The 72,089-nt window shown below is 46.0% G+C and overlaps 1 protein-coding gene and 1 long non-coding RNA gene across 2 annotated transcripts in view; one reads left to right on the top strand and one right to left on the bottom strand.

Annotated features, from left to right (window-relative positions):
* Positions 1-35,009: 35,009 nt before the first annotated feature.
* UFM1 (ubiquitin fold modifier 1) lies at positions 35,010-56,698 on the bottom strand. The gene is made up of 6 exons (XM_073342477.1): positions 56,612-56,698; positions 56,460-56,516; positions 52,960-53,017; positions 43,282-43,321; positions 42,800-42,832; positions 35,010-35,489 (listed from the first exon to the last, which is right to left on the bottom strand). Coding segments are annotated over exons 1-6 (258 nt in total). The 5' UTR covers positions 56,614-56,698; the 3' UTR covers positions 35,010-35,421.
* A 7,474-nt stretch (positions 56,699-64,172) lies between these two features.
* The window catches only part of LOC140910739 (uncharacterized), a 19,862-nt gene continuing 11,945 nt past the window's right edge, over positions 64,173-72,089 (top strand). Inside the window, exons 1-3 of the long non-coding RNA XR_012158712.1 lie at positions 64,173-64,735; positions 66,811-66,926; positions 67,265-67,504. This is a non-coding gene — a long non-coding RNA (uncharacterized lncRNA). The remainder of the gene's footprint in view (positions 64,736-66,810; positions 66,927-67,264; positions 67,505-72,089) is intronic.

Here is a 72,089-nt window from a genome sequence, read left to right as displayed (position 1 = left end):
TGAAATACAGACTGAGCGCTCAAAATGTGTAGCGCTTCTTAGCAGGTATATGACACGTAGAGTCAACCTCCAAGAGCTAAATGCTATTAACCTATTGTGAAGTTACCCAGAATACAATCTGGATAGATGGAAAGCTGCGTCCCTTTAATTTTCCCAGCTAGGGTGCCTATTACCTTGCTTCGCTGAGAGAACAACCACTTCTGGTCTGCTCACACACAGCTTCCAGCATGTAAATCACTCCCAGCTATACTGTATGACTGGTATAGCCAGCCACTCATGAATTACACTGCAGGGCAACACCAGCAAACTCCCAGTCCCAGACTTGCCCTCAGAAATGTATCACTTGTACTGCCCAGCAACCACCTGGACTCCACAAACTCATATAAAGTTCATCATTTCATTGTTAATCCATGAACAAATGGTTTTAATATGCTGGTCAGATTACTAAAGAACAAAGTGCCTAAAATATTTATCAAATCTTTCAAGTGTCAACATATATCAAAGGTCAGATTCTTTTATTTTCAGGTGTGTGTGTGTATATACATATAATTGTGACAAAGTTCCTGCTCTACCTTGGTGGGTCTTGTGCTTATTGGCGGATTTCCTCGTCTTGGAGCTTCATGGCAGCCCTCAGCTTGGCTGTTTTTCTAAAACCCACAGTCCAGGTCGACGACTCCTGTGTCTGACCAGGAGTTGGGAGGATTTGGGGGGAACCCAGGCCCGCCCTCTACTCCGGGTTCCAGCCCAGGACCCTGTGGAATGCAGCTGTCTGAAGTGTCTCCTGAAACAGCTGTGCAACAGCTACAACTCCCTGGGCTACTTCCCCATGGCCTCCTTACTGGTTCTGTGGATGAAGGGAAAGCAGTGGATGTATTGTTTCTTGACTTTAGCAAAGCTTTTGACACGGTCTCCCACAGTATTCTTGTCAGCAAGTTAAAGAAGTATGGGCTGGATGAATGCACTATAAGGTGGGTAGAAAGCTGGCTAGATTGTTGGGCTCAATGGGTAGTGATCAATGGCTCCATGTCTAGTTGGCAGCCGGTATCAAGTGGAGTGCCCCAAGGGTCGGTCCTGGGGCCGGTTTTGTTCAATATCTTCATAAATGATCTGGAGGATGGTGTGGATTGCACTCTCAGCAAATTTGCGGATGATACTAAACTGGGAGGAGTGGTAGATACGCTGGAGGGGAGGGATAGGATACAGAAGGACCTAGACAAATTGGAGGATTGGGCCAAAAGAAATCTGATGAGGTTCAATAAGGATAAGTGCAGGGTCCTGCACTTAGGACGGAAGAACCCAATGCACAGCTACAGACTAGGGACCGAATGGCTAGGCAGCAGTTCTGCGGAAAAGGACCTAGGGGTGACAGTGGATGAGAAGCTGGATATGAGTCAGCAGTGTGCCCTTGTTGCCAAGAAGGCCAATGGCATTTTGGGATGTATAAGTAGGGGCATAGCGAGCAGATCGAGGGACGTGATCGTTCCCCTCTATTCGACATTGGTGAGGCCTCATCTGGAGTACTGTGTCCAGTTTTGGGCCCCACACTTCAAGAAGGATGTGGATAAATTAGAGAGAGTCCAGCGAAGGGCAACAAAAATGATTAGGGGTCTGGAACACATGACTTATGAGGAGAGGCTGAGGGAGCTGGGATTGTTTAGCCTGCAGAAGAGAAGAATGAGGGGGGATTTGATAGCTGCTTTCAACTACCTGAAAGGGGGTTCCAAAGAGGATGGCTCTAGACTGTTCTCAATGGTAGCAGATGACAGAACGAGGAGTAATGGTCTCAAGTTGCAGTGGGGGAGGTTTAGATTGGATATTAGGAAAAACTTTTTCACTAAGAGGGTGGTGAAACACTGGAATGCGTTACCTAGGGAGGTGGTAGAATCTCCTTCCTTAGAGGTTTTTAAGGTCAGGCTTGACAAAGCCCTGGCTGGGATGATTTAACTGGGATTTGGTCCTGCTTCGAGCAGGGGGTTGGACTAGATGACCTTCTGGGGTCCCTTCCAAACCTGATATTCTATGATTCTATGATTCCTCCCAACACCTTCTTTATCCTCACCATAGGACCTTCCTCCTGGTGTCTGATAATGCTTATACACATCAGTCCTCCAACAATCCACGTTCTCACTCTCAGCTCCTAGTGCCTCTTGCTCCCAGCTCCTCACACACACACACACACACACACACACGCGCACGCACGCACACGCACACACACCACAAACTGGAGTGAGCTCCTTTTTAAAATTCAGGTGCCCGGATTTGCCTGCCTTAATTGATTCTAGCAGCTTCTTGATTGGCTGCAGGTGATCTAATCAGCCTGTCTTAATTGTCTCCAGAAGGTTCCTGATTGTTCTGGAACCTTCCCTGTTGGGAAACGGGATGTCCCTCTCTTGCTCCTCAGCTATCTGCTTTCTCTTCTTTCCTAAAGCCCCCTGGCCTGGATTTTTTGTACTTTTTGAGCCTGCCTTAGTTCTCCCCCACGACCGGGCCAGACGCTTTTTTTGTTTTGTTTTGTCTTTCTGCCGCTTTTTTTGCTGCCATTGAGTGCTGGTCAGCTGCCAGTTTGCCGCCAGCACCCCCCCTCCCACGCCTGTTCCCGGGCGCAGCTATTTGCCTCAGCTGAAATCCCCGGCGGAGGGGGGGAAGATTGCCGACCCGCTCTCCGGAGGGGGGAGTGGAAGCCCCCAGACCCAGCCGTTTTGCTGTCAGCTTATTTCTGCAATTTTTTCTCGGCCTGCCGAAAGCCTTGGAACACAGCCAACACAGCTGGAGAAGAAGAAGATAGCAGACAGAAGAAATCACCCAGGGAAGCTACAAATCATCGTGGAGGGGGCCGTAAGACTGAGTAATTTTTTGAATTATACTCGTGGGGGGAAGTTTGACTGTGGCTTAATTGCGTTTGTGGCGGCACAGGGGGTGTAGCACGGAGCCCCCCCCCCGATCCATCGGTGCCCCCCCCAACATTATTACAACTGTCACGGCCCCCCCGCCGTCCGTCCCTGCTGGCAACCTGCCATCTGCCTCGGATCCAGCTGTTCGCTTTGAACTTTGCCTTTCGGACCGGACATAACAGCCGACCAAATGAGACTCTTTGGACAAACATGCGTGGGTCCACGCCCCGCCCCCCCCCGGACTGTTTATCCCACAGCTTGCCCCTATCACCGGACCCCGATTCCTGTTTTTCCCCCCGTTCCAGTCCAAACCATTTGGTACCCCACCACCGCCGCCTGCAGCCCAGCAGGGAGGAGCGGTTAATCTGCTTCCCCCTTCCCGCTCCTCCTTCCGGTGTCTCCCCGTCTCTCCCTGCTCACAATGGTGGGGAATGAGAGGGGCGAGGCCCCTTTACCAATATCAGTTGTTCCTCTCCCACCTCCCCCCCACCTAACCCCTGAGCCCCCCCACCACCACCACTGTCAAAATACCTGCCACCGCCCCCGTTGGGGCACCGGCAGCAAGAGGCACCGGGGCGATTACTGCCACTGCTACGTCCACCGCCCCCCCCCACATTCTAGGAACCCCCCCCCGAGCTGGCCGAAAAGGCCAGGGAGGGAAGAAAGGAAAGGGCCCCGCTAAAACCACTAGGCCCTCCATGGCAGGGGTGCCCCCACCGCTGTGGCCTTATCATCGACCGTGGCGCCCCCCCCGCTGTTCCCTCCACCAGCCTCCGCGGAGTGTTTGGTTAGGCTCAACTGGACCCTGACCGAACAGGTGAGCTTCGAACGAGGAGTGCGGCAGGGGTGCCCTCTCTCGGGCCAGCTGTGCCCTCTCTCGGGCCAGCTCTACGCTCTGGCAATCGAGCATTTCCTCTGTCTCCTCCGCAGGAGGATGACAGGGTTGGTTGCTGCGGGAGCCGGAGCTGTGGCTGGTCCTGTCGGCATACGCCAATGACGTACTCCTCGTGGTCCAGGACCCGGGCGACTTGGCGCGAGTGGAGGCATGCCAGGCTATCTATTCGGCAGCCTCCTCCACCCAAGTCTACTGGGTCAAGAGCTCTGGCTTGGGGGTTGGGGACTGGCGGCAGGTAAGCTCCTTCCCACCCTCGCTTCAGACCATCCGGTGGAGTGCGGGTCCACTGCTCTATCTTGGCGTTTACCTTTCCGCCACGCACCCTTCCCCGCTGGAGAACTGGCAAAATTTAGAGGGCGGGGTGATAGAGCGGATCCGGAAATGGACAAGGCTACTCCGATGTCTCTCCCTCCGAGGGAGAGCACTGGTGCTTCACCAACTAGTCCTGTCCACGCTCTGGTACTGGCTCAACACCCTGGCCCCAGCCCCGGGTTTCCTGACCCACCTCCGGAGATTGATTCTAGAGTTCTTTTGGTCAGGAATGCACTGGGCCCCTGTTGGAGTTCTTCATTTACCCCTGAAGGAAGGAGGGCAGGGCCTGAAGTGTCTGTACACTCAGGTCCATGTTTTCCGCCTCCAGGCCCTGCAGAGCCTCCTTTATAGTGCAGGTAGTTTGACATGGAGCCTATTGGCGCACACCTTCCTGCGCCGCTTCAAAGGGCTCCGATACGACCGGCAGCTCTTTTATCTTTGTCCGAGAGGTTTTCCGCGAGACCACTCTGGGCTGCCGGTCTTCTACCAGGACCTCCTCCAGACCTGGAAACTGTTTCTAATGACCAGGTCCGTGGCGGCCACTGTGGGAGCAGATCTCCTCACGGAGCCCCTGCTACACAATCCCCAACTCCGTGTGCAGGTGGCGGAGTCCCATTCGGTGCGCCAGAGGTTGGTCCTGGCGAAAGTCACAAGGGTCAGAGACCTCCTGGACTAAACTGGAGAGACTGGCTGGATCCCCTGATGCTCGCTTGGTGCATGGGGCTCTCCAGCCCTCGTACCCCCCGGCGCGTACTTCACGAGGTGAAGGCTGCCTTGACCCCTGCTGCTCGGGCTTATGTCAACCGAGCCTTGCGCGAGGGCGCACCCCGCCCATCCTCTACCCCAGGCCCGCCAGACCTTTCCATTGGGCCCCTACCGTGCTGATCCCAACAAACCCCTCACACTTTCACTGCAAGCCGGCTGCATGAACTGCAGCCGGTCAGTTTTCAAATCGCACCACGCAAATATTTATACACACTCACGCTTCACACCCTTCACGCCCACACCCTGGTGTCCCGCCCCCATACAAAATGGCGGGACCTCCTGCCACCTTTGGAGGGTGAGCAACCTCGGTGGGCCAGCCTGTATTCCACCTTGGTCCCGAGGCCCGTCGGGGACATCAGTTGGCGGCTCCTTCAAGGAGCTGTGAGCACGGGCGTGTTTCTGACACGGTTTACCCCCATCCTGGATACTTGCCCTTTTTATAATGTGAGGGAAACCCTGGCGCACGTATATTTAGAGTGTGCCAGATTGCAGCCCCTTTTCCGGCGCCTCACAAATATTCTATTGCGCTTTTGGCTTCATTTCTCCCCTCACCTTTTTATCTATACACTCCCCATTCGTGGCCCTACAAAGTCGCGAGACCTCCTGGTTAACCTCCTCCTAGCCTTGGCTAAAACAGCCGTTTATAAAACCAGAGAGGGGAGGTTGGTCCATGAAGCGTCCTGCGATTGTAGGGCCTTTTTCCGATCCTCAGTACATTCACGTATCCGGGCGGAGTTCCTCTGGGCGGCGTCCACCGACTCCCTTGACACCTTCGAGGAGCGGTGGGTGCTGTCCGGGGTTCTCTGCTCGGTGACCCCGTCCGGTTCCCTCCGTCTGACCCTTTGATTGAGGGAGAGCGAGAGACGCCAGCCCCAGCTGTTGCGTCTGTGAATACCATCATTACTGTCATCTAGGAGGGGTCCTATAATACATGGGTGTCTACCCCCCCACCCCTAAACCGCCCACCCCGCAGCCGTGCCCATCTTGCCGGGCACTCTCAGGAGAGGGAGGATCGGTGACACTGGGCGCGGCACTAGGTAACTCAAGGGGGTGGAAGACCACGAGTGTCGAGGAAGCCCCCCCGCTCTAGGCCACCAGGTAACTCAGGAGGGTGGAAGACCATGAGTGTCGAGGAAGCCCCCCCGCTCTGGGCCCAGGCTAGCCTGAACACTTCTCCCTCCTGAAAGCTGCTGTGTTATACCTTCTGTTTGCGTTGTTTTGTTGCATAGTTTGTTTTGTTTCCTTTGGTAATTCTTTGTCAGTGTTACAAATAAATTTCTTTTCTGTTTCAAAAAAAAAAAAAAAAAAAACCACCTTTCCCTGTTACCCAGGGAACAGGGACCTACTTAGCCTACTCTTCTGCTGCTGCCCTCTGGCCTGGGCTTTCCTTGCCTTTTGTCCCTGCTTTCGGCTTCCCCCCGAACTGGGCCAGACGCTCTCCCGCCTTTCTTGTGTTTTTGTTTTTTTCTTTCTCTGCTGTTGCTAGAGTGCTGGCTGGCTGCTGGCCAGCTGTTAGCGCCCCCCCCGCCCACCCGCCCTTGGACACTGCTGCTGCTCCAGCTGAAACCCACCCCCCCCCCGAGAGAGGGGGGGCCTGCCAGCTCGCTTCCCCAGAGGGGGGGAGTGGAAGGACCCAGCCCCCAGAACCAGCCGCTTGCTGTTTGTCTGCAGACCCGTCTCCGATCGAGAGGACTCTTATCACTTGCTCCGGCATTTCTGGAATGCAAAAAAGAAAGCCCGGAACAGACAGAGAAAAAGCCGTCTACCAGAGGAACACCGCCCGGGGAACCTACAAATCGCCGTGGACGGGGCCTAAGACTGAGTAACTTTCAAACTGTGCTCTCGTGTGGAGGGAGGGCTTGACTGTGTCTTAACTGTGTTTGTAGGGACACAGGGGGTGTGGCACGGAGCTGCCCCCCAATTCATCTGTGTCCTCCCAACCCCCACACTATGATCTTCACCCCCCCACTCCACCATCTTTGCTGGTTGTCTAACATCTGTCTCTGGACTCAGCTGCCCGCCCTGATTCCACTGCGTGGGCCAGAAGCACCAGCCAACCAAACAGGACTCTCTGGACAAGCGTACGGTGGTTCATTTGCCCCCCCACAAATTGTTCACCCCACAGCTTGTCCCTTTCTACCTGACCCCAACTCCTGTTAATCACCTGCCACCGCCCCCGCTGGGGCATCAGCAATGGAGGGCACCGGGGTGACCTCCGCTGCTGCCATGCCCATCGCCTCCTCAGACTCTAGGGAAGCCCTCCCAGCCGGCGGGAAAGGCCAGGGAAAGAACAAGGGGAAGGGCCCTGCTAAAACCACCAGGCCCTCCATGGGAGGGGCCACCCCCACTGCTGCAGCCCCACCACCAACCACGGCGTCCTCCCCCGCTGTCCCCTCCACCAGCTCTGCGGATGTCCCTCCCTCAGCCCCCAGGATGTATGCCCGGGAGGCGGCAGCCCCCCGCCTGCTGCCTCATCATCTCTCCCACCCACCACCTTCGCCACCATCAACAGTGGCCGGGGCCCCTTTCCCACCATGACAAGGAAGCACAGTGTCCGATGCCTCCTGGTGCCCGCCTCACTGCACGTGGAGACCTACGTGCGGCCATTGGCGAGGGTGGTGGGGCCCTCGGCCATTGTGGCGGCCTCCAAAATGTACGGGAAGGTTGTTTTCTTCTTCGCATCAGAGGCTGCCGCCCAGGAAGCAGTGGAGAGGGGCCTGGTGGTGTGGGTGGGGTGTTTGTCCCCCTAGAGCCGCTAGAGGACCTGGGCGTCCGCCTGGTCCTGACTTCTGTCCCTCCTTTTCTCCCCAGTGCTGCCCTGCTACCGGCCCTTTCCACCCTGGGGAAACTTGTTTCTGTTATTAGCCCTCTTCCGTTGGGCTGCAAGGACCCCACCCTCTGTCAAATTTTTTCCTTCCACCGGCAAGTGCAACTTTTACTGCTGTCGGCAGCGCATGACGGAGTGGCGCTCAAAGGGTCCTTCCTAGTCCCCCACCAGGGGGCCCGTTACCGGGTGTAGTTTTCCACGGGGGAAGCCCGGTGCTACCTCTGCTGGGCGTCGGGGCATGTCCGGAAGGACTGCACCTTAGCCCGGCAAGGAGAGGCATATGGGATCCCCGAGACCCGGCAGGACATTGGCCCTGTCATTGCCGACGCCCCTGGCTGCCCGGTACCGGAACCCGCCCCCATCCTCTTCGGATCACTGCTACTCCCGCTCAGACCCAAGGGGCACCTCCCCTACAATGCCCAGACAAGTGGGAGAGCCCCGCCCTCGCTGCTGACAATCTAGTGGGGCCCATGGAGGAGGATGTGGCAGAGATACCACCAGGCATGGGAGAGAACCTGCCCCAGGGAGAATCCTCCCTCCCTTATGCTGCCCCACCATTCCCCCACAAGTCCCTGAGCCATCACCTTTACCCCTGACACGATCCCTGCTAACCACCCCCAGATGATGCCATGGAGGGCTGGGACCAAGACCAGGGGAAGCGAGGCAAGCGGAAGGCTCGAGCTCCGCCTCATCTACCCGAGGTGGAGGCCCCCCAGAAGACCAGGAAGGGGGGCACCGATGCTGAACCTTCTACTTTGCCCACGAGTGCCTCCCATCCACCGGTATCAGCTGGGAAAGATGTGGCAGCACCGGAGGACAGTGTCTCCCCTCCACGGGAGACCCTCCCCTCCGAGACCCTCGAGGAAGCCCCTTCTGTCCTGATACTACCCGAAGCCCGTGTGAACCCCGAGGCAACCCGTTGTGGTGGGTGCCAGCGTGGAGAACCCCGGGGCGGCAGAAAGTGTCCTCTCCTCCATGTTCTAGGAGATCGAGGCCCTAGATCTGACCCCGGTCACCTAGGGGGAGGACGACCTTTTGCCAGCAAATCTCGATTTGGGCGACCTCACTCCAACCCTCTTTTCCCCATGCTCCATCCCCTTAACTGCTGCTTCCGCTCCCACCTCCAAGGAACCCCTGGACTCCTCCACTGACTCAGCCGCTGATGGCACCCCGCTGACGGCCACCGAGCCAGCTCAGGTGACAGCCGGCACCACGCGGCTGAGACATGAGTCGCCAGGGGCACCCCCCGTTGGTGCGGAGCAATCGACTTCCTTCCCGGGCAGGGGCCCTACAGAAGATAATCCACGTCCTGATGCTGTGGCCGCTAAATCCACCATAGAGCGCGTGCCCAGTGTCACTGAGAGCTCCCTCCCCACCCTCTTAACCCTTGAGCCTGATCGGCAGGCGCCACCATCCAGCTGCTTGCCTCCCAAAACCCAGAACCTCGCCTCTGCCCCTGCCCCTACCCCTATCCAATTTACCTCCTGCAATGTCATTGATGCCCCCGGGGCTGTCTCCTTCCCTTTCCCAACTGATGACCCCCAGGGAGCGGCCTTTGTGTTCTCCTGCCCCAACTCATTAGGAGCTTCTATTTTCCCTCCACCACCCCCTATCGCCCTAGAACTTGAGGCAGGCCTAGAAGCTCTAGACCATCAGGCAGCCCATAGGGGGTCCGTACCCTGCTTGTCCGTTTTAGTGGACCACAGGGCTGCACCAAGGGCTCCGCCGGGGAACAACCGGGAAACCGTAACCCCACCCCCCCATGAGCTGCGAGGAGAGCTGTGGAAGTTTTTAGAGGATGTTCGCGGCTCCCGCAACAAGGTACAACTTGCTCTCCAGCGATGGGGGGACTTTTCTCAAATCCTCCAGGCCACAAGGGCCTCATGGGGGAAGGTAAAGGGACGGGGAAGCAGGATGCCGCGGCCTACTGTTGGGTCCGCATCTTCCGTGAACAATTACTCACCTACAGGATGGGTCACGGGCTGCTGCGTGGCCCGCTGGGGGATGTGAGCGTCCCTGCCAGTGAGGACCCCCCCGGTCCCTCCCATGACACCTCTCACCATCACAACACCCAGGGTTGAACACCCGGGGTTGTAGAATGGCTCTCCACAGGTCCCAGGTGCTCTCCTTCCTTCGGGAGGGAGGGTACTCTGTGGTTTTCCTTCAGGAGACCCATACGGACCTGACTGCCAAAGACAGTTGACGGCTGGAGTGGGGGGACAGGGTCTACTTTAGCCATGCCATGGTTCGACAGGCTGGAGTGGCGACTCTGTTCTCCCCCGAACTATGGCCCGAGGTGCTAGGGGTCGCCAATGCCATGCTGGGTCGCCTGCTGCATCTCCGGGTCTGTATGGAGGGGCTCGTGGTTAACCTCATTAATGTCTAATTAATGTCTGTTACTCTGAAACCTCTCATTAATGTCTATGCTCCGACATCGGGCCCGGAGCGGCTGCAATTCTACCAGCGGGCGTCCACCTTCCTTGGCACCTTAGATTCTCACGAGTGCCTGGTCCTGGAACGGGACTTTAATACCACCCTCGAGGAACAGGACTGCTCGGGGACCGTGCAGAGCCCGGCCGCTGCGGACACCCTCCGGGAGATAGTCGAACATCACTCCCTAGTGCACATCTGGCACGACCACCACCCGGATGACACTTCCACGTTCACCATTGTCCGGGTGGAAGCCCATCAGTCGAGCCACTCCTGGTTGGACCGCATTTATTTATCACACTTCCATCTCTCACGAGACCACTCCTCCAGCATTCAGCTGGCCCCATTTTCTGACCATCATCTAGCCACCGTGACAGCCTCCCTCTGTGCGGAGAGGCCGGGGCCGGCCGACTGGCATTTTAACAACAGCCTGTTGGAGGATAAGGGCTTCATGACGTCCTTCCGGGAATTCTGGCTGGTCTGGCGAGGGCAGCGGCATGCCTTTCCCTCGGCGCAGCGATGGTGGGACCTGGGGAAGGTGCGCGCCAGGCTTTTCTGCCACGACTACACCCGGGGCACCAGCCGATGGAGAAATGCGGCAATAGAGCAGTTGGAACGGGAGCTCTTAGAGCTGGAGAGGCATCTGGCCACGAGCCCCGAGGACCCGCTCCTCTGCGGAGCGTGCCGGGAGAAGCAGGAAGAGCTCCGGGCCCTCGAGGACCGTCGGGCCCAGGGCACCTTTGTTCGATCCCGCATCCGCCTCCTTCGGGAGATGGATCGCGGCTCCCGCTTCTTCTATGCCCTGGAGAAAACGAGGGGGGCCAAGAAACACATCACCTGCCTCCTGACAGAAGATGGCACCCCCCTCGAGGAACCGGTAGAGATGTGCGGGAGGGCCCAAGCCTTCTACGCAAGTCTTTTCTCCCCGGATCCAACCGACCCTGGCGCTTGCAGAGTGCTCTGGGAGGAGCTCCCTACAGTCAGCGCCAGCGACCGAGACCGGCTAGAGTTGCCTCTCACTCTGGCTGAGTTCTCGGAAACCCTCTGTCGTATGCCCACAAATAAGTCTCCAGGCATGGACGGGCTGACCGTGGAGTTCAACCGCGTGTTTTGGGACATCCTTGGCCCAGACTAGTCACCGTCTGGGCCGAGTCTCTGCAGAGCAGGGTCCTCCCTCTTTCATGCAGGTGAGCTGTGCTCGCCTTATTGCCAAAGAAGGGAGACCTCTGTGATTTACGAAATTGGCGCTCCTCAGCACGGACTACAAATTCATAGTGAAAGCAATCTCGCTGTGGCTAGGGTCTGTGCTGGTGGACATGAGCCACCCAGACCAGACCTACACCATCCCTGACTGCAGTATCTCTGATAACCTATTTCTGGTTCGGGACCTTTTAGAACTCAGGCATAGAGATGGTCTGTCTTTCGCCCTCCTGTACCTAGATCAGGAGAATGCATTCGATAGGGTGGACCACGGGTACCTCCTGAAAACTCTGCAAGTGTTTGGCTTCGGACCCCAGTTTGTGGGGTTTCTTTGAGTGCTGTATGCCTCCGTAGAGTGTCTGGTTAAGCTCAACAGGACCATGACCGAACTGGTCAGCTTCGGGCAAGGCGTACGGCAGGGGTGCCCCCTCTCGGGCCGGCTGTACACTCTGGTGATCGAGCCCTTCCTCTGTCTCCTCTGCAGGAGGTTGACAGGGTTGGTGCTGCGGGAGCCGGAGCTGCGGCTGGTCCTGTTGGTGTACGCTGATGACGTGCTCCTCGTGATCCAGGATCCTGGCGACTTGGCGTGGGTGGAGGCTTGCCAGGCCATCTATTCGGCAGCCTCCTCCGCCCAGGTCAACTGGGTCAAGAGCTCTGGCTTGGCGATAGGAGACTGGCAGCAGGCGAGCTCCCTCCCACCCGTGTTTCAGACCATCCGGTGGAGTGCGGGTCCGCTGCTCTACCTCGGCGTTTACCTTTCTGCCACGCATCCCTCTCCGCCGGAGAACTGGGAAAATTTAGAGGACGGGGTGATAGAGTGGCTCCAGAAATGGATGGGACTACTCCGATATCTCTCCCTTCGTGGGAGAGCACTGGTGCTTAATCAACTAGTCCTGTCCAAGCTCTGGTACCAGCTCAACACTTTGGTCCCGTCCCCGGGTTTCCTGACCAACCTCCGGACATCGATTCTGGGGTTCTTTTGGTCAGGAATACACTGGGCCCCTGTAGGGGTTCTTCATCTACCCCTAAAGGAAGGAGGACAGGGCCTGAAGTGTCTGCACACTCAGGTCTGCATCTTCCGCCTCCAGGCCCTACAGAGGCTCCTTTATAATGCAGGCAGTTCGGCGTGGAGCTCACTGGTGCACGCTATCCTGCGCCACATCCGAGGGCTCCAATATGACCGGTAGCTCTTTTATCTCTGTCCGGGAGGTTTTCCGTGAGACCTCTCCAGGCTGCCAGTCTTCTACCAGGACCTCCTCCGGACTTGGAAATGGTTTTTAACAACCAGGTCCATGGTGGCCACCGAGGGGGCAGATCTCCTCGCGGAGCCCCTGCTACATAACCCCCAGTTCCATGTGCAGGTGGCGTAGTCCCGCTCGGTGCGCCAGAGCTTGATCCTGGCAGAAGTCATGAGAGTCGGAGACCTCCTGGACTATGACTGGGGAGACTGGCTGGATCCCCTGATGCTCGCTCGGTGCATGGGGCTCTCCAGACCTCATACCCCCCGGCGCGTACTTCAGGAGGTGAAGGCCGCTTTGCCGCCCACTGCTAGAGCTTACCTTGATCGGGTCCTGCTCAAGGGCATGCCGTGCCCACCCTCTACCCCAGGCCCGCCGGACCTTTTAATTGGACCCCTGCCCCATAGACCCTATCGACCCCCTCACCCCTTTACAGCGAGCTGGCTGCATGAACTGCAGCCAGTATGCTTCCAAACCGCGCCAAGGAAACATCTATACATGCTCGTGCTCCACACCCTTCATGCCCTCACCCTAGTGTCCCGCCCCGACACAAAGTGGCGAGACCTTCTGCCACCTTTGGAGGGTGAGCAGCCCCGGTGGGCCAGCCTATATTCCACCTTGGTTCGGAGGCCCATCGGGGACATCAGTTGGCAGCTCCTTCACGGAGCCATGAGCACGGGCATGTACTTGGCGCGGTTCAACCCCATCCCAGATACTTGTCCCTTTTGCGGTGTGAGGGAAACCCTGGCGCACGTATATTTGGAGTGCGCCAGGTTGCAGCCCCTGTTCCGGCTCCTCACAAATCTCCTATTACGTTTTTGGTTGCATTTTTCCCCTCACCTTTTTATTTATGCACTCTCCATCTATGGCCTCACAAAGTCGCAGGATCTCCTAGTTAACCTCCTCCTGGCCCTGGCTAAAATGGCCATCTATAAAACCAGAGAGGAGGTTGGCCAATGGAGTTTCCTGTGACTGTGGGGCTGTTTTCCAATCCTCGGTCCGTTCACGTATCCGGGTGGAGTTCCTCTGAGCTGTGTCCACCGACTCCCTTGATGCTTTTGAGGAGCCGTGGGCACTGTCTGAGGCTCTCTGCTCGGTGTCCCCGTCCGGCTCCCTTTGTTTTGACCCTTTGATTGGGGGAGAGAGTAAGGGGCCCCAGCCATTGCTGCTGCAGACACCACCACCTTAGAGGGGTCCTTTCACACGTGGGTGCACATGCCCCGCCCCCCGGGTTGTCCACCCCACAGCCTGCCCCTTTTGTTGGGTGCTTTCAGAGGAGGGAATTGTTGGTGACACTCGGCCGTGGCGCCAGGTAACTCGAGGGGGTGGCAGACCTTGAGAGTCGATGAAGCCCCCTCGCTCTGGACCACCAGGTAACTCGGAAGGATGAAAGACCACGAGAGTTGAGGAAGCCCCCCGCTCTGGGCCCAGGCAAGCTTGAACACTTCCCTCCCCTGAAGCTAATGAGAAAACAATTGTGATTGGTTGCTGTGTTATACATTGCATATGCTGTTTTGTTTTGTAAGTGTGTTATGCAAATAAAAAAATACCTTTTTTGCTTCAAAAAAAAATTACTCTCCTATAGCCATCTGGCGTGACCCTGTCACTATATCAATGGTGATACATTAAGATTGCAAAGCCAAGCACTCAAAAATTAGAAAATACCAGAATTAAGACTGCCTCTTCTATGCCAGCGTGGGCCCCTTGTGTGTATGAATTATGATACAGTCTTTAGTTACATGATTACATGAGATCTTCTCCCATAGGACCCCTACCTCATTCAGTGCACAGGATGGACCTGCTCTGGGGATGAATCAAGATTGTGTTCTGGTACGGTTGAATATGCCTTGTAAATACAAATATTTTATTGGAAGCATAAAGCTCTATGAGTATTGCTTCAAATATGCTACAAAGTATGCCAGCTGGAGTCTTTCTGAATCTGTCTCAGTTACAGGAAAGCATTTCTTTAATAAATCTTAACATTTGCAAACTGGCATTTATTCTGGTTTTGCTGATATGAAGCTACCTTGCCAGCCAGTCCTAGCAACAATACACTGAACCAGTAGGTTTTTCCTGATATTTGAGTATTTGCTCTTTTGTAATACAGCTTTACTAATTCTTGCTATGTCTTTCTTGCTTAGAACTGTTATTCTGTAGTGTCAAACTGTACAATTTATGCTTTTAAGAGACAAATGAAGGAACAGAGGTGTACTGTTTTTGCATCCATTTAAGGCATTTGCCTTCTCAGTAAGCTCGAGCACTAAGTTTTCATTTAAGCTCTCACCTGCCCTTTGCTACATGCAGAGCCATACATGGGAAAACAGACTTAATAAATCAATAAGGTTTGATTTAGGTTATTATTTGACCTTGCTTTTTCTTAGGAACGCAGTGAATGTAATTTTATCTTATACTGGGACACAGCATCGTATAAATAAATAAATCCTAATATTTCCAAGGGCATAATGTAAGTTCTTAACTCTGTCCAACTGCATTTTGAAATAACAAACAGTGTATTCATCTGCCTTTATAAAGTAAAAAAGTAGATGACATTTGGAACACTTCCTCAGCAGGGTCTTCTTTTAAAATCTTAAGTTTTAGAAAGGATTTCCCCCCCAATTTTGCTTTTCAATAGGAAAAAGACCTACCCCACCCTCAAAATATGACAGGTGAAAAATTATAACGGCTAAGACAGAGCTCACTAAATAATTACAAGTCTAATAGGGCTGTACCCTTGTTGAGTGATGCATGTATCACATTAGAAAACCAATTTCTAATGGCTCCATGAATATACTGTTCCTTTTAGTTTCTGTACTTAGTGTAATCTTTTATATGCTTGTTATTCTAGTCTCCAGTACTTCATATTAGATGCTTTATATAATTCAGCAGTCATTTATTTAAATAATGAACTCCTTAGTGTTTCCATTAGTGACAATGGATATTGTGCTAGAATAATCCAAATTCCATTCCTAAAGACTGTCTGTAGCTCAGCTCTGTCCATGAAGGCAAATGTTCCAAGGAAGGCCTGAGGAAATCATCTGGCATTATGATCTCAGAAGAATCCTTATTGAGGTTGCAGGAACAAACCATCCCAATGTGTAGAAATAATATTAAATATGGCAGGCGACCAGCTTGGCTTAACAGTGAAATCCTTGCTGATCTTAAACACAAAAAAGAAGCTAACACAAAGTGGAAGATTGGACAAATGACCAGGGAGGAGTATAAAAATATTGCTCAGGCATGTAGGAGCGAAATCAGAAAGTCCAAATCATACTTGGAGTTGCAGCTAGCAAGCGATGTTAAGAGTAACAAGAAGGGTTTCTTCAAGTATATTAGCAACAAGAAGAAGGTCAAGGAAAGTGTGGGCCCCCTTACTGAATGCAGGAGGTAACCTAGTGACAGAGGATGTGGAAAAAGCTAATGTACCTAATGCTTTTTTTGCCTCTGTCTTCATGAACAAGGTCAGCTCCCAGACTACTGCACTGGGCAACACAGCATGGGGAGGAGGTGACCAGCCCTCTGTAGAGAAAGAAGTGGTTCAGGACTATTTAGAAAAGCTGGACGAGCACAAGTCCATGGGGCTGGATGCGCTGCATCTAAGAGTGCTAAAGGAGTTGGTGGCTGTGATTGCAGAGCCATTGCCCATTATATTTGAAAATTCATGGCGATCGGGGGAGGTCCCAGCTGACTGGAAGAAGACTAATGTTGTGCCCATCTTTAAAAAAGGGAAGGAGGAGGATCTGAGGAACTACAGACCAGTTAGCCTCACCTCAGTCCCTGGAAAAATCACAAAGCAGGTCCTCGAGGAATCAATTCTGAAGCACTTAGAGGAGAGGAAAGTGATCAGGAACAGTCAGCATGGATTCACCAAGGGCAAGTCATGCCTGACTAATCTAATTGCCTTCTATGATGAGATAACTGGCTCTGTGGATGCGGGGAAAGCAGTAGACGTGGTGTTCCTTGACTTTAGCAAATCTTTTGACATGGTCTCCCACAGTATTCTTGCCAGTAAGTTAAAGAAGTATGGGCTGGATGAATGGACTATAAGGTGGATAGAAAGCTGGCTAGATCGTCGGGCTCAACAGGTAGTGATCAATGGCTCCATGTCCAGTTGGCAGCCAGTATTAAGCAAAATGCCCTAAGGGTCGGTCCTGGGGCCGGTTTTGTTCAATATCTTCATTAATGATCTGGATCATTAAGGATGGCATTGATTGCACCCTCAGCAAGTTTGCAGATGACACTAAACTGGGAGGAGTGGTAGAAACGCTGGAAGGTAGGGATAGGATACAGAGGGACCTAGACAAATTAGAGAATTGGGCCAAAAGAAATCTGATGAGGTTCAACAAGGACAAGTACAGAGTCCTGCACTTAGGACGGAAGAATCCCATGCACTACTACAGAATAGGGACCGAGCGGCTATGCAACAGTTCTGCAGAAAAGTACCTAGGAGTCACAATGGATGAGAAGCTGGATATGAGTCGACAGTGTGCCCTTGTTGCCAAGAAGGCTAATGGAATATTGGGCTGTATAAGTAGGAGCATTGTCAGCAGATCGAGGGACGTGATCATTCCCCTCTATTTGGCATTGGTGAGGCCTCATCTGAAGTACTGTGTCCAGTTTTGGGCCCCACTCCACAAGAGGGATGTGGAAAAATTGGAAAGAGTCCAGCGGAGGACAACAAAAATGATTAGGGGGCTAGAGCACATGACTTATGAGGATAGGCTGAGGGAACTGGGATTATTTAATCTGCAGAAGAGAAGAATGAGGGGGGATTTGATAGCTGCTTTCACCTACCTGAAAGGAGGTTCCAGAGAGGATGGATCTAGACTGTTCTCAGTGGTAGAAGATGACAGAATGAGGAGTAATGGTCTCAAGTTGTATTGGGGCAGGTGTAGGTTGGATATTAGGAAAAACTTTTTCACCAGGAAGGTAGTGAAGCACTGGAATGGGTTACCTAGGGAGGTGGTGGAATCTCCTTCCTTAGAAAGTTTTTAAGGTCAGGCTTGACAAAGCCCTGGCTGGGATGATTTAGTTGGAGATTGGCCCTGCTTTGAGCAAGGGGTTGGACTAGATGGCCTCCTGAGGTCCCTTCCAACCCTGATATTCTATGATCTCCTTGCAGTCATAGTAGTTTTATAGAGCATTCCATGTATTTTTAGTGAAGTACATAGCCATAGTTTCAGAGTAACTGCAGCTCTGACCCCTCTGTGGTCTGGTCAAGGGATGCCCCACTTAGATCTCAGGCCTTCAGCTGTCAGCTCGCTGTAGGCAGGGAACTACATCCCACTACCTCCTGACCAGAGATTTAGGCTGCAGTTCCCCTGCAATTTACTGTGATTTATCCCAGCAAGTTTGAACCTAGTCCTGCACCTGCAGTTTGCTCTCTCAACAGCTCTGACACTGAATCTCAGCAACCAACCAGCTTTCACAAAGCAAAGTACCTTTGTCTGAGGACAAAAGCCATATAGAGAAAATATATCAAAACCAATAAAAAGGTCTAAACAAGTTAGGCTTACCTAGTGTCAACCATCTCCCACATGGAGACCCTGGCAAGTTCCAGCCCTTATATCCCTTTGAGCTGGGTTAGTCCCTTTGGTTAAGGGTTCATGTCAGTTTGCAGATCAAGAAGGATACCCCTCTGTCAGCTTAGGCTAACACTTCTATATTCTTCAGGGCTTTTGGTCTCAGTCTTCCTGGAAGAGAGAGAACCTGTCACGGCCCCTTTCCCCCAGGGGCTAGAGCTTCAAAGGTTGGGTCTCTGCATAAACAGCCTTGGGATTTTGCATCACTCACCTACACCTGATTCCATATTCCACAGGGAACCCACTCAGTGAGCAGGAATGCACAAATACAACATGGATTGATGCAAAGGTCTATGAATATTCTACAAACCAATATTGTCTGGACCATCTCAGTAGAATAGTCCTTGAAATGTACATGCTTCCAAGGTCTGGCTCACAAGCATACAGATAACATTTATAAAGTTGATACAAAATAGACTCAAAGATATGCCAGAACTCCTTCCATTGTGCACCGAAGGGATTCATTTCAAGAGCATCTGGAACGAGAGGCACAGAAATGGGAGAGGAATGAGTGTCTGACCTGCTCCCCCTTTCCTTGTCCCATGAAAAACCTCTCAGCAGACCTCTTGCAGGAAGGAGCTTCCTGGGCTTTGAAGGTCTGGGGACTAGCAGGGTTGCAACTTTCCATCTTACGCTACATAAAACTGGTGGGTTGAGGTGCAGTGATGTCAGAGAGCTAGATTCTGCCCCTCTTACTCAGGATAAGCAGTATTTTACTCTGCAAATAATCCCACTGAAACAGGCAATAAATGTATGGGTGACGGAGTCCAATCCTCGGGTATGAACTCAACTCAATCTACAGCTATTATACTGGTTTCAGAGTAGCAGCCGTGTTAGTCTGTATCCGCAGAAAGAAAAGGAGGACTTGTGGCACCTTAGAGACTAACAAATTTATCTGAGCATAAGCTTTCGTGAGCTACAGCTCACTTCATCGGATGCATTCTCACAAAAGCTTATGCTCTTATTTGAGCATAAGCTTTTGTGAGAATGCATCCGATGAAGTGAGCTGTAGCTCACGAAAGCTTATGCTCAGATAAATTTGTTAGTCTCTAAGGAGCCACAAGTCCTCCTTTTCTTTTTGCAGCTAATATACTGTATCGGCTAATGCTAGTTTTCCACAGTGGATCCATGCAGATGGGCACAGATTTAGAAGGCTGAATCCTCTACATCCCCACCCACTTCTTCCTATAGAATTTCTACCAGCTGAAACTAGCCCAGTTCCCTGCCTCTAAGGGTGTGCCATTTAGCTGAACGAAATACCTACCCAAGATGTTCTTGTAAATTCCTTCAACATTAAGGATGATTTTTGAAATGCTGGATACTCTTTTTTATTCTCTGCTTGATATACAAAACCTCTTCTATTGTCTTTTCCCCTCACTTTCATTGAGTGGTTTTACTAGCCATGAACAAAGAGGAGTTAGTGAAGGGATTATAGTGTGTGGTGAATTTATGGAGTAATACAGTCACTCTTAAAAGAATGAGCATTGCTGAAAAGATAGCAAGAAACCAGGGGGGGAAAAAAGAGCCATTCTGCCTATAGCTGGAGAGGAAGGAGCTAGAACCTATAATAGTCAGGAGTCCGGTGGCACCTTAAAGACTAACAGATTTATTTGGGCAAAAGCTTTTGTGGGTAAAAACCCCACTTCTTCAGATGTAGTCGTCTTTAAGGTGCCACCAGACTCCTCGTTGTTTTTGTGGATACAGACTAACATGGCTACCCCTCTGACACTTGGTATAATAGTCAGCTACAGGAATACAAAAATTGCCATTTTAGCCTTTCTTCTGGATTTAAAGTGCCAGCTACCACAGCAGAGCATGCTAGGAAATATACCCCTCTGTAAAAAGAGGGAATTTAAGCCTTAAATGGTATCTGTGACTGGGCAATCAGAGGGGGAAAATAATACTGTCTAAGAAGGACTAAAGCAGTGATTCTCAAACTTTTGTACTGGTGACCCCTTTCACATAGCAAACCTCTGAGTGTGAACCTCCTTATATATTAAAAACACATTTTTATATATTTAACACCATTATAAATGCTAGAGGCAAAGCGGGTTTTGGGGTGGAGGCCGACAGCTCATGACCCCCCCACATAATAACCTCCCGATCCCCAGTTTGAGAGCCCCTGGATTAAAGATACCAACACCATAGGGTGAGGGATCTTGGTATAAATTATTCTGGTATTATTAATAGAAAAAGTATCTGTGTCCTTGATTTTTGGGTCTATTGTATTTGATTATCAAAAATCTGTTAAAAAACCCCAAAACCAAACCACCCACTTTCAACACTTGAAACTCACCATTACACTGGACCTGCAGTATCTGGACCTGTATCTTTCTGGGTCAAGTTGGGCTTGCCCTTGTCTAAAGCAATCCTTGGCTACATCTCCAGAATTCTCTTACTGTAAATGCAGAGCATAGCACCTAGTTAGGAGCTGAAACCATGGTAAAACTAAGACGAAAGGAGCTACCTCACTCATTAATAATGACAAACAGGCCCCAGTCCTGCAACTGACAGCACACCAGTCCTTCTGTGATTTTATCCCTTGGCTTTACTGTGGCTCCATGTAGACGCAGCAGGCCACCTGGTTGCTAGCAGCTGAAGGGTCAGAGACTTAAAATGCAGCAGTAGCATCCAATGGTGCAAGTAAGGGCTGGGACCTTATTGTGCTAGGTATTGTACACACAGGAAGAGGTGGGGTTAGTTTCACAGGGGGAATTTAGTGACACTAGTGTCACTAAACCCAGCTAAACCCAGGGTTGTGAGTTCAATCCTTGAGAGGGCCATTTTGGGATCTGGGGCAAAAATTGGGGATTGATCCTGCTTTGAGCAGGGGGTTGGACTAGATGACCTCCTGAGGTCCCTTCCAACCCTAATATTCTATGATTCTATGACACAGGAATACTGAATTGCTCAGCATTGCAACATCTAACTTGTAGGTGCCTTGCTGCCTTGTGGAATTCACAACCCTGAGTTGGGTGCCCAGGCTTCCCACCCACTGCATAGGGAGAGTTAGGGATTCACAGATGCCAGAATACTGAGCAGGGTGCCACTTTTCTGGCCCAATTAATGTTTAAGTATTTCCCATAAAATGGAACTGCTTCAACAAGGAGAGGGGCCCACCTCAGAGTATTCTACTGCTTGAGGTGCTCACTGTAGCAGGGAGGGAGCTGGGCTCTGGCGGAGTGGGGATTTGAACCTATATCTCCCACATCATGTGTAAGTGCTTTAACCAATGGGGTTTTGGGTGGGAGACACTAGTATCACCAAATTTTGCACAGGTTAGGTGTGCTCTGAGCACACCAAGTAGCTTATGTCCAGCACTTGAGATAGGTGGGGAAATGCCTTGTTTCTGAATCCTGCTAGGGTTGAGGTATGCATTAGGCACCGAGCAGCTCAGTGGTGTCAGGACTTAGGTGGCTGTGCATTTACCCACTGATAGAAATGTAGGCATCTAGGAGACTTTTCCAGTGGAATTTAGGCACCGACAGGGTTGGATGGCAGCTGAGCAGGGCTTTTGGGAATGCCAGCAGTGCCCTAAATATTGGATTAGGTGCTTAAAAGGACAGCTAGGCACCTAAATCCCCCATGTGGATATAGGCCTTGGCTATTAAATTAAACTGAAATAAATATAAATGAAATAAATATTTTTGTAAAATATGGTAAATCTGTGACTAGCAAGGCCCTGACCTAGCAAAGAACTTAAGCACGTACTAATTTTGTACCCTACAAACATGCCTACAATTAAGCACGTGCTTAAGTGCTGGGCTGGATTGGGGCCTAAATGGCAGCAGTTACTAACTACTTTGTAAATGAAGGTATAAAGTACATTAGCTCTCTGTCATATTAGATCCTGCGCCAAAGTTCTGTGAAATCAGTGGTTTGACTCCAATGGGCTTTGGATGACCCTTAGTTGATTCTTATCTAAAACAAACCTTACAAACTGAAAACATCCTACTCCCATTTGACAACTTGTGTGAAAAATAAATTAAGCTCCATCACATCAATGGGTTTTAAAAGCTCAAGATGAAGCTAATGTCTCCCAGACTCTTTCCCCCTCATCGACCAGCACATTCACACAAATACCATTCAACCCTGAGCCTTTCCACTAACACAAGCGTAGCTGTGTTGAAACAATATGGAGAGTGTGAGAGAAGACACAGATTAAAAGGAGAAAAGAAGTTACAAAACGGTGATGAAAAATGCTGCTGCAGTTGATTTGGGATTAGGACAAAAATGAAAGCAAAACAGACAAGAAGAAAGACACTGATCAGGAGGGCCTGGCAGAATGTGGCACTTGTATTGTGCTGCCTAAAATAAAAGAGAGGAAGGCTGTGGAAGGAGGGTGCAGGTGGCTGACAGGAAAGGAGTGGGCACAATAGCAGTAAAAAAATTGGAATGAAGTAAAGCCTGTGCAGATGATGGAGATTCTGAAAGGGGTTGAATAAAACGAGGACGCCTATTGAAAATATAAAGCCAAAAGGATGTGGATAGAAAGTCAGACGTACAGCCAATTATGTAAAAAGGAGCTGATAGTAGATAATGCAGCATTAAATGAAATAAAAGAAAACCCCATAACAAATAAAGATTGAAATCTTTAAATGCACACGTCAAGAAATTAATTGAATGGACAGATATGTTCGTAAGATTTCAAATTAATTTACTGCCTGAACACCTATGAGACAAGTTTAATTAAAGCACATTTAGATAGGTACCAGGTGCTCAGCTTTTCTCCTGCCTAGTTTATAAGCAGTTTTTTAAAGAGCTGAATAATTTTAGACCCATATTAATGTTTGTAGTTCTGCAAGCTATGTGGATGAAGATCTACAGAGAACAGGAAGTAATCTCTCCCAAATATGCATAACTGATTAGTTAACAAGGTGCATTATAGGAGATCTTTACTTTCCTCCTCAAGCATTATGATATAGACAGAGAAAGGATAACTAAATAAAGGGAATTACTTAATGCCTTATCTGCATCCCTATATGATGTCCATCATAAGATCTCAGCCAGTATGCTTCAAAACAAAAATGAATTGGAAAAACTACAAACAAGTCATTAAAAGATAAGCAGTCCAATCTCACTCCCATTGAAGGCAATGGCATAAATCCCATTGCTTTTAATTGACTTGATCTTGTGTCCACTAAAGCGCTCAGTGACTTTAATTGTCCAGGGTCAGTGTGAGCAGGATTGGTTCAAGTGGCAGGACTAAGTGAATATTCTTAATCTGAATTAAATAAATCAACCTAAAATAGATCATATCATCATTAGAAGGTGATTTTGTCTTAATTGTCATCCAGAGTAGATTGAAGTTTCATGCTGTGGCATTAACTATCTTGCACTTGGCAGGATGCGCTATACACTAGCCCATTCTCCTCATCCACATCGGTATAGTGTTTAGTGATGGTGAACACATACACTACTCGGTGTTAGACACAATGGTACTGAGGATGCCTACTAGTTGCCTTTGTTAACAAGCATTTCCAATTTTATTTGGATCTTTCCAAGAGCTATAAGGATAGTAAGGCACTGAGATGGGTTACCAAGGGAGGTGGTGGAATTACCCTCATTGGGGGTTTTTAAAAACAGGTTAGACAAACACCTGTCAGGGATGCTCTTGGTATATTTGGTCCTGCCTCAGCACACAGGGGCTGAACTAGATGACCTGAAGTCCTTTATAGCCCTACATTTTCCTGATTCAGATTCTAATATGAATGGAATAGAACACTTTGACAAATAAATGGGTCTCTCCATTTTAGAGATGAAGAACCTAATGTTTGGCTGGTAGTAAAGGCACAGAAGGTCCCTCCATGTGGCTATTCCCTGCCTATGTGGACATAAGGGGTCAGCCAGCTCTGTGGCTCTGTCCCCAACTTCCCTGGACCTCACTGCAGCATTCCTTCTGTCGTCCTTCTGCACAAAGTCCGGGGGCAGGAGCAGTTTGGGGAAGCCCTAACAGGAGAGTTCTAATGGAGTCATGCTGTCAGAGTGCATGCAGGACCGGGGGAATGGCTGTGGAGACTCAATCCACACAGAAAGCATCAGCTTCTATACTGAATTCCATACAGAGCAACAGAAAATAAAATAAGCCGAATATGATCCAATGAACTAAGTGGATAAGTGTCATTATTAGAGTAACATTCCATGGTAACCCCGATACATTATAGACTGTTGATAGCAGACCCGGGAAGGTTCAACCAGAGTTGTGTATTACAGGATCTATTACAGTATATCTAATGAATTATTATCGCATGCCAAAGATAAGAAAAAATTGCTCTCCTGGGACCAGAGTCTCAGTGCAGCTTGGTCACAGCTCATGAACGGAACCCTTGTTGGGGATGCAGGTGGATAGTCTTATAATTAAAAAAAAAATAAAGTCATGTCCTAATGTTCTAGCATGTATTCAGTTTTGATCATAATTGTTTAATGAATCTACCAGGGCCTAGATTCTATAGAAGGCTGAAATATATTGCTGTAACTTTTCTAACAGAATAATAATTGACTAATGGGTGGATGAACCCCTGTGGCCAGGCAAAACAGCTTGCAGGGTAGCGTGCCATTTTTTCTACTATTTTGATTTTTAGAAACTTGTTCTTGATATAATATTGTGATATTAAGTAAAACAAACAGCATTATTGCTTTCTTTTGATATCCCACTATTAAATCCTACTTAAAAGCCTTGTTTTGTGGGCTTATGTAGGTTTTAAGCAGTACATAGGCCTTCTACTAGCCACCTACATTGGGGTAAATTTCATATTATGGCCCTGATCCTGCAGCTGGATCTGCGCAAGTGGATCATAGAATCTTAGAAGATTAGGGTTTGAAGAGACCTCAGGAGGTCATCTAGTCCAACCCCCTGCTCAAAGCAGGACCAACACCAACTAAATCATCCTAGTCAGGGCTTTCTCAAGCCGGGACTTAAAAACCTCTAAGGATGGAGATTCCACCACCTCCCTAGGTAACCCATTCCAGTGCTTCACCACCCTCCTAGTGAAATAGTTTTTCCTAATATCCAACCTAGACCTCTCCCACTGCAACTTGAGGCCATTGCTCCTTCTTCTGTCATCTACCTTCACTGAGAACAGACTAGCTCCATCCTCTTTGGAACCCCACCTTCAGGTTGTTGAAGGCTGCTATCAAATCCCCCCTCACTCTTCTCTTCTGCAGACTAAATAACCCCAGTTCCCTCAGCTCTCCTCGTAAGTCATGTGTTCCAGTCCTCTAATCATTTTTGTTGCCCTCCATTGGATTCTCTCCAACTTGTCCACATCCTTTCTGGAGTGGGGGGCCCAAAATCGGATGCAATACTCCAGATGTCACCTCACCAGCGCCAAATAGAGGGGAATAATCACTTCCCTTGATCTGCTGGCAACGCACCAACTAATGCAGCCCAATATGCCATTAGCCTTCTTGGCAACAAGGGCACACTGTTGGCTGATATCCCGCTTCTCATCCACTGTAATCCCCGGGTCCTTTTCTGAAGGACTGCCACTTAGCCAGTCTGTCCCCAGCCTGTAGCAGTGCATGTCATTCTTCCATCCTAAGTGCAGGACTCTGCACTTGTCCTTGTTGAACTTCATCAGATTTCATTTGGCCCAATCCTCCAATTTGTCTACTTCACTCTGGACCCTATCCCTACCCTCCAGCACATTTACCTCTCACCCCATCTTAGTGTCATCTGTGAACTTGCTGAGGGTGCAATCCATCCCATCATCCAGATCATTAATGAAGATGTTGAACAAAACTGGCCCCAGGACTGACCCCGGGGCACTCCACTTGATATCGGCTGCCAACTAGACATCGAGCCTTTGATCACTACCTGTTGAGCCAGACACTCTAGCCAGCTTTCTATCCACCTTATAATCCATTCATCCAATCCATACTTCTTTAACTTGCTGGCAGGAATACTGTGGGAGACCTTATCAAAAGCTTTGCTAAAGTCAAGGTATATCACGTCCACTGCTTTCCCCATATCCACAGAGCCAGTTATCTCATCATAGAAGGCAGTCAGGTTGGTCAGGCATGACTTGTCCTTGGTGAATCCATGTTGATTGTTCCTGATCACCTTCCTCTCCTCCAAGTGCTTCAAAATGGATTCCTTGGGAACCTGCTCCATGATTTTTTTGGGGGACTGAGGTGAGGCTAACTGGTCTGTAGTTCCCCGGATTCTCCTTCTTCCCTTTTTTTAAAGATGGGCACTGTATTTGCCTTTTTCCAATCATCCGGGACCTCCCCCGATCACCACAAGTTTTCAAAGATAATGGCCAATGGCTCTGCAATCATATCGGCCAACTCTCTCAGCACCCTCGGATGCATTGGATCCAGCCCCAAGGACTTGTGCATGTCAAACTTTTCTAAATAGTCCTTAACCTGTTCTTTCACCACTTAGGGCTGCTCAACTCCTCCCTATACTGTGCTGCCCAGTGCAGCAGTCTGGGAGCTTACCTTGTCTGTGAAGACCGAGGCAAAAAAAGCATTGAGTACTTCACCTTTTTCCATGTCATCTGTCACTAGGTTTCCTCCCCCATTTATTAAGGGTCCCACACTTTCCCTGACCTTTTTCTGGTTGCTAACATACCTGTAGAAATCCTTCTTGTTACCCTTCACATCCCTTGCTAGTTGCAACTCCAGTTGTGTTTTGACCTTCCTGTTTACACCCCTGCATGCTCGAGCAATACTTTTATACTCCTCCCTAGTCATCTGTCCAAGTTTCCACTTCTTGTAAGCTTCTTTTAGTGTTTAAACTCACCGAAGATTTCTCTTTTAAGCCAAGCCGGGTGCCTGCCATATTTGCTATTCTTTCTGCACATCAGGATGGTTTGTTTCCATGCCGTCAATAAGGCTTCTTTAAAATACAGCCAGCTCTCCTGGACTCCTTTTCCCCGCATATTAGCTTCCCAGGGGATCCTGCCCATCAGTTCTATGAGGGAGTCAAAGTCTGCTTTTCTGAAGTCCAGGGTCCATATTCTGCTGCTCTCCTTTCTTCCTTTTGTCAGGATCCTGAACTCGGCCATCTCTTGGTCACTGCTGCCCAGGTTGCCATCCACTTCTGCGTCCCCTACCAATTGTTCCCCATTTGTGAGCAGCAGGTCAAGAGGAGCACAGCCCCTAGTTGGTTCCTCCAGACTTGCACCAGGAAGTTGTCCCCAACACTCTCCAAAAACTTCCTGGATTGTCTGTGCACTGTTGTATTGCTCTCCCAGCAGATGTCAGGATGATTGAAGTCCCCCATGAGAACCAGGGCCTGTGATTTGGAAACTTCTGTTAGTTGTCCAAAGAAAGCCTCGTCTGCCTCATCCTCCTGGTCTGGTGATCTATAGCAGATGCCCCCCACTACATCATCCTTGTTGCTCTCACCTCTAAACTTAACTCAAAAACACTCAACAGGCTTTTCTCCAGTTTCATACTGGGGCTCTGAGCAATCCTACTGCTCTCTTACATAGAATGCAACTCCTCCACCTTTTCTCCCCCACCTGTCCTTCCTGAACAGTTTATTCATGACAGTGCTCCAGTTATGGGAGTGACCCCCCAAACTTTCTGTTATTCCAATCACATCATAGTTCCTTGAGTGTGCCAGGACTTCCAATTCTTCCAGCTTGTTTCCCAGACTTTGTGTACAGGCACCTAAGATAACTAGCCGATTGCCCTACTTTCTCAGTATGAATCAGGAGGCCTCCCCTGTTTCACCCTCCCTCTGGTGTTTCTTTCTGGTATCCCACTTCCTCACTTACCTCAGGGATTAGGTCTCCATCCCCCGGCGAACCTAGTATAAAGTCCTCCTCACTAGGTTAGTAAGGATCCCTGCACCTGTGTGGATCTGAAGGCAGGATTGTGGCCTATGTTAGTAACATCAAAGTTCTGCTAAATATTCTTTGCATGATCAGTTCCACAAGGATATTTAATATATATATACATGCCTGCTATGATAAATCTGTGCCTTGGTCTGCAACTTCCAGGCCTTTGCATGATCTCCTGCTTCTAGGAATTTCCAAAATTCGTCACTGATAATTAATCAACATTATAATGATGATGATTTATTATTCGTATTGAGGTCGCGCCTCGGAGCTCCAGTCATGGATTGGTGCCCCGTTGCGCTAAGCCCTGTACAAACACACACAAAAATTGGCCTGTCTGAATCTAAGTAAATAATAGATTAAATTTAAAATGTGGAACTGAGCTATTATTTTAAAGTGTGTCATTATTTAGGATCATAGTCTGCTATCCTTAGTTACATTGAGTAGCAACACGCGCCACACGTAGCTGTCTTCATTTCACTGCAGTTGGTTACTCATACTTTTACTCAATGTGAGAAGAGGTGGCAGAATTTGGTTCTTTGACCGTTTAATTTTGGAACTCTCAAAGAAATTATAGTTTGAAGAGTCGCTAATTTATTACTGGGTTACACTTAAAAGTGGCCCTCACACTGTACATTTATTTAGAACTTTTATGACATGGAACAGGCAACTAATTTGGGACTTGTAGCTGATAAAACAGAAAATTCAGATGAGTGCACAAATTTGATAATAGAGCTTTTGGTTTATATGTTGTCTCCCCTAGTTTCACTCACCAAAAAAGCAGAGAGTTTATTTCAAGCAAGAGAGACGTACTAGTCATCTAGTGCGCCAATTCAATTTCCTCACTGGTTATAAAAGCTATTAGTTTAACCCAGGCCCAAATTCTAATCTCCCAAGATTATTCATTTAGAATACAATAGTGATGCAGTACAGTCGGCATTTGTAGGCTTGCACAGAGCTCTCACCATCAATTCTGTGAGCTGGGCAAAGAGACAAACACCACGGCTGCATTTTCCATCTGACTCCTAACAACCAGCTAACAATCATTATGTTTTGTAATAGCCTTTGAAATATTACTTTGTACGAAGAGAGAAAATCAAATCTGCAATATCAAAAGATTCAGATGACGTGTCATTGTCTCGATGGCTCCAGAGCATAAAACCCCCCCTGTGGCATACATCAGTTCAACTTTGGTCTCCTTTCAATACAGTAATTATGAGATGATCAGCAAGATAGCCTATTTATTGCATTGCAAGTATGAGGTGTCCAGACACACACCAACAAATTATCAGAACAAAAAGTTGTGGGGGTATTTTCCTTGAAAATGTAAATTTTTTAAATAAGGAAACTGCTGTTGACAACTGGAATTAGACTTGGAGTCCCAGCTAAATGTTCAGGGAAAACAATCGCTTGCTTTCGAGCCACATTCACTGACAAACTGATCTATTGGCTGATATTTGTAACTTGTTCTAATGGCTATTTCAGAACAAAGGGTGGGTCAGTTGTTCCAGTCAAGCCAGATTGTGCACCCCTTGCTCATGTGAGAATCCCTATACTGGAGTCAAACAGATTACTTCCCAATGAGGCAACTCACATGAGGAAGTGTTGCATGATCAAGTACTTATATTTTGTGCGAGATTTTTTATTTGGGCCCAGCCCTGAGCAAGAGGTACTGCACGAGCTGCACTGCCCCAGGAGAAGCCCTAGGACTACAGATTACACATCTCCAACTCCATTTTGCATCTGCTTCCTCCTAGCTCCAAGGAGGCAGATCAAGTTCCTTGATCAACAGTAAATCACTACCTCCTCACCTGCATTGGCTCAGATTCTCTGGCTGGTGAGTGAAGGCAAAAGGAGGCTTCCTCCATTCCCCGACCCCCTTCTTCAGGGGGGAATAAACAGGTACACGGCCTCACATACATGTGTACCTAAGGTCCAGGTATGCCCAAGTAGGGCTGTAGGGACTGTTCTTACTCTTTTTTATTCCCCTGCACCGGGGTAGTCTAGGTCACATCTTCTAACTCTTTATTTGTACTAGGATGTTTTCAAAGATGTTGTTTGACAAGTGCTACAAAGCAACAGCACTGGATCACTCAAACCCTGTATCACTGAACATTCAAAAGGAAGTCTGGTATAAAAAGTCAAATGCTTTTTAATGTAAACATTAGCCTATCATTTGAGTTATTCTAAGTGGCTACAGAAATCCTAACAAAGTTATGAAAAACAACTTAAGGTAATTATCGCTCATGAACTTTAACTCATTGTCTCAAAATGCCTGATCCTTGCAAAAAATAAAAAAAAATCTAGTAACATGCCCTGACATTAAATCATAAAGAGAGTAAAGCAACATAGTACAAGGGCACTACAGATCGGCCATCACAATAAATAATTCAATGTACAATAATAGCGATAGGCCACCTGAAGTACTCCTCTCTCTCATAGCCACTGTCTCACCAGCAATGTTATAATTTATAAATCAGATGAGTCACGGAGGTCCGGGTAGCACATACCTAGTAAAGGCTGATGTAGGAAACCCTAGGATTGTGAGATGCACAGAGGTAGAAGATGAAGCACATTCTTCACAAGTATTTTTCTTTAGTTCTGACAGCCCCTGTGCCTGTCCTAGTCTTTTCTAGAAAATACATACACTGTATCCTTCAATTAGTATTCAGCCTTTGAGCTAAAATCCCATCGGGATAAATCCCGCCCTTTTCTCTGTGTGCACAGTCAACACGGCAGGTCAGTTGTCTGGATTTGGTAGAAGATTTCAGGGTCTGCACTTCCTCCATGCCACCAAGCTTATCTCTACAGTCTCCCTGCTTGTCCATAAAAGTTTATTTTGGAGCAAGGTCTGTGGATCTGCTGTTGTGTGAATCTATAAGCTACTTCTCCACATGAAATAGATCACTAGGGTCCTGCTGTAAGGCTGGAGCAGTGGTTATAGAGCAACTTTGCTGTCTTTCCACACCCTGAGCAAGAGGATTCCTCCCTTTGTCCTGCTGGGAGATCCGCAACAGCCAGACCAGTTATTCACACTTGGCATTGGGAACAGAATTTGCTCTCTAGTAATGAACAGCATTATGCATGAGATCTACTATTTGCACTTGTATCTTGAATATTCACATGTATTTGGGTCTTTTCACATTACTTTACGGGGACTTTTTAAGTCACTGAAGTTAGAAAAAGCAGGTTAATAATATACACAAAAGAAATGCAGTAAAAGGAATGTAGCTCCTCTCTCTCATACTTAAGTGTATTATTGCTTGCTTGCAGACGGAAATAAATTAAAAATAATTTTAAATGACAAATCCTATTGTAAAATTTGACAACTGCTCTCTGTTGCTAAAACTACAGCAAATAAATGGAAAGAGGTGAGCTCAAATATAACTATATAAGGAAGAAATGGCATGCAAAATAAGGTCCTCTTATAATTTTGACTTCAAACTGGACCACTGGAGCTTCATGTGCCCTGCTATACTAAACATATACTAGGTGGTTTGGTATGACAGTACTTGAATACTATGAACATAAGAACGGCCATACTGGGTCAGATCAAAGGTCCATCTAGCTCAGTATCCTGTCTTCCGACTGTGGCCAATGCCAGGTGCCCCAGAGGAAATGAACAGAACAAGTAATTATCAAGTGATCCATTCCCATTGTCCATTCTCAGCTTCTGGAAAACAGAATGACCATATCTGATTCTTGCTGTTCCAGCCTCCTGGGAGTTGGTGGAAACAGTGAATGAAATTTACTGTTGTGCACAGCACTGGTATAAAGACAATGCACCACTTAAATCCATTAAATATAGGGCATAGGGCTTGTGCTGTCGCCCTCCGCCCTTCCCCCACCCACCCACGGGGAACTCTGCCAGAGGATCCTGTGAAGGTCAAGACTAACAGGGTACAAAAAAGAACTAGATAAATTCATAGAGGATAGGTCCATCAATGGCTATTAGCCAGGATGGACAGGGATGGTACCCCTAGCCTCTGCTTGCCAGAATCTGGGATTGGGTGACAGGGAATGGATCACTTGATGATTACCTGTTCTGTTCATTTCCTCTGGGGCACTTGGCATTGGCCAGTGTCAGAAGACAGCATACTGGGCTAGAAGGACCTCTGGTCTAACCCAGTATGGCTGTTCTTATGGGTGAATTTCACCGAGACAGAACATGTAACTAATGACAAGATTGTTGAAATGTGATCTCAACAGTAACATTAGGCTGATTCAAGGATTTAGTTTCATCTTGCCCATTAAGCTGTTCAGTTCACCCATCATCTACAAGCTGCCATCTGAAGGGCTGCTGCATCCATAATCTTCTACAGCCACTCCCAGCCTTTAGTCACACGAACAGCGTTCCTCCTTTCACTCTGACTGCATCTTGTACCCTTTGTACTGGCAGGGGCTAAACATCTGTGTCTTACCTCTGAGAAAACATCCAATGCTGGGAGCTGTCATCACCAATTTTTACAGTGATTTTTCAGCCACAAGAAGATAACTCCTCTCCCCCCCCACCCCCCCCCCAAAAAAAAAAAAAGTAAACCTCTCCAAAACCTGAGTGAGCCTGTTGCTATGGTTCACCTCTGTGGCTTGGGAATACTAATAACAGAGATAGAAACAGTGAGGACAGCACTTGCCAATAGCAGCAATTTTAACAGCAGATTAGAATCGCTCAATTCCTTCATAAACTACCAGTCTCTGTGCAGTTCACTCCCAAGTAAATCTATTTGAAATGTATGTGTCCTAGGAATACATTTTCTGCATCAATTTACAAATCTAAGGACTGACCAAAGCTCTTTGGCAGAGAAGTTTTCATGGATCATAACATTGGCTCTTACATGCAAATATTGACTTGTCACAAAAAAAACCCCAAAAACAAAAACATCACACTTTTTACATTGAAAAATTATAGTTACTTGAATATTTGAGACCTACTCAATGCACAGACCAGCCCAAGAATTGGCTGCGTGTGTCTGTTCACCAAAGGAGTGATCTAACACATACTAAAGTCAAGGCGAGCACTTCAATAAACTTTGGATTAGACTCCAAGGGGCAGATTTTCAAAAACAGCTCAACACTCACAATCAGAGCCAGATTTTATGAAGAGCTCAACTCCCATAACTAGCCAGATTCCAAAAGTACACACCACTTTGGATGTTGAGTTCTATACTATCCTCCTTTGAAAAATCTCACCTCAACTATGAATGCTGAGAGCCCCTGGAAATTTGTCCCTGGTTATTCCCTCTCCCCCCCCCAACCAGTGTCAAACATAATTTGGTCATAACAAAATGGAAAATCACATCAAATCAGATTGCCCGCCCACAAAGAGTTCAACAAGCCTTTTACTACTGATGCAACACATCATTTGCTTTAATGGTAAGGAGAGTTATGCCCAGGTTTAAAAGAATGTACTGCAAGAATACACCCATGCAATACTACATGATAATTCATTGTTCCAAGTTGCTGAGATCCTTTTCACAGTATCTACTCAATTTTCTTCGTTACAATTTGAAATAGGTCAAATCTGTTTATTAAAATGGTCAAGGTATTACTTGAGTGTATTTATAATAAAATGCATGTATATAGCATTTGAAATTATTTTTTTAACCTAGTTCCCTTTATATAAGGCATAAAAAGATGCTGAAGCTTTTCCAGTGACCTTAGAATTTGGTAGGCTTTAAGCTGTATTGCACTTTGTACAGACAAGAAAACTTCTTGATTAGAGAAACTCCATGTTTGTTTTTTATGCTCTGATGGCAAGTGGTTTTCAGCTATCCAGCCAAACAGTCTTGAGGACAAAAATTAGAAGCAATTAATTCTGTTCATTCTAATTATATCGTGGCAATATATTAATAGAAGTTATGCACTTTGCCCTTTAAATCAACATACCATAAAATTTACTGTAATAGGGAGCTCTCCATTTATAATTAATTTCAGAGTATACTGCTTAAAAGGTGTAAGTGCACAATTTCTAATTTATTACCACAATCTGATTGGGAAAATGACGAATGAACACAAGTTGCTTCAACTCTTTCTTTTCTCCCTCCCCTCCTTCCAGGACATTGTTTACTCTGCTAAAGGGAAACCAAAATACAGGCAGTTCAGACAGAGCTGAAAAACGCAGGAGTCTGTATGCCTCCTTCACATGTGAACATGTAGGGGGCCTCCACCTGCACATTTCTTCATTTCCATTAAGAAGGGGACTCGGGTGCCTGTGAATAGCATTAGCCACCATTACACCTTTCCGAGTCCCCTCTGGGTCTGTTTTCTGAATGAGATAAACACATACATGACAAATCCTTGTTTTTACGAAGTATTATTGTTTATTGTTCAATTTTTTGTAACCTCAATAAATTAAATGTATGAGGATAGATAAAATGCAATAATTATTTGTTTGGCAAAATGCATACTATCTTGAAACTACAGTATATCATTGTGTGTCAAAACAAGACATACTGGTTTCTCCAATGTAGGTCAGTGGTTGATGTAACAATTTAACTTCAGACAATTTATAAACAAAATGCTTAATTTCTGAATATACAAACATACAAGTGATTCCAACACTGTTTTCCAAGTAACACACAGTAGCAACAAACTAAGACATTTTCCTCAAATAAATATGTTTGCTGATGAAGGAATGTAGTACTCAACCGATAAATCCCTACCATACAGCACATGGGATTCCCATGATTTGTGTTTTTTACACCACCCTTCAGTTGAGGACACTTTATTTAAAATGTTAAATCCAGCATAAGTGAAAATTTGTAAAAGCTAGTTTGACCAATGAAGCTCAAATGAAGATTTAACAAAAGTATATTTATTTTTCTTTAATTAATTTTTTTCCAGTACCTTATGATTGTAGCCAAGTATTTACATTTCTTAGAAGTTCTCTGCATATTTCAGTAACAAGAGTCTGAAGTTTTCAAGATACCCCTTCTATTTGGACTGACAATTTTAACGGTCAGGAAAACTGTTTCTTTGAGTTTGACAATGTACATTATACATAATTCAGGGCTTAAACTTATGTTTTTTAGCTTTCAGTAGGAAAGCATTTCTCCTAATGGTCTCTTTTTCTAAAAATCAAACACAGCTTCTCCCTCCATGAAATGAACTTCTAAATACAGGATTCTGTTATTAATCCATCAATCACACTTGTATGTTTCTACTGACAAGGTTTGCCCTTTTGTTTTCAATAACATTTCCTAAGAGGTTCTGTTAGTAAAAAGAAAGAGGTCCATCCTGCTTTCAAGAATATAGCATTACATCAGACCATTCTTCTATTAGTAGATGAAGGGCCAGGCCAGTTTATGATTTGTTAAATGCTAACAGGGAAAGAAAATGAAAACTCTGTTTTTAATTAATTTTTAAATCCCAGGAAGTCATTGTAAGTAATTTTAAAACAGGCTGATTCATTAGTTGTACTAATTCCAAAATAAATATGACCATTTATTCTTTAACATGGTGATTTCACTTATTCCAAAACCACCCAGTAGATATTAGCAGCTCCCAACACGATCTCTGGGAATAATCCGTAGTTCTGAACCATGCTTTAGGAAAACATTTCCTAAACAAAAAAAGAGAAAATTGGTCACCTATAGGTTAAATACACATATGTGTTATCAATAAGAGCTCTTCAAGGAAATCAGTTACCAAAAGGTGTAAGTATGATATTAGGAACAATAATATCATCATGTTTCAGTTTTCAATTACAAAGTCAGAATGTCTCTTACGCATGAGAAACTGACTGTGTACTTTATAACATTTTCCAGTTCCTCTCACATACGCACAGTCTAATGAACACTTTTGCAATTTAAAACAAAAAAGCCAGGCACAAGGTTACATATTAAGCTCATTAGTTAACAATATAAATTAATAGTTTCACCATGATTTTAAACATAACATCAAAAATTCAAGGAAAGAATAAAAAGCAAAGATATTGCAAATACAATATGCTTTCAAGGCCTCCCAGCATTATGTACAGCCTGCTATGGCTGCTTTATTCATACCATATACTGTGCACGGTACTGAGTTTTTAACGATGTAGATCAAGTAGTACAGTCTAGCTGGCTGTCACAAAAATTAAACAAAGTGCTCAAAACCGAACACCCTTGCCCTGCCCCACCCCAGAGGCCCCGCCCCAGGACACTCCATCTCCCCCTTCCTCCATTGCTCGCTCTCCCCCACCCTCACTCACTTGCTCGTTTTCACCAGGCTGGGGCAGAGGGTTGGGGTGCGTGAGTGGAGGGGGGCTCTGGCTGGGGGTGCAGGCTCTGGGGTAGAGGCAGAAATGAGTGGCTCAGTGTGTGGGAGGGTGCACCTGCGTGGGGCACGGGTTGGAGTATGGAGGGGGGGTGAGGGCTCCAGCTGGGAGGGTGGGCTCCGGGGTGGGGCTGTGGGTTTGGAGTGCGGGAGGGGGCTCAGGGCTGGGAGTTGGAGTGCGGGAAGGGGTATGGGCTCCAGGAGGGAATTTGGGTGCAGGAAGGAATTCTGAGCTGGGGCAAGGGGTTGGGGTGCAGCAGGGGGTGCGGGCTCTGGGAAGGAGTTTGGGTGTGGGAGGGGGCTCAGAGCTGGGGCAGGTTCCCGGCCAGTGGGAACTGCAGAGCCAGCGCTCGGGATGGGGACAGCACACGGAGCCCCTGCGGCCACCTCTATGCCTAGAAGTCGGAGGGGCATGCCAAATGCTTCCTGGGAGCTGTGCGGAGCCAGCCCCTCGCCAACCGGATTTTTAACAGCCTGGTAAACAGTGCTGACCAATGCCGCCAGGGTCCCTTTTTGACCGGGTGTTCCAGTCGAAAACTGGACACCTGGCAACCCTAACATCACTGACACATACTCCCAACCTTAACTAGCTCAACATAATTTTTTGTTTGAATATAAATGTACTATCTTTCTTGAATAACAATGAAGCAGGAAAAGTCAGCTCCTCACTCATTAGCTTGTGTTTTCAAGAACTTTTTTCACAGGTGTCTAATGCATTGAATCTTCTTACAGGTTTTTAAAGTTCTCCAAGCCTAAGGTGATCTTACTATGAATTTATATACAGGTACACATCTCTTGGTGGAGGTACAGGGGCACAAGATGCCCTTAAACTCTGTACCAGCTACCCACATCACGGGAAGCAACACAAAGAGAGAAGCAGGTTCAGCAGAGTTGCTACTTCCACCGTTTTCTAGAGGTGCAATGAAGGCGGTCAGGGGGAGAGTAGGTGGAATCTTGGCTCTGCTCTTTCCCACACACCCAAATGAACCTTGGCGGTGCAGTACATCAGGGAGATTCCACAGCACTGGGTATAGACTTGATACAGTTTAGGCCAATCTGGAGCAGCCAGGAGGCTGGAAAGTAGATTTTCAACTCCTCCATACTACTGTTTCTTACACTGGACGGTTTGTAATATCAAAACATAGTCCTAAATTAACTTAAATGTTACCCATTCTGTGCTCTATGAACCTCAAAGCAGTCAAACATCATTAAAATCAGATTTCCTTCAAAATTTTCTTCCCTAGTGTCAACATATGTTATAGGTGACTACCTGTTCACAGGTATTTGCATATCAGGGAATAAAGCCTCAAATGAAAAAAGCTTTCTTGATTGGATGTTTAACCTCTCAAATGTGAGTGTCAACCAAAGTGTCTGCTAGAGATGGTGATTAAAATATACATCTAAAACCAAAAATTAGAAAGCGATAAGTCATCTTGATATCCTGGTTTGTAAATAGAGCTACGAAAAGTGTGTGTGTGTGTATGTGCACGCGTGTGTAAAAAGAGAGCGGGCAAAGTTTGACCACTTCTATATTTGGTTGGAAGGGGGGAGGAGGAGGAGAATGTGAAAATTTAGTCAAAACTTTTTCCATTTTTTTTCTTTTAAAACATTATGACCAGCTCAAACTGTAAATGAAAAGAAGAAAGAAATCTAGTGGAGCCTTAAGAAATATTTATTTCAGTGGTTAGAAGTTGAAAGAATCATCTCTCTACATCTCTGCAGCAGTTCTTTTTAATCTCTTTCCTGAGCAGGACATTGAAGAGAAAAACAGACTCACTCCTCTACTTTTATGTATTATACTAAAAATGTATCTTCTAGCCCTGTCAGCGGTTCCTCATGTCTGCCTCTGAAAACAGAAAATTATATACTATTTTAAAATTTCCTCCTCCTTAATTCCTTCCTTCTCCTTCTCTCTCAGTCAGCTGTATTGTACGGGCAGCAAAATGAAGACCACTTTCCAATATCTTAACAACCTGCAGACACTTCAGAGATCAGGAATTTAGTAAATTTCACTTTAATGCTCACACATACAATAGGACAGGTTGGAACAATGCATCAGGAAAACCAAAGTAGGGAGGGAGAATAAAACAGAGAATAATGGTTGGACAGGGAATGACACAGACCACCACCACAAGGTTGGAGGTGGAAAGAAGATGAGATACCATGAGAAAGTAAAATGAGAGTGAAGGGGGAGTAATTGATAAAGGGACATAAAGGGTGGTGGTAGTGATGGTGGTGGAGAAATGAGACCACACAGGAAATGAAAGAAAAACAGAGAAAACAAGAGTAAGAGTAAGAGCTGAGAGTAATGACAGGTTTCAGAGTAGCAGCCGTGTTAGTCTGTATTCACAAAAAAAAAGGAGGACTTGTGGCACCTTAGAGACTAACCAATTTATTTGAGCATGAGCTTTCGTGAGCTACAGCTCACTTATCCGATGAAGTGAGCTGTGGCTCACGAAAGCTCATGCTCAAATAAATTGGTTAGTCTCTAAGGTGCCACAAGTCCTCCTTTTCTTTTAGCTGAGAGTAAGTCCACCTTTTACGAAGCACTGTCCAATCCTTAGGTAGCTGTTCCAATCCAATGATAACACAAAACACACAGGTACACTGAGACTGCAAACTACTAGTGTGACTGAGCAAACCAAACCTAGCTTCTGTAGAACCTTAACCACAATTTAAATGGATAGCAGGCCTATACTGCAGGTAGTGACAGGCTTTTCTGGAAGATAAAGCAGTTTTACGTAAAAATATCTAACATTTAGGGAGTATTTCCTGTACAAATTTCAATTCTATTCCCCCAAAAAATCTACCTACATGTGACAAATATCTAAGGCACTTATCCCTTGGTACTTATGTGTGAAAATATGCCTGTTACAAGTTCTCTCCCAGAAGCCTCAACATCACTTCTGCTAAGTGCTTGCTTTTATGACAGAGATCAAAATCTTTAACACTTGTCCAAGTTATCACTACAGTGGAGCAACATTTATCTGTTTCCCTTGAAGCTAAACTAAGGGACACTTTAGGCACAGTGATGGCGATTTACAACATTCCATTTGTCCTGCTTAATGAGGGCTGGCAGATCCACGCACTTGGAGTGTCCTGCCACAAGCATATACTTTTAAGAGGTTTGCCAGGAGCATATACTGCTAAAGCACAAAAAAGCCAAAAGATTTTATACGGCGATTGTATTATTTTATGCTACTCACAAAGCCAAAGCACAACAAAGGAAACATGAAAATATAGCAGATTATATCCAAACACATTAGGGCTTGAACAATGAATCTGATACCCTGACGACTAAACACTCTAATCTGGATGAAATGTACTTGTGCCACTACAAACCACACACAAGCTGTACAAATGTTATTTAAACAGGCCCACATTTACCCCCATTCACACACCACTCACTCCTGCCCCTTTCTCCCTGCCTCTACCATTAATGCAACAGTGTTTTCTTTATAAAGGTACGGCATGCTTGCTCCCAAACCAGAGCGTCTTCCAAATGGAAATCTGTATGGGAGTTAATGCTGGCTGGATTGCTTTAACTCCTGCTCTGCATCTTTTACTTCTCCCTCCCAAAATGGAGGTAACTCACAGTCAATGTGGGGAAAGAGGAGAGATTATATTTTGGCAGAATAACATTACTGTTGTTGGGGTGGGGAGACAGGGGTATGGCACGGAAGGACTGTGTCTTCTCATGGAATGACTGAGATCTGCAGGGATAACATTAAATTTTTTCCAATAGATCCTCACGTTCTGAGGTTTCTAAATACTGAAACAATTGCTCTATCAAATGAGATTTTAAAGCACCAAAAGCATCTTAAATGAAAATATTAAAAACACGAGTTCTTGTATATCGGTAAGTACATGATTACTCCTGAGGGCATTCTGAGCTGAAACAATAAAAATCCTGCACCAAAAAATTAAAAGTCTGAGCACAATATTTTAAAATTCTGCAAATTTTATTTGTCAAATAAACGTGGAGGCTTGAGCATGGCACTGGGGAGCACAGGCCACTGGCTGCACAGAGGTGGGAGATGGGGGAGCCACTCCCTGTACAGGCATCCTTCCCTCTGCAGCTGAGGAGTGATGGGTGCAGAAAGCGGGGGGATGGGGGAGTTTGCAGAGCTTCCTGCAGTTGGGGGAGAAATCTGGAGGTGGGGGTGGGGGTCTGACCCAGCCCCAGATGCTGTGGAAGGCAAGAGGAAATCCCGTTGTCCCTAGTCCAGCCAGGACTAGCAGCTGAGCCCAGCACAGGGTACGGAGCTGGGTCTTCCCCAGCCCTGCCTCCTGCACCACAGTGATTTAACTCTCTGCCAGCTGCCCTGGACACCTGAAACATACTCCTGGGGAGGATCGCAATACCGCGCTTGTGGCTTCCCTTTGTTTCCCCATCAGAAAGTCATTTTTCTGTGGGGAAGCAAAGAAATCTGTGTGGAAAATAAATTCGAGCATGCGCAGTGGCATAAAATTCCCCCAGGAGTAGTACATGATACCATGTCTACTGATAACCAGTTTTGTCATAAGTCATCTAGGTTTACGTATGACCCATGACAACTAAAGCATGGGGCACTAAATACCAGTGAATGTGCAGAACCTACTGCTGGTGAAGACTTTCAACACTTTCAGAAGGGCAATGTGCCAGCATTGCTTAGCAGCATCGGTACATATTTAAGAAACCGTCACCTGACGCTGACAATCTGGCTTCCGATCACCCTGCGTCTAATCTTCCTTTTGCAGCTAAGAATCATGAGAAGATTGTGGTGAGAACTCTCGGTACCTAGATGCCTCTTATTTATTTGACTCATGTCAATTACGATATTGCTCTTGTAACATTCCGAGATGACTTTCTAGTGGTGATGGATGAAGTTCAAGTATCCATACTGCATTATCAGATTTATCATCTGCCTTAGATTCTCTAAGATTCTATCTTGTTCTCATAAGAACAGCCATACTGGGTCAGATCAAAGGTCCATCTAGCCCAGTGTCCTGTCCATCTAGCCCAGTGGCCAATGCCAGGTGCCCCAGAGGGAATGAACAGAACAGGTAATCAAGTGATCCATCCCGTCGCCCATTCTCAGCTTCTGGCAAACAGAGGCTAGGGACACTCAAAGAATGGGATTGCATCCCAGCTCATCTTGGCTAATAGCCATTGATGAACCTATCCTCCATGAATTGATCTAGTTTTTTGGGTTTTTTTAACTCTGTTATAATCTGGGCCTTCACAACATCCTCTGGCAAAGAGTTCCACTAGTTGACTGTATTTTCTGTGAAGAAATGCTTCCTTTTGTTTTAAACCTGCTGCATATTAATTTCATTTGGTCTAGTAAGGAGTAAATAACATTTCCTTATTTACTTTCTCCACACCAGTCATGAATTTATAGACTTTTATCATATTCCGCCTTAGTCGTCTCTTTTCCAAGCTGAAAAGTCCCAGTCTTATTAATCTCTCCTCCTTCTCATTCAGTGTACATATGAGGATGTTAGTGGACTATACCCTGATTCAGCAAGGTGCTGAAGTCCTTTGTGGGACTGGGCCTTAGTGGGAAATAAAGAGTTGTTGTATTTCAAATGTGCCGAAAACACCCAGCTTCATTTTTCTCTCTTTTGATCCCGAGTGGTTGTGTGTCTACCACAATGTTTGGTGGAGACTAGGACACAGATGAGTTAGATCTGGCTGAGGCTCATTCCAGATAAGGAGATGATATTGGTAGGCTCGGTAAAGCAATCAGAAGATTTTGGCAAAAGTCACAAAAGTCTTTCCAAAGTGGACCTTGCCAACATAAATCGTGCCTTTGTCACTTGGAGACTAGACTACTGTAATGTTCTCTTAAGGTTAAACCTTAAATTTATTTGTAAGGTAAGCTAGGGCAAAATGCAGCAGCCTGCTTTGTAAACAGAGCGTCTTTCCATGCACATACCCAATCAAGCCTCCAAAATCTGCACTGGCTGCCTGTGTGTTTCTGGGTACAGTTTAAGATGTTGATTTTAAAATGACTTCAAACCTTCCTATTTGAGAGACCACCTCTCTCTCTGTGGCACATTGCCGCAGTTGAGATCAGAAGACATCCTTTAACTGGATCCCCCTCGACATGAGTGAGAGGAGACTGCTGGCAGGAATGTTTCCCTTTCCTTTGGAATGTTTCTCTCACCCAGTCCAAAGTAGCTTTAACCAGTTGACCTTCAGGGCACACTGCTAAATCTATTTAGAAAGGCTGCAGAAGTAGTAAATATTGCTGTGTGATGTACAGGGTAAGTTAAAGGTTGTTGTTTTTTCCCTGCATGGTTATTTAGTATTATATTATGGGGTTGCTATTTCTTTTTCATTATCATATTAAGTATTTATGCGAATATTAGCTGGAATATTAGCTAGGCACCTACTGTTTCACAGATCTAAATAAACAAAATATTGAGCAATAATTATATGATCTTAATGTTTGACATGAGGCTTTGGATGCAGTTTTCAGCCACTGTTTAGTACTTCTGGATCCCTATTTGAAAAGCTGTTAAAACTTGGATAAACTAGATGAGAACATAAGTCATTCACTGTGGTGCATCGTAACTGAATAAAAAATCATTTTTTTTTTTAATTGGACTTCACAAATAACTACTTACCTGCTGTCTGTGCAGGGTTTATTCCTATTCCATCTAAGTTTTAAAAAACAAACAAACAAACAAAAACAGTTTGATTTAGGGGCTAAAACAAAAAAAGATCCAAGTATCTCGTAGCATAAACTTACAACATTAAAATGAATGAAAAATATACAAGGTTCTAAACAATATACTGTAATAATTATTAAATATCAGTCTTTATTAATTTCCTATTGCCAAAAAGTATCGCTAGTCAGCTTTATTATTTACAGTTGATGATAAAAATTTCAGCATAGTGAACCACAAGATATGCTGTAGAATAAAACCTCTCAAATAGCAATAAAATATTAATAGCAAAATCCCATGCACCAGCATTATGTATAACAGTGAGGTATTACTTTTAAAGCTCATCAGTTTGTATGCTGGTTAGGTTATAGAGAAAACCTGCTTATACTTTTCTGGAATACAGCCTAACTGAATCAACAATATAAAAACCATATTCTTACCATTTGTTATAATAGCACTTGTTGCTGCAGGAACTTTGAACTAAAGGAAACAAAAGTATGACAAATTAGTTTTAAAGACAGACAACAAAGTGGAAAATACTACAGTGAACATTCAAACTCTGTTGTAATTTTAGATGCTTAGGCCTGTATAAAGAATAATTATGGGAAAAAATTCTCTTCAGATTTTATAGGAGTATCAAAATAATAGTTTACAATCAAAGCTTATTATGCACTAAGAGGTTACATGGAACATAAAGTACACAGTGTTAAAACAGTTGATTAGATCTAATCAACTGAAAAAAAATCTGGAAATAATGTCAAAATTATGCTAATTGAAAAGTTCAAAAAATAATAATTCTGATAATACTGTAAGGAGCAGCACCAAAAATGTTGATGAAAATGAGTAACTACTAAATTGCATACATTTCTGGAACAAATATGCAATTTTGTTTTATAAGTTGCTTTAATTTAAATTGACCAAATATAGATGCCAGAACCTTCTGGAATAAAAATGGCCAAATAAAACCTTCAAACACTTATGTACATAAACAATTTCACGGAATCTACTCAAGTATCAATTCATGGGCACAAAGTTAAGCGTGTGCATAAGAATTTGCAGAACTGGAGCCTTGGTCTTTGCGTAAACGTGATTTTATTTTATTTTTTTAAAGACATGGCTATAGCAAAAATGGCTGAAATCTGAAACGTACACAGTCCCGGTATTGAGAGCTATGGTGTTTTTCAGTGCATGAGCAACTGTAAAATCATTTGTGTGCATATTTAGTAACATTTATTAAGAGCACAATGAGCGGAATCACAATGCAGAATTCCTGCTTGACTTGACTTGGGGCTGGGCAGGGATGGTCTGCTACTGAGACAATTTATGTGGGGGAATTTACAACCATTTCATAAACTGCTAACTCCTTTAAAAAAAAACAAAAACCAAAAAAACACCTGTCACAGCTGGCCAGATAGAAAATAGACTCTATTCTGCACTTCTGACCGTATTTTCAGTAAATCTTTCAAAAGTCTCTTGGATTGAAACACTCACTTCAGGCTACTTGATTTTTCTATATTAAGGTAATGCATTGAAAATAGTTAGGAATTTTGATGGACTACGATATTATTTTTATGTGACAGTACTGTCCATAGGTCCCAGCCAGAATTGGACCCCATTGTGCTAGGTGCTGTACAAAGATATAGTAAAATACAGTTCTTGCTTCAAAGAGCTTCCAATCCAACATCCCCATCCTGTAAACACACAGATCCATAAAGTGACTCACAAGCTTAAATCTTTGAAAGATCTGACCCAATATGCTCTGTTTCTGGACTCAAATGGTCTACCACATATTATGCTTAACATCAGGGTACAGGAGAAAATAGTAGGTGTGGACAAAGGGTTACTGTTACCAGAGAAAGTCACATTGATTCAAGCCTCCTTTTCGTTGTTTTAATCTGAGTCCTGGTATACATTTAAAATGTAGGTAAACATAGACAATAATATTTGCAAATGCATCAATGACAGGAACGGTCCCAGAAGACTGGAGAAGGGCTAATGTAGTGCCCATCTTTAAAAAAGGGGAAAAGTAGAAGCCAGGGATCTGTAGACCAGTCAACCTGACCTTGATACCTGGGAAGCTAATAGAGCAATGAATAAAATGTTCAATTTGTGAATACCAGGAGCATGGACATATTAAGAACAAATCATGCCAAACCAGCTTGATTTCCTTCTTTTACAGGGTAACTGGTTTGGTGGATAGAGGGAAAGTGGTGAACATTAATATACCCAAACTTTAGCAAGGCTTTTGACACAGTCCCACATGACAGTCTAATAAGTAAGCTGGAGAAATGTGGGCTCAGAGGAACTGCCATTAAGTGGATATATAACTGGTTAAACACCACAAACAAATGTTATTCTGAATGGAATAATGTCAGATTGGAAAGAGGTCTCAAGAGGGATTAACAGGGATCTGTTCTGGGTCTGGAGCTATTTAACATCTTTATTAATGACCTGGATGTAGGACTAGAGAGCGTACTGTTCAAACTGGCAGATGGCACAAAGCTGGGGATAGAGCTAAAATTCAAAGAGATTTTGATAAATGGGAGAACTGGGCTATAGACAACAAAATGAAATTCAACCAAAGACAAATGTACGGTGCTACAATTAGAGATGAAATACCAAATGCACAAATACAGAATAGGAGATAACCGACTTGGCAGCAGCACTGCTGTAAAGGATCTGGAAGTTGTGGTGGATCACAACCACAACATAAACCAATAATGCGATGCAGTTGCAAAATACAGAGGCATTGCATGCAAGTCACGGGAAGTGATAGTACCGCTCTACTCGGTGCTGCTTAGGCCTCAGCTGGAGTACTGTGTCCAATTTTGGCCACCTATGTATAGAAAGGATATGGAGAAGCTGGAAAGGATCCAGAGGCAAGCGATAAAGATGATCAGAAGGATGGAATGCAAGCCATATGAGCAAAGGCTGAAGGAACTGGGTATGTTTAGTTTGGAAAAGAGGAGATTAAGACTGGGACATGACAGTGGTCTTCAAATAGTTGAAAGGCTGCCATAAAAAAAGTTGTTCTCTCTTGCCACAGAGGGCAGGACAAGTGGCAATGGGTTCAAGCTATAGCAGATTTAGATTACATCTCAGGGAAAGACTTCCAAACTGTAAGAACAGTAGGACAATGGAACAGACTGCCTAGGGAGGTCATGGAAGCTCCTTCACTGGATGTTTTCAAAAAGGAGGCTGGATAACCATCATTCTCGGATGGTTTAGACACAACAAATTCTGCATCTTGGCAAGGGATTAGACTAGATGACCCTTGCGGTCCCTTCTAACCCTATGGCTCTATGACTCTCTAGCTCTCCCGTTGACATAAAAAACCACCTCAACGAGCAGTGAAAGCTATGTTGGCGGGAAAAGCTCTCCCACCAACAAAGTGCTGTGAACACTACCACTCATGCCGGCAAAACTTATGTCACTCAGGGAAGTGTTATTTTCACACCCCTGAGCGACATAAGTTTTGCTGACATAAGCGGTAGCGTAGACATGGCCCAAGTCTATGACATCTGGGATGAAAGGGGAAAGCAGCAGTAATCAGTGCTTATAGGGCTCCCAATGTTACTCATTATTTGCTAATATTCCAAGGAACCGCTGAATTCATGCACCAACTGTATGTAACGGAAAGGATACCGCTGGCTATCCCCAAAGAGCAACTGAGCATCCATCCTCTTACATCTCCTATATGACTGGTCTGTATATGCACCATCTCCAGTGAATGACTGAACATGCTTCCTTCCAGCCCAAGGCTACAGAGAAGCTGGACTTTCCCTGTAATGGCTGCTAGAGGTTGCAGTGTGGCTTGGCACTGGAACTGAGAGCAAGAAACCTCTCTGTCCTGTGCTCTCAGTGACACCTCTGTTGGCACTCAGCCAGTAAGAAGGTGGAAACTGCCAAATTCAAAAGCAGAGTAGACACAAGGAGGACTTGGGGAGAGAAAAGAGGAGATTTGGACAACTAGTCTGACAAGACTGTGGCTGGAAGGAGAAGAGAAAACCAGAATCGTCTGAGCAAGGGAATAGGGTTGGTGGGCGTTGACTGGGAATGAAAGGGAGAGGAAGCTTGAACTGGAAGCTGTGGGGGGTGGGAAAAGGGAAGGCTTTAATTGGTTGTGTAGGAAGGAAGGGCAGTTTGGAACTGGTTGGACAAAGAGACTAGGACTCGGAACTGGGGTAGGCAGACACTGAGATAACACAACATGAAGAAGTGGGGGGAGGCTGAACAAGGAGGCTGCATCTAGGAACCAGAGTGTGTGTATTGGGGGAAGGGGAGACAGATCTGACAAGATGGGTTGTGAGGAAAGAACTTGGGTTTGCTGGGCAAAGAGACTGGGATAAGACAGCGGGGGATACAGGGACAAGGAACCAGGGAGAAGGTGGGAGACTGGGACTGGATGAAGAATGCAGGGAGGGAGAATAGAACTGGGAGCCAGTGGAAGGAGAGAGACTGGGCAAGGAGAATGGGACTGGATGTTGGGAGAGGGAGTTTGGAAGTGGGATAAGGTAGATTAGAACCATCTGGACATGGAAACTGGGACTTGAATGAGAAGCCTGAGTAGAGATGGATTGGACAAGCAAGAGAAGAAGGACTGGGACAATGAGCCAGAGATGGGGAAAAGACAGGACAGTGACATGTTGGAGGGGGAGGGGCAGGGGCATAAGGGGTCACGTTGGGGAAACAAGAAGAGTCTGGTCCTACTAGAGCAGACTCCCCTCCAGAGCTTGCAGTGGAACCCAAGGTTCCTATCCCAACAGTCCTCTGTTGTCTGAAAGTATGTGTGAAACCTACTGGCAAAGTGTCTCATCTCATTTACTGCTGGCCCACACAGAGGATGACAACTTACTACTACTAACAGTTACTTTGTAAGCTCAGATTGCAGAGATTTGCATGGTTGAACTATAAGGTTCAATCCTGTTGATGAATCATTGAGTGTCCATATGATGCCACATGATGGAATTTATGTTTGTTCAGTTTGCTTGTTTAAAAAGCTATGCAATTACAAAAAAAGAAAAGGAGTACTTGTGCACCTTAGAGACTAACAAATTTATTTGAGCATAAGCTTTTGTGAGCTACAGCTCACCTCATCGGATGCATTCCTGTAGCTCACGAAAGCTTATGCTCAAATAAATTTGTTAGTCTCTAAGATGCCACAAGTACTCCTTTTCTTTTTGCGAATACAGACTAACACGGCTGCTACACTGAAATCTATGAAATTACACACACCCGCAAAAACTATACTAAGAAAACATTATTCAGATTGCTAAATCAAGCACTTAACAGTTAGGAAATGCCTCAATTAAAGTTTCCAGTGTAACCTTAATTGAGCCCCCTTGTGCATGTGCATTACTATACAGCCTTTAATTACATGATCACATACTCTTTTTACCATCGGATCCCTGTCTCATTCAGTGCACTGGATGGACAGTGCTCAAATTAATACGAAGTATTGTATAGCTGTTCATTAATCTTTTTTATGTAAGGTGTGGCCATAGACCTCATTAAGCACACAATATTCAAACCCTGCTCTGAAGATATCTGCATGATTTTTTCTACGGCCCTCATCACTCTCATATATGAGTGCTTCATAAAATTAATTTATCTTCACCCCTGTGAGGTGACGGAGTGGAATTATCTCCATTTTACAGATGAGAGCTGAGGCACAGAGACAGTAAGGTAAAAAGTACCCATTAATTTTGGGTGCTCAAGCTGAGATGCCTAGGACTTGATTTTTGAACGTACTTAACTTTTTATACCACTTTATATATTCAAGCACAGCTCCCTTGGACGTCAACTGCAGTTGTGAGCGATCAGCATTTTTGTAAAAGAGGCCCAAGATATCAAGTTGGGCATGCAGAAAATGAGGCAAACATCATTAGTGACCACCTCTGAAAGGTTTGGTTTCAATGACTTGCATGGTAGCATCACACAGGAACTCTGTGGCAGAAGCAGGGATAGAATCCAGCTGCCTTAACCAGAAAACCATCCTTTCTCTTCTTACAGTTCCCTGTGTTATTCATTTCTTTTCAATTCCTGCAACAATTGAGGCAGGGATCCTACAGACATCAGCCTCCTTTACTACACTGCCCTGGTTCATCTCCAGAACAGGAGATGTGCATTGAATGAGGGAGGGGTCCAGTAGAAAAAATAGTATGTGATCATGTAATGAAAATCTGTATCATAATGAACAGGGGGGCTAAATTAAGGTTGCACAAGCATTTTCTAACTTTTGAGTGCTTGACTTTGTAACTTGTTTTTAACAGAGCTTTTGTGTCTGAAATATGGATTTGGGGATTGATCCTGCTCCGTTAAAAGAAGCGGGAACCAGATCAAGACCTTTTTGCAGGAATGCCTATATTTCAAACTGTTGTAGGTAAATAATGTGAAGATCATATCTGATACTGTAGAAAAAGCCATCCAATTTTGCTGGACTTATGCTTTTTGAAAGCAAATACTATGTTTATTCTAGAAACGTCCACATTTGTATTCTTTGCAATATTTGTGGCAAAATAATAGGTATAAAAAGAATGGTTAAGTCTTGGTTTAAATACTTGCTTCTCAGAGTCATACCAAAAAAAAATATCATATTGCTATGGGCTGAGTTAAACGTTGTTGTTATGGGTCAGGCATAACCATCTGCTGTATATTCAGGATAAATACGAACAGGACATTGTAATCAGGTGGCTGAAACAATTAAGCTGACTCCACCCTAAACACAGGCCCATGTCTCCAGCCAAAACAAAGGCACATCCAAGCCACTCAGGAACGTGAACTATGTGGACAGGGGCTCAGCTGGGCATCGTTTAAGGGTGTGTGCGTGTGTATGTGCACATGCGAGGGTGAGAAGCAACACAGAGAGACCGAAGCAGCAAGAAAGTCAAAAGTAACAGAAGTGCTGGTAATGTGGCCCTGATGGAAAGCTAAGAAAGAAAACTATGTGGGCACAGAGTGCTGGTGGCAAAGCAGGTATGGAAGTACAAGTAACGAAACTGTCTCCTGCTGTTTGATTCCTATTGTATTCAGGAAAACAGGACTTTATGTATAATTTTTGTAAACAAACGAGATTGCATCAAAGAAAATACCTGTTTCTGTCATCAATTTCTCCTCCTACCTGCAACACCCCAAAATCAGCTAACAGCTCAGTCAAAAGGGGTAACAATATTAAAAGGTATAGTATTAAAAACATAACTCATATGAAACCTGTATTTAAGGATTGATAACATCTTAATAAACTGAACAAAATATCTACATATTTCAGATGGCATGCCTACTAAAAACATAATTTAGAAATCATTTAGTTCTCTGCTTCTAGAAACACATTGTAAACTATGCTTTTTTAAAATTCTAAACCAGCACTTGCATGTTTATTCTGACGGGCTACGGATATTCTGTATGTTATCTTAAAAAATTCCCTTCACAGTAAATGAATGATTCATCTATTCAAATGACTGAGTTAACATTAAACTAAGTGGTTCAAGGAGTATAGTCCATTTATAAAGCCAGAAACCAGGTCTTGTTCTTTTCAGTGCCAAATACATGCAGTACCTGTGGTCTGAATTAAAAATTAAATTACCCCTCTCCTCTTCCCCAAAGAATGTAACTAATAAGCAATGAAGCAAAGTCTTTTTATTCTATATTTGTATAGCACGTAGCACACTGGGGTCTTGGGTTCATGACTAGAGCTCGCTGACCCTATTGTAGTACAAATAAATATTATAAATAACAATAATAACCAAAGACAATGCAGTATTTTTAAAAGTGATCATTTCATTATTTCCTCCTCCCCTCAATAGATCCTTGTACCAGTGTGTGAAAGAGTTAAATATCATCATATTGTATTATAGGTGGCTTCCAAAATAACCCCTATAAAAATATCAAAACTTATCTTTTAAAAATAAAATGTTTTCTTCTGTGTGCGCTAAGTGGATTTATATAACTGAACTCTAATGATATGTGGGGTACAAGAGCCCACTACAACAATTGTTCTTCATTTTCCCTCTAAGCCTCCTGAAAACAGCTGTAATTATCCCTCTAGGTTGTAAACCTACACAAAGGGGATGATTCAAAGCTCACTGATGTCAACAGAAAGACTCCCGTTGATTTCAAAAGGCATGATCCAAAGTACATAAATACACACTAGTTGCAACTGTATGTTGTTTAATGGGACCATTTTAATAACTAATACTTTCCTAACATGGCTGTTTTTAAAGCATGGGCTTCTAGTGTACACAAAAGCCTTTGAAATGGAAAAGACCTATAAAAGTCTGGTCTACACTTAAAAGTTTTACTGGCATAGCCATTTTGATTAAGAGTGTGTGTTTAAAAAAAAAAAATCACACCCCTCACCAATATAGCTAAGCTGACAAAAGCCCTACTTTGGATGCAGTTATACCATCAAAAAAGTTGTTTTGCCAGTATAGCTTATTTTGTTTGGGGAACTGGTATAAGCCAGGGGTTGGTAATCTTTGGCACCCGGCCCGCCAGGGTAAAGCCACTGGCGGGCCGGGACAGTTTGTTTATCTGGCGCGTCTGCAGGTACGGAGCCCTGCAGCTCCCACCGACCGGGGTTCACCATTCCCGGTCAATGGGAGCTGTGGGAAGCAGTGGCTAGCACATCCCTTTGGCTTTACTCTGGTGGGCCGGGTACCAAAGGTTGCCGACCTCTGGTATAAGCTATACTGGCAAAAGCACGCTTTGGTGATGCAAATTGCATCTCCAGTAAGAGGATCTTCCTGAACAGCTATACTGGCAAACCCTTTCTAATATGGAATGGCCTATGTCATCAAATCCATTCCCTCTGCCAATACATTATTATTTCTTCTAGTACATGTTCCAAGGAGTAAAGTGGGATTGTACTTGAGTGGCTAGTCTGAGCCACTGCAGCCATACTGTTATTTTTAGCCATTTTTATCCCTCTAACCAAGGCACAGAGAGAGAATAAGGGTTTGACTACATAGGAAAGGTTTACCAGTTAGTCTACACAGGGAGTTATACTGGTATAACTATATTAGTGTAAGGTTATGACTACACTGCCCATGTTACAGCGACGTGGGCAATATAGTCAAGCTTTATTGCCAGGGAAGAGCTCTCCTGGTGATAAAAAATAACTACCCCGAATGAGGGGTGGTAGCTTTAACGGTGGGACCACGGCTCCTGGTGATAAAGCGCTGTCTATACTGGTGCTTTTCAGCCCTACAACTTTTGTTGCCATGGGGTGTGTTTTTTCACACCCCGAACGACTAAAGTTTTAGCACTGAAAGTAACAGTGTAGACACAGCCTAAATTCACGTCTTACTTTATACTTGTATAAACTTTCCTACAATGGCAAGCCAACAGTAACTCGCTCAAGATCACACAGGAAGTTTGTGACAAAGCAAAGAACTGAACCTGGGGCTCCCAAATCTTAACCTGGCACCCTAACCTCTGGACCATCCTTCTTCTCTACTCCTCCTTGGAGTTTATACCCTTCAAATACTTATAAGCTATGCCTCCACCTTAGTCATCACTTGGCAATTTACACACATTTCTCCGGCTCTTTCTTCACATTTATCCCTCCAGCCCCTTCATCATTTTTACTTTCTCTGAAATCCCTCCAAACTATCACTTTCCCTTGAGTAAGAAAAAGGTCAAAATATCATAATATTCCAGGTGTAGATTCACCAAAGCGAAGTAGAGACGCACCATTTCCCCACTGAACTGTGATGTGGCACTTCCTCATACGCAGCCCAAAACAAATTTTAATGTGTTACAGCAAAAAAGCCAACGACATTTTTGTTGTCCACAGTCACTACTGCTTACCAGGTTTCTCTCTTTCATTAATTTAATGTTTACTTCCTATTTTCTATCTCTACATATTTTTAAATCATACACATATACATTTTACACCCATGTAATACGTTATGGATCAGATATCACTTTTTATTACTTTAAAAAAGAATAATTATGTAACTGCCTTGATGAAATTCCAATGAGCTTTTTCAATAAAAGCAAACTTCCAACATGAATCATTCTAGACCCAGCTATCTATAATTTCACACAAAAATTTACACGAGTCTTGTAATTTAACTCTTTTGTTATTGATGTAAACATTGTCACAATTCAACACTTACTTCTTCTGCAGCAAACTTCAAGACAGCTGTGAAAGGTGTATTTTCAGGCACACTTAACCTGAAACAAAGAAGAGTTAATAGAAAATATGATTTCTAGACCAAATTAGAGACTAATTCCAATGGTTCTAAAGTTATTGATTATAATTTCACTGAAATCAATGGTAGTGCCCAATGATAAGGGCCTAAAACACAGAAAGAAGACTAGTACATTGCAAAAAAAAACAAAAACTGAAGTTTTTATTTTTAAATAAATTATTACAGGCATTCCAGAAGAAGTGATGTCAACATGTTTACCACATAAGAATTGTGGAAGACTTCCCAGTATCTACTCTCCATACCTTTTTGAGTGTGTGAGATTACATATTCAACTTTCCCCTACCAACAGCCTGATCTTGCAAATACTTACTATGGGGCATGGTGTTTAATACCATGAGTAGTACCACTGATTTAATGATAAGACTTCAAAAACCATATTGTGGTACCAACATGATGAGCAATATGGCCAGTTACGAACTCAGGGCTTTAGTGAAGACGCTACTACACCGAGGGAAGAGCTTCTCTTGTAGGCATAGTTAATCCACCCCTGCAAGAGACAATAGCTACGTCAATGGAAGGGCATTGTCTACACTGGGGTTTAGGTCGGTATAACTATATCGCTCAGAGGCATGCATTTTTTACATCGCTGAATGACGTAGTTATACTGATGTAAGTTTGTAGTGTAGACCTGGCCTCAGTGCTACATCATACAGATTAATGAGGAGTCCTGTGCGTCATTCCAGCCCACAGTGATGATACCTAGATAAATAGACCAGGAGCAGTAGAAAGCTATATACCATCTATAAAGAACACGTCTGTTTGATGGGAAAGAAGATAAGCACTACCCTTTTCTGCATCTGTAAAGTACTGTCCAGGTGACAGTAATAAAACAATTTAAATTCAGCCAGATCAGAACCAAGTATCATTGAACCACACCCTAATTCTGCACATTTTTAAACTTTATCTAGTTATAAGGAATACCACTCATTTTAAACCATATATTAATTATTATTACTTAGGCTATATCTACACTACAAGGTTAAGTCAATGTATAGCCACTATTGAAATTAAACCGCTGTTGCATGTCCACACTATGCTCCTTGTATCAGCGGAATGCATCCAAAGTAGCAGCTCTTACATTGATGCAGAAAGCAGTACACCGAGGGTGGCTATCTCACTGGGTAATTGACCACAGGGTGTTTTGGAAAGAGTTTGCAATGCCTCATGGTGGCAAGTTCAGCATCACATGATGCAGGTTTCACTGACCCATCATTCCATGGGCATCCTACTAGATTTCCAGCTGCTGTTCAACTGCCCTGGTAATCTGTGAACCAGCCGTCTGTGTCAGAAAGCATGGAACCCGCACTGCTCTTCAGTATCGTGCTGTGTGTTATGAACACAAGGCTATAAGAGAAGCTCAACAGGGGAGGAGAGGCACAATTCACCATCACCCTGATTCCAGCCCCCTCCTTGTAGAAGAAACATGTTTTCAGCTCTGCACCAGAGGTGACTATTTGCCTCCCATGTCTTCTGCTGAGTTTTACACAGCACTGCTGTGTGTGTGTCCTATCGTAGCCCTTCCCCATACCCCTCGATGCTCCAAGCAAGTTCCTGCAGCTGGACTGGAGCTGTGCCTGCACAGCCTCCTCTCTCCACAGACCCAGAAAATCCACCACCTTCAGAGAGGAGCGTGTTTGCTGTGTGGAGCTGGCATGCTCAGCTGGGAAGTTGCTATGAGAGCTCGCCACATCGAGCAAGAGCAAGTTCAAAACTTCCCAGGGCTTTAACAGGGGTGGAGTGTTCACCTGTGTACCTGGCTGCAGGGAAGCGGAGTTCAAAACGATGACCAGAGCGGTCACAGTGGACATTGTGGGATACCTCCTGGAGGCCACTTATGGTGACGTAAGCAACACATTGTTTACACTGACACTGTGTCGCTCTAACTAGGTCTCTCTAAGCTTTAAGTCTCTCGTTGAGGTAGTTTTATTATGTAGGCGTAGCAGGCAAGTTAAAGTGGCAGGAGCACTGCAGTGTGTACACCTCCATAGTTAGTTTGACATAAGCTGCCTTATGTCGACAAAACTGTGTAGTGTAAACATGGCCTTAGTAAACTACACAAAAACATCAATTACAAATAACTGTGCAACAAATCAGTCCCATAAGAATACCATTTCCATCCGTACTACACTTGAAACTAACGTTCTTGAAAGCACAGACAAAGCAGCAGATGTGGAGCAGTGCCCACATGGAATGAAACTGAAGCTATAGGCACGGGGCAATACCCACATGGAAAGAGAAGGAGGCTGAAGTGGCACAAGCACTCACTCTCATGTGCTTTGCTGGCTTGTTCTTGTTCACATGCTTAGGGTCGAACTGACTGCCCTATATGGGGTTGGGAAAGAATGCTACTCTGAAACCCCCCAGATCAGTGAACCTAGGGAGTTTTCACATTCCTGTGCAGCATGGGGTATGGGTCACTTCCCGAGATTACCTGCGTATATCTCAATCAATTTTCTGCCATTGCAGGGCCCTCTGGCATCAGTGCACTTCAGTCCCTCCTGTTCTTTGCCTGTGGCATAGAACAATCTAGTCTCCTGTGGGCTGCGATACTTTGATCTAATTTCAGTTGTTGGGTTTAGTGTGTGGTGCTGGTGAACTATGCTCTACAGAAAATCAGACTACATGATCTGGTGGTCTCGTCTATCCTTAAACTCTGTGACTATAGGCATGAGGCAGCTTCTATGTGGACAAAGAAGTATGTGGGAGGGAGCAGTGCTCATGGGTCTAGGGGCAGTGCCTGTAGGCAAGATGGGTGGGTTGGGGGCACAGCTGAGGGAGGCTTGCAGACAGTATCAGTGGGCGGGGGTGGATCAGTGTCTGGAGGTAGTGTCTGTGGGCACGGCGGTGACCAGGAGCATAGTGTCCATGGGCAGGGAGAGAGAGTTGGAGGGGCAATACCCATGACTGGGGAGGGTCGATGGCAAGGGGGTTGGTGTGAAGGGGCCGTGCCCATTGGCGTGGGAGGAGCTGGTGTGGGGAGGCAGTACCTGTGGTCAGGGTGATTGTGGGGCTGGAGTGGGGAGGGAGGCGGTGCCCGTGGACAAGACACAGGAGGTGGCAGCAGGGAGGTCAGTGGCAAGAGGCTGGCATAGGGGGCAGTGCCGCGGGGCAAGGTGGGGGCTGGCATACAGGGGTCAGTGCCTGGGGGTGAGGCAGCTGGGGGGGATGTTGCCAGCGTTTGGCGGCGGGGGGGTGGGGGGGAGAAGGGGGCTGGTGTAGAGGACAGTGCCCAGGGGCGGGGTGGCTGGGGGCATAGGGTGTGGGGGGTGCCCATGGGCCAGGGAGGGGGGACAGTGCCCGTGCAGTGGTGCCCATGGGAGGACGGGCAGTAGGTGCGGGGGAAGTAGATGTGGCAGCGCATGCGCACAAGGCATGAGGCGGCGGGGGAGGGGGGGGTTACTCACACTTTGTAGGGCAGCCGCGGGTCCGAGGTCAGCGTGATTTTGAAGCTGACTTTCGACCTGGGGAGGCAGAGGACAGAGCGTTAGAGGCGGCGGGGCAGGGGGAGGCCGCGGCGGATGGCGGGGCAGGGGGGGCGGGTGTCCGTGTCACTCACATGATCCGGTCCGGGCCCAGGAACCGCCGCCACCGCCCCCAGGCACACGTCAGCCGCCGCTGCGCCGGCCGGCCGGCCGAGGGGGGGTCCTTCGCCTCCACTTCCGCCCCGCCCGAGCTGCCCGGCCGCCGCCTGAACAAAACCGCCACGGAGCAAGCGGGACCCTGAGCCGGCGGGGGCGGGGCCAGGGCGCGGGTCCTCGTCAGGCAGCGGCGGGGGCAGCCACTCTGGGTCCTGCCGCTGTGAGGCGCGGCGAGGCCCGGGGCCTGGCTCCGCCCCCTGAGCCCACCCGCTCCCCGACTCCCGCGGTGGCCCGGGCGCCCGGTGCGCAGAGAGCGGGGGCGGCGGGTCGGGGTGCGAGGAGCAGCCCGGCGGGGCCGGGAAGGACTTTCCCAGGCTGGCAGGGACCTGGCGGGGCGGGGTTCGCCTCCCTGTGCGGCCGGTGGGTGACTTGCCCGGGGCAGCTGGCAGGACTTCTTTTCCAGTCCGCCAGCAGCCGCCTGGCATTGTGGCCCTCAGGCCCGGGCGCAGTATTCGAGCAGCACTGGCCCCGGGACCCACTAGAGCCTCTGCCTGAGAGTCCCTGGTTTCTGCAGCCGAGCATCCCCTTAGCGCTTGGCCACAGCGTCAGGCGCGGAGCTGATGTTCGGCTGATTATCCGCCATGACCCCCAAATCTTTCTCAGAGTCACTGCTCCTGGAGGGTGGGGCCATCAATGGCTATTAGCCAGGACGGGCAGGGATGATGCCTCTAGCTTTCACTCCATGCGCCCGAAGAAGTGGGGGTTTTACCTACGAAAGCTTATGCTCAAATAAATCTCAGGTTTCAGGGTAGCAGCTGTTTTAGTCTATCACAAAAAGAAAAGGAGGACTTGTGGCACCTTGGAGACTAACCAATTTATTTGAGCATGAGCTTTCGTGAGCTACAGCTCACTTCATCGGATGCTGTTGCTCACGAAAGCTTATGCTCACATAAATTTGTTAGTCTCTAAGGTGCCACAAGTCCTCCTTTTCAAATAAATCTGTTAGGTTTTAAAGTGCCACCGGACTCCTTGTTGTTTTTGTGGATACTGACTAACACGGCTACCCCCTGATATTTGCTCCCAAGCCTCTGTTTGCCAGAAGCTGAGAATGGGCAACAGGGGATGGATATCTTGATGATTCCCTGTTCTGTTCATTACCTCTGTGGCACCTGTCATTGGCACTGTTGGAAAAAACATCTCATCTCAGGGTGAAATTTTTTTCTGGAAAGTTTGGTTAAATAAATAAATCAGACCCTATGGTGTTCTCCTACACCAAGGCAATTCCATGCTGGCCAATCCCATAATTTATAACAATCCTTTGGTTGCAATCCTTCACTAATTTACCCATGTGCCAGGTAGGTCTAAGAGGCTACTATTCTGATTTGGTAGCTTTTTATACTTGCTGCACAGAAATAAGACTACACAAGGTTCAAAGCAGTGGAGAATTGCACCTAAAGGGTTTTTTAATTATGGATCTAGATTTGAGCTGTAAGTGGTCAGCAGGGAATTTCCCTGGTGTAGAACTCTGTGCTCCCACAAAACTGACAGGGGCTGTTCCTGCACCAGCGACATTACCTCCCTTCACAACCTGGATGTATTAGTCATATCACACATGGAGTAGCAGAGGTTTGCAATGCCTATCATCCAGTGGTGTAGTGTCCATTTAAAATGCTACACAAGTGGCATAAGTTAGAGAAGATCTAATTCAGGTCAGAATTGGTGCAGACCAGTCTTCAGAACCAGGAAGTCATAATCAGCTCCCTAATTCCTCTCCATTACTCTAGCACTAATCTGAGCTCGGTCACAGGAAAGGATCTGGCCCATGGTGTGGAGTTTTGGAAATGCAGCTGTAGATTTCTTTTTGAAAAGTTTTCCAACAGTTTTTTAGCTCCTGATATGTCTAAAATGTATTGGCCTAGAAACTTCATATTTTGTTGCTATTGCTGAAGAGAAATGCCTTTTTTAAGAGTTTCAGAGTTGTAGCCGTGTTAGTCTGTATCAGCAAAAACAAGGAGGAGTACTTGTGGCACCTTAGAGACTAACAAATTTATTTGGGCATAAGCTTTTGTGGGCTAAGACCCACTCTATCAGATGCATGGAGTGGAAAATACAGTAGGAAGATATATATACATAGTACATGAAAAGATGGGAGTTGCCTTATGTTGTCTAACAAGACAATTCAATTAAAGTGGGCTATTATCAGCAGGAGGAAAAATTACTTTTGTAGTGGTAATCAGGGTGGCCCATTTCAAACAGTTGACAAGACGGTGTGAGTAACAGTAGGGGGAAAATTAGCATGGGGAAATTAGTTTTTAGTTCTTGACCCATCCCCTGTCTTTATTCAGACTTCTGGGTACCCTTCTGATTCTGTCAATCTGTTTCTTCACTTCAGCAGGTGGGTATTTTATTCTAGTATTGAATTCTGGTACCAGAAGGGTACCCAGAAGTCACCTACTAAAGAACAAGCCCAAAAAAGAAAGTAACAGAACGTCATCAGCTGTCATCTTCAACTTACAAGTAAAACCTCTCCAGTGCATCATCAAGGATCTACAAGCTATCTTGAATGACAATCCCTTACTCTCACAGACCTTCTTGTCAGCTGTTTGAAATGGGCCACCCTGATTATCACTACAAAAGTGATTTTTCCTCCTGCTGCTATTAGCCCACCATAATTGATTAGTCTCGTTACAGTTGGTATGGCAACACCCATTTTTTCATGTTCTTTGTGTTTATATATCTTCCTACTGTATTATTATCCACTCCATGCATCTGATGAAGTGGGTCTTAGCCCACCAAAGCTTATGCCCAAATAAATTTTAGTCTCTGAGGTCCCACAAGTACTCCTCGTTGTTTCTTAAGAGTAATTTTAATTTTATTCATTGTTATTTAGTAGACCCTCAGTTTTACAAACACTAATCTTATGAATGACCAGTTATGTGAACTGTTTTTCCTGATGGAAAAATAAATCACATAATGAAAGTGATGGTAATTAACAATTCAACATCCCCTTGTATTTCGATGCCTTAAATCACTTTGGAGTGGTTTGAAGGATGAGAAGAAAGTGATGCACCACATTTACTGTAATTTTGAGATGTTCAATTAACTATTGAGTTTATGAACTTATTCCCCAGTTATTTTATAAAATAGGGCATTCTGCTGTACTAGAACACAATGCAGTTGACAGAAAGTTATCCTCATCTTCCAGAGAAAGATCAAAGCAAATACAATATAACAGTGTGTGTCTATATGTTTAAATCTAAACATTAAAAAAAAAATTGCCATGCACAAAGTGTTCGTGTCTCTTCAAAATATGACAGAATCAAAAGAAAATAAAACATGAGGAACACAATGGTTTCATTTGCGTATTTTGGACAATTATATGAATGAACACATCGCAGTAATCTTTATTTAGCAAAACACAATTAAAATTATCCTTACAGTTCTCTCATTTATGTGTCAGAAATAATGTACAAAAATAGTTTGTCAAATCAAACAAAATAGACAGTTATAATGATTAATCATATCAGTCATAATTAGGGTAGGTAGAATTCAATTTTTTAAATTATTTTGATGAATAATATTAATGTTTATTTTTTAACATTTATTTTAATTTTTATCAATTTAAATGTATTGAATTTTGTAAAGTATGGGTTATAAGAATTTTTAATTGTAATTCATTTACATTTTCACTGGTGTGGGAAATTATGGTGGGGACAGACAGTAAGAGGGGACAGACAATTATTTATTGAAAGTAGACATTGAGATTCAAAAATTAAAGCTTTATAACCATTAAAACACAAAATGTCAACATCACATGTCAAACTATATAAAGTAAATATCCTTAAATCAAATTTTAACAAGTTATCAAGCAGCATTTTTCTTACTTTGCCTATTTGTAAATTTCAGTTATTGATTAAAATGTTTTTTCATTGATTTGTGCATGTACAATGAAATTGATGTTTACCAACATTCACCAATAAAAATCTAATCCTTCCAGGATCAGATAAAATGGAGAATCTTAGGGTATGTCTACAGTGCAATTAGACACTTGTGGTGGCTCATGCCAACTGACTTAGACTTGCAGGATTCAGGCCAAGGGGCTGTTTAATTGTAGACGTTCAGGCTTGGGATGCAGCCTGAACTCTGAGACCCTCTCAGGGCCCTAGAGCACAGGCTGCAACCCAAGCTGGAATGTCTACATTGCAGTTAAACAGCCCGCAAGTCAGTTGCCACAGGCCAGCTGCGAGTTAGACATACCCATAGACTGGGTCTTGTACATTGCAAAATTTCTTTTCTACATATTAATACAAGGGTGGTCCACGTACATATATAGTTCTGATACTTGACTGCCAAGCAAACAGTTATATTCTTCCAAAGCAAGAATACTGAATGTATTCATCAGTTGTAGATGATGTAGTTTTCCGCATGTGGCCAGTAACATTTTTTAGCTAAGAGAAGTTGATTACTGAGATTTTAAAAAATGAGTCAGAAGGATATTTAGCATCCTACAGGAAAAATGGCTGGACCAAGTGGAACTTGTAGTCCTGTGATCTTATTTATGATAGTCTTTGACCTTGGACCAGAAATTTAATTATAATGAATGGAAAAAGCCATCATAAGCATATAAAGGGACCAGGACATTTTTTCATGTATTCTTATGAAATGTCACTTATTTTCTAAATTTTCCAGGTGTCCCAGATTGATTCATGTTTCTTTTGTCATGTATGATAATGAGCACTATGACATTTTTGGCAGTGATACGTGTACATAATAATTTCTTTTGATATATATATATGAATGCTTGTTTTTAAAACAAGTGAACATATGAATGGTATACAAAACTCTTGCCAAACCTGCCACCTAAAGTCACTTGGTACCTAAGTTTCTGAGACAATTTTCAAGGTACCCAGGACCGCCAATGACCTTGTTACTCCCCACCTCCAGGGAGAAGGAGCCATTCTTGTGACATCTGCGTGTCGGCTCCTTGACATTGCCAGCCCTTCAGCTGCTCAAGCACTCTCCTCTGGCAGGCATGTTAACAGTAGGTACACTCAAGTCCCTTTGAATCTTTCCCCTATGATATCAAGCTCCTGACACTGGCTACTCACAGAAATTCCAGATCCGTTGCACTCAAAAGATGCAGTGTACACCTGCTTACTAGTTTTATCTTAAACCATGGCTCCTGTAAACTACACAGCACTTGTGAGTACTTATAATTAGGGCTCCATGTCTGTCATGGAGGTTGCGGAAGTCACGGATTCCATGGCTTTCCGCAAACTATGTGACTTCTGCAGCAGCCGGTGTGGCTGACCCCAGGGACAGCTGCTCAAGTGGCCCTGGGGACAACCCCACAGCCAGCCACATCGGCTGCTGCTGGAGCTGCCCTGAGGCCAGACGCATCTGCTTCTGCTTGGGTGGCCCCAGGGACCGCCCAAGCAGCGGCCGGTGTGGCTGGCCCCAGGGACAGCTGCTCAAGTGGCCCTGGGGACAACCCCACAGCCAGCCACATCGGCTGCTGCTGGAGCTGCCCTGAGGCCAGACGCATCTGCTGCTGCTTGGGTGGCCCCAGGCAGTTGGCCCCAGGGACCGCCCAAGCAGCGGCCGGTGTGGCTGGCCCCAGGGACTACCTAAGCAGCCATCCCGGGGGTGGCGGGAGCAGTCACACCTCGGTGTCCCCCAGCAGCAGTCCCAGGGATGGCCAGAGCAGCTGTGGATCGGCAGCTCCTGGCAGCTGGTGCCGCTGGCCCCGGGCCCACCCCCCCAAAGCAGTGGCTCCCGAGGACCCCCCAGAACAGCAGCCCCGACCCTCCCCCAGCAGTACCCCCCCGAGCAGCAGCCCTCTGAGGCCCCGCAGAGCAGCGGCTCCCCCCAGAACCCCGAGACAGTGGCCCCCCCAGCTAAGATTTAGTCATGGGTATTTATATTGCAAGTCATGGAGAGGTCATGGGCCATGAATTTTTGTTTATTTGCCATGACCTGTCCATTATTTATTAAAAATACCCATGACTAAATCGTAGCCTTACTTATAATAAAACAGGTGTAGGTTTTTTTTACGATTTACCTAGAAGTGAGAGAAAGTGATGGGAACACCTGGTGACAAAACAAAATCATAAAATGCTTATCTGGCTCTACACTTATCAATACCTATCTTTCCTATATAATAAAGTAGGCTTTTTTTCTCAAAAATCAGGCTATTGTAGATCTGGCTGGTTTCACAAAAGCCAAGATCCAAACATTCAGGAAAGCATCCCCCTCCACCAGGGGTTTTCCTGAGTGAATGAATACACAGTGCTTCTCCCTCCTCTGTATTATACTGAAAACAGTCTTTTGTTTCCATTCACAGATAGGGCAAACTCCTATCTTGTAATGTTCCTCTTTCACCTCCAAGAGGTTTCGATCATTTATAGTTGTTTCTGATGGTTTTCAATTGATAATCTTGGGAGCGAGCAAGGCTAGGCACTTCATTGGCTAACTAGGGTTGCGGTGACAACTTTCCTTTGCCCAAATGGGCATCAGTGAGACACATTATCCCTGGTGAATATTTTTCACTCTAAGTCCATAAAGCATACCTGCAATATAAATACATAATTCCTTAAATATTGCCCATACTTCCACCTCATAATGGTTATGAATCTTGACAAGTTACAAGATTTCTGTAGATACCTTACATGTTACTCTTTATGGATAAATATCCTGTAAGACATGTTTGGTGTAGTGAGTTTTCCAGGTCTGAGCTGAGGGGAGTTTGCAAAGAACAGGAGACTCTTTGCCAAGGGGTTTCAGTGTCGCAGTTTCTGTCTCTGGGCTTACTCATAGCTGCCTCACTCTTGGCATCTGGACGCCTATCTCCCACCTAAGCCCCAGAGCAATTCATGAATTAGGGAAAGACAGGCATTTGGCCACCTAAGTCACATGCAGGGCCCAGTGTGGTAGGTGACCTCTGGCATGCTTACCAGATCGGATGCCATTCAAAATCAAGACAGAGGAGGAGGTGATGGTGCTGTTGCACACTGTATAACTTTTAGCCCAGTGGTTAGAGCACTCACCTGGGATATGGGAGACACAGGTTCAATTTCCCCTTCTACCTAAGGTAGAGAAAGGGGGATCTCCCACCTCTCAGGAGAGTGTTCTAATCACAGAGCTACGGGGTATTCTGCTGTGAGAGATCCCTCAATCCTATTGAAACTGTTCCCCCATGTACATAATGAAAGAGCAGTAGTGTGCCATTCGTGTAAACCAGGGGTCGGCAACCGACGGCACGCGTGCCAAAGACGGCACGCAAGCCGATCTTTAATGGCACGCTGCTGTCTACAGCAGCGTGCCATCAAAAATCCTGCCCAGCCCAGCCCGCTCTTCTCCGCCCCCCACTCTCTCCTTGCAAGGCAGGCAAGCTTCCCCCTCCCCCAGCCTCTTCCCCCAGCACGCAGGGATCCTGCCCCTCCTTCTCTCGCTCCCTGCGACTGATCAGCTGACGGCCCTTGCTACAGAGTGGGAGAGGGAAAAGTGGAGCCGCAGTCTGCTCCCTGCTCCGAGGACCTTGGGAAAGGGGGTGGAATCGGCATATCCGCTCCAGCCCCCTGCCATGAGCCGCTCAGGGCAGGGGTCTGGGAGCACCCCCACAACCCCAGCCCACACCCCCAACCCTCTGCCCTGACCCCTGAACCCTCCTCTCACACATCCAGCCCTCTTCCCTGACTCCTGCACCCCCCACACACCCCAGCCCCGTGCCCTGACCCCTGCACCCCCCACACACATACCCAGCCCCCTGCCCTGACCCCTGCACCCTCCTCACACACCCCTAAACCCCATGCCCTGACTCTTGCACCCCCCCACATACCCACCCCCATCTTGAACACCAAACGGGAGCTCCTGCACACGCACACGCACACACACCCCTCCTACCAAATGGGAGCTGCCCAGGTAAGCGCTCCACACCCAAACCTCCTGCCCCAACCCTGAGCCCCCTCCCTCATTCTAGCTCTTGGCCAGACCCTGCACCCCAACCCCCAGCCTGATCCTTCACCCCCAGCCCTGTGCTCAGCGCACTCCCACCCTCATCTCAGTGCAGAGAGAGCAAGAGAATGGCTAGAACCAGGGAGAAGGTAGGTACCCACTCTATGTGGACAGGGCCGGGACCCCAGACCGGCAGCGGGCTGAGCGGGGCCGGCAGCTGGGACCCTGGCTGGCAGGAACCGGCGGACGGAACCCCAGACTGGCAGCGGGCTGAGCGGCAGCGGGCTGAGCCGCTCAGCCCACTGCTGGTCTGGGGTCCCGGCCGCCGGCCCCGCTCAGCCCGCTGCCAGCTTAGGTGAATGGAACCCCAGGCCGCCAGTGGGCTGAGCAGGCTGGCGGTATAAGATCAGCATTTTAATTTAATTTTAAATGAAGCTTCTTAAACATTTTGAAAACCTTGTTTACATATGACAATAGTTTAGTTATATAATATATAGACTTATAGAGAGAGACCATCTAAAAAAACGTTAAAATGTATTACTGGCATGTAAAACCTTAAAGTGAATAAATGAAGACTCGGCACACCACTTCTGAAAGGTTTCCAACCCCTGGTGTAAACAATGCATGCTTTGCATGTCGCAGGGCCGGCTGTGCCCAGGGGGTGATTCTGTCCACCTCCCGAATGTACATGGATGATGCCATTTTGTATGCAAGTGTAGAATTGCATGCCTAATTTAAAATGTCACAGCACATTGAAAGAATGATTGGAGCAGGGGGACTGCATCCTGGATCTCCCACCTCAGTCATTTTCTCTCTGGCACCAATGATTGTTTCACAGTGGGTAAATACTTAAGTAGTCAAGAATGGGGGAAGGGAGAATATGAATGAATGATTCTGTAGTCCAATAGTTAGGGTACCCACCTGACAGGTGGGAGACCCCCGTTCAAATCCTTTTTCCTCCTCCAGCAGAGAGAGGGAAATTGAATCCAGGTTGAATCTCACATTCCTGGTGAATTGTTAATCCCTGGCTGCCAACTCCTTACTTAGTCTCACAAGAAACCCCTTAGTTACCTAAACGGCCTGACTCCAGGCATCAGGTTCCTATTCGTGGATCACTAAGCAGAGATAGGCATCTTTCTGCTGCCCAGACTTAGGTGCCTATCTCCAAGAGAGGGTCAGGGCTTAGCACACGCACCTCTTGTCAGCATCCCCCATTGGCTGGCTTAGGTGGCTTCCTGCCTAGCATACTGGGTTTTGTGGAGGCACCAATCTCACCTCATTCATTATATGGAGAGCCTAGGTACCTAACTTGACTTTGTGGATTGCAGTGCTGTTCTTGTAATTTTCTAGGTGCCGTGTCACTCAGGGTTGCAACACCGTAGTCCTTTCATGAATCCTACCCTTTGTGCCCATGCTTTGTTGAATTGTGATATGATTGCAGCTGTGCTGGTACAATTTAATCACAGGGGTGCTTATTTCTTTTCTGCTGGGTCATTTACTGTTACCAGCAAATGCAAAAGATCGTCCTTGTATGATCACACGCCATAGTTCAAGAAAGTAGTTTCATCCAGTTATACAGAATGCCTTACCCATTAAGCTTGCCTCTGAGTTGATTCCCCTACTTCCATGATCAGGCCATGTAATGCTATAATTGACTTATTTATACACTGAAATACTGTAGATTGGCTTGTTAATGGAGATGAAATGATCTTGTTTACGAGATGACTCAGAGAATCAGGCAATGTGTACAGACATTACAGGCTCATACAGTAAAACAAAACAGTGTAGAAAGATTTAAATTCAATCCGAGTACATTTTTATTGCAGTCTGAGTATCTTTCTGTTTTTGGAAAACATTAACGTTATTCCAGACCAAGTTGCTTCCTGATTTCTAATACTAACTAATGGGACCCTCTTACAGTTTTTCTACTTCAGGTTCTCAGAAGAGCATTGCTGTATACTCAGGGTGAAATCCTAGCCCTACCACAGTCCATGAGAATTTTGCCAGTGACTTCAGTGGCACCAAAATTTCACTCTCAAGCTAGGGCAATGATGGAGAAACTAGTAGGGGCCCTATTTCTACTGTTGCTCTAATTCAGTTATTCATTAAGTGCTTATGCTGTTAGGACTTTTCCATCAGGACGACATTTTTACTGCAGTTAATTTAGTTTATTGTAATGACTTCATAGTTATATATTGATTTAGTTTTATTTTCTTACTTCAAGAAACAGCAGGAATTGGACTACATAATAAGAATTTAATGTCAGCTTCTGGAAGATTGATTAGGATAGACTGAGTACAAGATGTCAGTTACAGTAACCATCACAGTACTCTAAAAAAGGTTAGTGGGTGTACATTTCCTTTATTCTGTCATTCATTACTCTCCTATTCCCCTTTTTATGTTCTTTGATGGGAAGCCCAGAAAAGGGTTTGTAAAGTCTTCAAATGGTGCTGCAGGAGGACTGTTTTCACTGACAGGGAGGTAAAGTTATGCAGATCAGTAATCTAGCGTTTCTGAAGAGCGTAAAAGAGAGATTTACTGAGACAGGATAGGATAGTGCATGTGTCTGCAATTTGCAGAGAAAATCCTGCATTGTGTTTGCAAAATCTGTTGTTTTCAATTGCTGAAGCATTTGTTTGGCAGCAAAATAAACATGACCTTTTATTTTCTTCATCCAGGGACAGGTCTTTCTAACCTGTTGCAGCAGAAGACATCAGAAGAACTCTTAAGACTGTGTATTTATCAGACTTCAGCTTCTAATTTCTCTGAGTACAATGCCAAGATCCACTCCTCATATGTCTCTTTTCTGTGGATTTCCTAAGGAGTTAGAAGTTTAGGGGGAAAGTTCTGAACTGGGAAACATGTCTGCAAATGAATCACCTCATCTAATGCAATGCTACAGTGCTAAAATGTTTTTGGTAAGTAGAAATTTAATACACTGGCACAGAGAATGTTTTTTAAGCTTCAAAGAGTAACCAACAATTTAAGTTAATAAATAATATCTAAAAACAGTAGATAGTGGTCCTTCAATGTCAGAGAAGGACCTGAGCTATGCATTTTTATATTATATTTTAGTTTAAAACTCAGTCCACATGATTCCTTTGATTTTGTACTTGCTTTCAACTGCAATCTTTCTATAACACGTTTACAGGTTAAGACAACTTTCTGCCACTTTCTGCACACTTTGTTTTGTCAAGGCTTTAAAAATATGTAAAGACTTCTAAATATAGCATGTATTAATCTCAGGTGCACCACTACTAACGTTAGGGTTCATGCCCTGGGTGTCCTGCTGTTGACACAACTGATGTGATTCCTGTGACCATCTCCAGAGCTCGCTGAGTGAACACAGATATTTTGGGAGCTTAGTGATGGACCTGGAGACTCCTCTTCTTTGTGGATCAGGAAGAAAGTGACCTTCCCTGCATGCAGTCAGACTGGATGGTCACATTGGTCACTTCTGGCTTTATAATCCATTAATCTAGTGGTCAGGGCTATGGGCTCAGGGGCCAATGACCAGGAATGAGGCTGGGTTGGAATGTCAGGAGGTCAGAATCGAGAGTCAGGATACCAGGAGGTCAGGATCAGAAGGCAGGAATGGGTAAACACCAGACTAGCAGTCCATGGCAGGGTAAGACCCAGTTTATACAGAAAACTTCCTGTTTCTTCCTCTGGCTTAAATAGGGGCTGTGACCCAATCAGGAATTTTTGGATCTCACCCAATCAGATGTAGGGACAAGTCTTCTGGCCCAGTTGGGGTTCGTGGACCCCAGTCACAGGTGCTGTCTGTGAGCTGCTGGGTGGAGAATTGGAATGTGATGACTCCCATGACACTTATGCACCCAGGTTTGAGACCAGCAGGGCCTGACATCACCCCCTCCCTCCAAGGAGTGCCCTCTGGGCCCTGTGGGTCGAGGCTTATTAGGGTGGTTCTTCTGGAAGGCTTATTGTATTAGAGCCGGTATATGAATGTATTTCTCTGGCTCCCACATATGCTCCTCAGGACCATAGCCTTCCCAGTCAATAAGGTGTAAAAGTTTATCCTGCTGGCATTTAGAAGCCAAGATCTCATGCATGACATATTCCTTGTGGCCTTATACACACACTGTCAGGGGAGACATTTGGGTCCTGTGTGGAAATGAGTTCTTAGTATAGGGTTTCAGGAGGGATATGTGGAATACCGGGTGAATCTTGAGAGATCGGGATAGGTGTAGTTCAATGGTGACCTGATTAACTTGTCCAACTTATGCAAGGGGTCTGTTCACGCAGAGGTGCTCTTTTGAGAGCCATACTTTTTGGACCACTGAATAGGTGGGACCTGGTTGATGATGTTAGTCTGCATGTCACTTGTAGTTAGCTTTGATGAATTTTCTGCACTGAGTTTGAAGTGATGGAGTTAGGAGAGGTCATAGGTAGTTGTGGGTAGAATTCGGGTGGAACCCATAGTTGGCAGAGAAGGTTTTTTTTTTCCCCGTGAATGTGTGATCTACGTTATTGTACACAAATTCCACGTAGGGTGGTAGTGCGGAGCAATCATCTTGATGGTGTTTAATATAACATTGTAGGTATTGCTCTAAAATCTGATTGACCCTTTCCATCTGGCCATTGGACTGAGGATGGTAGGTGGAGGAGTGGTGAGGCTGGACCCTCAGAAAATGTAGGGCCTCACGCCAAACTTGAGCTGTAAATTGTGACTCTGGGTGTCTCTTTGGTAGAAGGTAACCTGGTGTAGGGCACAAAATAGACCACTGTGGTCTTCCACTGTCAAGATCGTCATGAACCTGTTGGACTCAGAGAGCTCCACAATGAACTCCAATGCCATAGTGGCCCAGGGTTGGGATGGAGTGTCTAGAGGTCAGAGTATACTGCAGGATTTGTGGCATGGCATGTTGGATCAAGCCACACCACAGGATGGTATGACGGCCCATATTCAGGGGCTCATTCGAGGCCACCAGAAAAGACAAGGTATCAATTGCTGAGTTTCAAAGCAACCCACGTGTCCTGGCAACTGGAGTCATGTCATAGCTGTAAGGCTGTCACTCTAGCCTGACCTGGAGGAACATAAATGCCATTATTCATGGATGTGACCCCCTCCCACGTATAATGTCATTCCCTTTTGATAGCAGCTAGTTCGCTAGACAGAATTTCCGAGTCAGAGTCAGAACAAATCAGTGCAACTAGGTCCTAGCAAGGAGCAGCATTCAGGCAGTTGTGGGGCTTGAGGATGTGGGCCAGTTCCCAGCTAGGTCCATGTGGTTCAGTATCAAAGCTCTTGGACAAGGCGTCAGCCATGCTGTTTCTGGTTCTGGGGCAACATGTGATAGTGAAGCTGAACTACGAAAAGAATAGAGCCCACCAGAGCTGCCGGTGGTTTAATGTCTTTGCTGTGAGCAGATATTCCAGGTTTCTGTGTTCAGCATATAGTTGGACTAAATAGAATCATAGACTTTAAGGTCAGAAGGCACAATTATGATCGTCTAGTCTGACCTCCTGCACAACGCAGGACATGGAATCTCACCCACCAACTCCTGTAACAAACCCCTAACTTATGTCTGAGCTATTGAAGTCCTCAAATTGTGGTTTAAAGACTTCAAGGTGCAGAGAATCCTCCAGCAAGTGACCCGTGCTCCATGCTGCAGAGGAAGGCGAAAATCCCCAGGGCCTCTGCGAATCTGCCCTGGGGGAAAATTCCTTCCCGACCCCAAATATGGTGATCAGCTAAACACTGAGCATGTGGGCAAGACTCACCAGCCAGACACCCAGGAAAGAATTCTTTGTAGTAACTCAGTACCCACCCCATCTAACATCCCATCACAGGCCATTGGGCAGATCTACCACTAGTAGTCGAAGATCAATTAATTACCAAAATTAGGCTATCCCATTGTTAGCCGACGGCCAAGGATGTTTGGTGAGGTGCCAGCTATGCCCGTTTATACCATCCGTGACTTTAACCGCTAGGACGCACTGTCCCTTCGCGGCGGGCAGCCCGGGCTAGGCTGACGGATGCCCCAAGGTCCTAACCACCCGTGACTTTAACTGCTAGAGCTCAGAGCTCCTTCGCAGCCGGCAGTCAATACTGACTGACAGGTGCCCCAATGGCAGCACTAAGAGCCTCTCCACACCCGTGACTTTAACTGCTAGAGCTCAGAGCTCCTTCGCAGCTGGCAGCCAGGATTGACTGACAGGTGCCCCAAGAGTTTGCCCCGTGGAGGCGGCACAACTCAACGCTAGGCTCTTAGTACTCTCACCTAATGGCCAGGCTTTAGAGCCAAAACGGCTGAGGTTCTTTAATTGTGTTGGCTGCTTTACAGTAAACCAGAGAAAACAAGTCAGGCTTATGCATAAATGGTTACCAAAATTTATTAAGCTAGATTCTAATCATGTGGTTACAAAATTGCTAGTGCCTACTTATTTAAATGTAGAGATGTTACACACACAAACAAGTTACAAAACTGAAGCCACAATCCCAAAGAAAGAAAACAAAGTATAGAGCTCTATTTCAAAATATGTGTACACTAAAGATAGGAGATCAGGTGTGGGTGCTTCTTACCCTCCTTGCATCTCTCGATTCCAGCGGTGCCAATCCAGGATCGGTCACTCAATTCCGCGGAAAGACGAATAAGGGACAAGGCGTAGGGACCCTCTTAGCTGCAGAAGCCTTGGGAGGCTGTCACTTATCTGACCAGCAGATAGATAGTGAAAAGCACTCCAAAAATCATGGTGCTGTAGGTCCCCTACTTATACCTCTGTACTCCTTTATTCTCTTTCTCCTTTCTTATGCCAAATTGAGGCTGGTCTGTCGGGGTGACGCCAGCTTTCGCAAGAGTAGTTTACACTTGCAAAGGAGAGAAACAATAAGTGTCGACTACTGGACATTTCTTTTATCAGGGTAAATATTTTCCCAACTAGGATGTTGGTGTGTGTGCATCACGCTATTTAGTTGGGGCTAAGAGCCATGTCTGTCACAGGGCCTCTGCCTGCTGTGAGCTTAATAGTTGTATCTGTTCCCAGAGGCACATTGTAGCAGCACACCTGTGCTTTCACAGCTTCAAAGGCTGTGCTGGAATATATGTTAAGTGCCCTGTTCCTGCTTCCTCCTGTGTTTCCAGCAATGCTGGTCTGAGGGGGGGGGGGCTGGCTGTCTGGCTACACCCATCATATCATCTCCTCCATAAATTTACCAAGCTTTGTCTTGAAGCCAGATATGTCTTTTGACTCCACTGCTTCCCTTGGTGAGCCCCTTCTTAATAATGTCACCACTCCTCAAAGGCTGTCTTAATGGCTAGGAGCTCCTTACCCAGGATCTCATAGTTCTCTTTGGTGCGGGTAAGCTGCTGCAAATAATAGGCACATGGGTGTAGTATTTGTTTGGGTCCGTGTTGCTGGGAGTATGGCCCTGATTGCCACACTAGAGGCAACGGCTTTTACTAGAAAGGCTCATGTGGCACTAGACAGAAAACAATAATTAGGCTAATCCATTTCCAAAAAGCTGGAAAAGAGGGATAG

Source organism: Lepidochelys kempii, chromosome 1 (assembly GCF_965140265.1).
Source record: "Lepidochelys kempii isolate rLepKem1 chromosome 1, rLepKem1.hap2, whole genome shotgun sequence".
NCBI classification, from domain to species: Eukaryota; Metazoa; Chordata; order Testudines; family Cheloniidae; genus Lepidochelys; species Lepidochelys kempii.
Note: the sequence above shows the minus strand (reverse complement) of the source record. Positions and strands in the feature narration are given on the sequence as shown.

Coding starts and splice junctions, on each gene's coding strand:
- UFM1 (XM_073342477.1), bottom strand. Junction 53,018..56,459: donor CCGCGGCTGCCCTACAAAGT/GTGAGTAACCCC, acceptor TCTTTGTTTCAG/GTTAAGTGTGCCTGAAAATA. Junction 43,322..52,959: donor TGAAGTTTGCTGCAGAAGAA/GTAAGTGTTGAA, acceptor TGTTTCCTTTAG/TTCAAAGTTCCTGCAGCAAC.